Source organism: Artibeus jamaicensis, unplaced genomic scaffold (assembly GCF_021234435.1).
Source record: "Artibeus jamaicensis isolate MK-2021 breed Jamaican fruit bat unplaced genomic scaffold, CSHL_Jam_final scaffold_11, whole genome shotgun sequence".
NCBI classification, from domain to species: domain Eukaryota; kingdom Metazoa; phylum Chordata; class Mammalia; order Chiroptera; family Phyllostomidae; genus Artibeus; species Artibeus jamaicensis.
Window position 1 is genome coordinate 655,346 of NW_026522027.1, and position 72,089 is coordinate 727,434.

At 40.4% G+C, this 72,089-nt stretch overlaps 1 protein-coding gene and 1 pseudogene across 1 annotated transcript; one reads left to right on the forward strand and one right to left on the reverse strand.

Moving 5' to 3' along the window:
- Positions 1-41,312: 41,312 nt before the first annotated feature.
- Positions 41,313-46,380, reverse strand: LOC119053270 (carcinoembryonic antigen-related cell adhesion molecule 21-like). The gene is made up of 3 exons (XM_037150744.2): positions 46,230-46,380; positions 45,018-45,371; positions 41,313-41,675 (listed from the first exon to the last, which is right to left on the reverse strand). The coding sequence occupies exons 1-3, from the start codon at positions 46,291-46,293 to the stop codon at positions 41,383-41,385; spliced, it is 711 nt and encodes a 236-aa protein (XP_037006639.2). The 5' UTR covers positions 46,294-46,380; the 3' UTR covers positions 41,313-41,382.
- A 7,563-nt stretch (positions 46,381-53,943) lies between these two features.
- On the forward strand, positions 53,944-54,832 carry LOC119053269 (60S ribosomal protein L6-like; annotated as a pseudogene).
- The last annotated feature ends 17,257 nt before the right edge of the window (positions 54,833-72,089 follow it).

Genomic DNA, 72,089 nt, shown 5'->3' on the forward strand with positions numbered 1-72,089 from the left:
CAAGATTATTTTTACATAACTCTTTCTTTTTAAACTCTAGTTATCTGTCATTCTAAGGATGCATTAATTTTGATGATCTATTCACCCTTTATGGCCATTTGTGTTGTTACTAATTTTGGGCTCTTACAAGTAAATCTTCCATGAACATGAATGCTGAAAAGTCTATAAGGCAAAGAATTAGTGTTTATAAAACAAATAGCTAGAGAAATAGGGAAGTTAGGGAGTTACCTCTGGAAATCTGGTTTCAAGGTCCCACTGCCACAGACCCACCCAGAGGTAAAGAAACACCGGCTTCTTCACGTAAAACTGTGTCTGCCACACCTGCCCATCAGTCGACAGAGTAACAGAAGTAGTGGCTCCATCTCAGTTACAGCTTCTTATTTATGAACCGGTGAACCTCAGAAACTGCATCTAATTCACATTTGGATTCTCGGTCACTAGGAGTAGGGGAAAGGTAGTGTTAAACTTTTAATCCCTGTAATATAAAAGGAGACCTAATGAAATGAAGGACACATGCCAAGTGCCACATGACATCTCTGAGCCCACCTGCAGGCTGCGTGACTCTGGGAGAGTGACCCCACCTTGATAAGAGTCACTTCTCTCATGTGATGTCATAAAAATATGTTTGGCCTTCTTTCTTGGATTTTAGAACGGGACATCTAAAACTCATGGAATTTGTAAGTGATGTGGGTGGTAAGTGTCCTTTTGTTGTAATGAGGCAACTCCTGGAATGCCTGTGGATAGTTGTAGAGTCACCAGACTCTAGGGCTGGTCACCAGAAAAACCAAGTTCTGATAAGAAGTTTGGAATTTTCAGCTGTAAACTCAAGAAATGTTTCAACCTAAAAATAAATTTTAACAGTCTTTTTGAGCCAAACATGATGATACCTGCAGGAAGCAAAATCAAAATGGACTGAGAAAATATTCTGAAGAATGGCAATGTGCCCCTTAGTTCATACAGTGCCTTCAAAGGCTGGGGCCTAAGGGGTTACATGGAATCCATTGGTAATAGATTAGAGATGTTGAAGAGAGAAAAGTGCAGGAATCTCTGAGATAGTTAAAGAGTAAAACAAATAAGCACAAATTTGAGGTTGGTTTGTACAAGATAGTCAGCAGCTAACAATGAACAGAACAGCAATAGTAACCAGAAGGTGTGTTGTGTCTGCTGTGATGCAGTGAGGTGTGCAGAAAACAGAAAATTATCCTGATATTTTAAAAGTATGTTATGTTAGAGGCAAAAAAGACAATGGACACTCTCAGTTGAGGTAAAGATTGACTTTTATAAGGAAATATACCAGCCTAGGACATGACTATACACCATGACCCACTTTAGTTAAGAGATTTAATTTCAGACCTTCCTCTGTGGTTAAGTTTATGTGTTGTAAGTCCCACGATCCAGGCCTTCCCTGAGCTTGTCAGGTTTAGGATGTGGCCCCTTATTTGTCCATACTTCTTTGGTCATATATCAATCTAAAGAATACACTGATGACCAATCTTTCAGTTAGACAATATTGTCACAAGTGCTTTGAAGGGATTCTTAAGAAGTCTTAGTGACAACGTTTCTCTTGATGAATGATAAACAATTGGTGATGCAGCAATACCTTAACCTTGGATGGAAGTCAAAGCCAAATGATCTCAAAAGAGCAAAGCAGGTAAATGGGAGGCAGTCAGTCTCACAGGCATTTATTAGAAAAACACTCTAGATAATTTCTAACCTGTAAGCTACCATAATCCCAGTTTTTTTCTGTCTCATTTCTCTGTATTTTGCACCTTGTGTACCAGTTACTTACAGTTTGAGGGCACAGTATAGACCAAAGCACTTTTAACAATCTGACCATGTGATTGGTTCTTATTTACTATGGCCTGCCTATTATTAATTATCAATTAGTCAATATAAATTTGATTTCTGCTATTTTTATGCTTGGAAGCTGTACCCTTAAGGTTCATGTGGGGGAACAGGTTGTGAGACAAATTTGTATTCTTGAGAGGGTGGCATTTAAATAGAATTAAATTACCATATTTTCAGTGGATCTGAAGAAAGTGGGAAATGTATATGGGCCTAGTTGAATGATTTTGCAGTGTCATATTTGGCCAGACAGATCATCTGCTACAGACTTTATGACCTATAGGAAGAGGCTTCCAGTAATATTGTTTACATCCTGGAATCATATTTTAAAAAACCCAATGTGTTAGTTCATGTACTTGTTAAAGTATCAATGATTGAGTCCCTTCAGGTAAGACTGGTTTCTATTTGACACCATGTATGTTTCTCTGGTTCAAAGATTCACCATTAGCTGTCAGACCCCTTTTCTTTTCTGCAGCAGTCCACTAGAACTGTAGAGGAGAGTCTTTTACTGATTTAATAGGAATCAACAAGCATTCTCAGGTCAAAATAATTTGGCCCTTTAATACTGCCCACCTTAGCTGCAGCATCAGAAGGATCAATTCCATTTACTTTCATGGTAGGAGCTTTAGAAGTCTTCAAATTCTGACAATTGCCAATTGTTTCAACATCTGTATAACATCTAATAATTGTGCAACCTATTTTCTATCTTTAACCCACTTCCTGGAGTAAATTCAGAAGTCTTTATGCTGCCACAACACTGAGAGTTTTGAGCAAGGACATAGTTACTAGTAGTGAAAATATGGAGCATTTGATTTTTTGAAAATTGACAAGTGTGAGTTAGAACAATTATTTCAGATTTTTTTTTAGTTTCTTATTTGGGTAAACAAAAAATTTAGTCGTGTCCATCATAGAAGTTATTGCCTATCCAATTTGGTTATATGACTGTTCATTGTTCATAGATTCATAGGTAAATGACATTAAGTCAGCATCAGCAAGGAGTTTCCTGTGAACCACCCCTGAAAACAAAGAGATGGTCAATGGGCAAAATTGACCATGGATGTCATGCAGCCATGGATGTCTTTGTTTTGCAAAGAAGGCAGCAAATTTGCTGTAGTAAGACTGTTACATTAAGTTTGAAACAGTAGGTTCAGAAAGTGAGACACTTACAAAAGTGTTGAGTATGATGGGAATTCATTTGAGATTCAAAAGAATTAAAGTATAAGAAATGGAGAGCCCATAGCTATCTTTTCTGTTTGTTTGTATAACATGTGTAAAGCAGAAATGACTGTCATGCAGGGAGGAAGCTCTTTGGCTTCCAAGTTTAATTGTTGATGATAAGATTGCATAGGTCAAAGGTAATGTCCATTTTTCAGTTAAATTCTTTCTAAGTACAGTTGTATGAAGAATTAGAAAAATTTTACTTAATATGTGCCAGAATGTGGGCATTAGATAATATTTTAGATATTTTACATTTTGCTTTCTTGGAAAGGGGGCAATTTCCATGAATTTGACTTTAATAAAACATACAAAAACTGGAAAATTTGTTAACCCAATTGTGGCAATGGCCAGTAAAATCCAGCATCCCCTAAGTTTCTTCCTCTATTTTAAAAGAGGAAAATATAAGATTCCATTGAGTCTTTCAAGGCTAATTAATATCCATGTCTAGATATGAGATGTCAGTCTATTTTATTTGAGGTAAACAAAATGAAAGCTTATCCTTTGAGATCTGACCTCCTTTTCTACATAGCTGTTCTGAAAAGTGAATTGTGTCCTTTTAAAGTCTAGTAATATCCTAGAGCATAAAAATAAATTAAATTTTAATCTCTGAGAGAAATAGGTGAGGCTCTCTGTAACTACCTGGGACGTTTTAGTGCCGATAAATTGGCAATCTTCCCAAGTGAAGGCAAAGAGATATTGACTGTGCATTATTTTATACTGAAGTGCTGAACAAGGATCTACATAAATTTATTATTGAAAAATGTTCAGAGTCCACAGATGTAGATGATAGTAAAGTATGTGTATTTAGAGTCACAGAATATCTAGTAATAACTATTTTAATTATTGCTCAGAATATGTACAAGCCTCCATCCTTTTTATTTGGTTTCCTTACCAGCAAGTTGGGAGAAATACAAAAGCTTCTATATAGATTATGTCTCCTTTTAAAGTAATTTGATATAACGGGCTTAATTCCAGCTAGTGCATCAGGTCTTGAAGTATAATGGCAAATATTAGGCAGAGACAAGACACCATTAATGGTTATTGTAATAGGAGTGGCTGATTGAGCTCGACAATATCAGTACTAGAAAGAGCTCGAAGTTCCATTGGAACATCCTGCAAGAAATATTTGTCTTAGGATGTGCTTTTTCTTCTTGTGGATGTTCCTTTATAATTATTATTTTCCCAAGCATTTCAGTATTCACATAAATTTCACCCTTCCAGAAAAAGAATTTGTTGGTGCCAGGAGTTTTAAAAAAATCTCTCCCTGTCAGGTAAACTGAGGTTGATTAGACCAGTAAAAATATATGTTATCTTATGACATTTTATAGTTGAGGGGGACACATTGTGACTTAAGAACACTCATTAGTTGATTAGTTGTTCCTACAATCTGCACCAAAGCTTTACTCTTAATTGGGTGTTGTTGAGAACAGATAAAGTTGCCCCAGTATCTAAAAGGGTCTTTGGGATTTCCCCTATTCTAATAATTTTAATTTCTTTTTAATTATAAGTAAGGAGAAAAGGAAACACATTTGTATTCCACTGAGCAACCATGGGCTTGCTTTTGTATTTTTTCTTGTTTTCAATCTTTTTTAAGTTTCCTATATCCTCTTTTAAAATGAACAGACTTGTCTACAGGAATTTCTGAGTGAACCTAATTTGGTGAATCCATGGCTTCACTTTCAGGGACCCATAGGTGCATTCACTGGAGGAGGTCAAAATAGCTGTGATCTTGTGCCCCAACAGTTCAACTAGAATCTTTTGTAAGCCTGTCAGAGTCCTGGAGAAAAATCTTTGAAACCTTTAGGTAAATTTTATATTATTTTTTAGTTTATAAATATATATAACCCCTCACTGCCCTCTTCATAAAACAAGGTTTTGTTGTTGTTGTTATTTGTTTTGTTTTGTTCTTTTGAGAGGGGCTGCTTGAGTTCCTGGATTATTTTGTTTAAATTTCTATTGTCATTTTCTCTAAGACTATTAGGGAGTGGTAGTGGAACAGATATAAAGGAGATAATAAGGATAAAATAAGAAAGAAAGAAGATAATTCAGACTAAATAAAAAAGTAAGTCACAGGCAAAGAAGACAGTGAAGAGACTATGGAAGGAGGAGGTATGTGGTGCTGGCATTCATTACCTGTAGAAGCTTTTTTTTAGTTCGGAGAGAGTCCCTAAAAGTTTTCATTATTTTTTAAATAGAGGGTTGATCTGTGCTTCTTCTAGAAGCTTCTAATTTCAAATAAAATATACTTGCCATTTATTCAGTTAAAATTTAGACCCTAATTTTAAAAAATTTTGGATGTCTAGGTTAATTAGATGTCAAAAGATTTCTACTTTGGCCCTCTTAAATTGACAACTCTTCTAATAAAAGCTTTATGTTTCTCTAAACACTTGCAAATAAAGTATTTTTATTTATTGTCTATTTGCCAGAGTAGTAATGAGGAGAGTGGGGCTGAGAGATTTTAGCCTTGGAAGCTTGATTTCCCACATCCATCTTACTATTTTTATTATCTTTAAAACCTAAATTATTTCTCCCTTGTTATAATTCTTTGGAGGTTATTGGTTACTAGAGTCCAAAGATCCTCCTGCTTTCAGATAACACAAAGTACAGTACCCAGTTATGAGACTGTATTGTTGATGTTAATTTAAGAACAGAAAACAGATCTATCTGCCTTGTGTATAGCAAGCTACATGCTTCCCTTAGTAGTCAATGTATCTCTTGCAACATGTTTTCCTGACAAGTTTCCACATTTTTACGTACACCTGCCAGGTGTTTTCCTTTTTTTTTTGTAATTTTATTGATTATGCCATTACGGTTGTTCTATTCCCCCCTTCATTCCCCTCCACCCTGTACCCCCTGCCCCCACGATTCCCCCCTTTAGTTTATGAACATGTGTCCCAAGTTCTTTAGATTCTATATTTCCCATATTAATCTTGCCCTCCGCCTATCTATTTTCTACCTACCGTCTACGCTACTTATTTTCTGTACCTTCTCTCCCCTTCTCCTCCTCCTACTTCCCTGTTGCTAACCCTCCATGTGATCTTCATTTCTATGGTTCTGCTCCTGATTTAGCTGTCCTCTTGGTTTGCTTTTGTTTTAGGTGTGGTTTTTCCCCCCACCAGGTTTTATTTATTTATTTGCTTGTTTGTTTGTTTATGCTTATTCAATGTATATTTATTTATTTATTTTATTGGTTATGCCATTACAGTTGTTCTATCCCCCCCCTTTATTCCCCTCCACCCTACACCCCTATCCCCACCATTACCCCCTTTAGTTTATGACCATGTGTCTCAGGTTCTTTAGATTCTATATTTCCCATACTATTCTTGCCCCCATCTATTTTCTATCTACTGTCTATGCTAACTATTTTATGTAGATTTGCCTCCATTCTCCTCCTCCCATTCCCCTGTTGCTAACCCTCCTTGAGATCTTCATTTCTATGTTTCCACTCCTGATCTAGCTGTCCTTTTAGTTTGCTTTTGTTTTAGGTGTGGTTGTTAATAACTGTGAGTTTGCTGTCCTTTCAGTGTTCATGTATTTTTAACTTTTTTTCCTTAGATAAATCCCTTTAGCATTTTATATAACAAGGGCTTGGTGATGATGAACTTCTTGAATTTGATCTTATCTGAGAAGCACTTTATCTGTCCTTCCATTCTAAATGAAAGTTTTGCTGGATAGAGCAATCTTGGTTGTAGGTCTTTGGATTTCATGACTTGGAATACCTCTTTCCAGCCCCTTCTTGCCTGTAATGTCTCTTTTGAGAAATCCACTGATAGTCTGATGCGGACTCTTTTGTAGGTGACTGTCCCCTTATCTCTTGCTCCTTCTAGGATTCTCTCCTTCATTTTAATCTTGGCTAATATAATGATGATGTGCCTTGGTGTGTTCCTTCTTGGGTCCAACTTCTTTGGAACTCTCTGAGCTTCCTGGATTTCCTGGAAGTGTATTTCCTTTGCCAGATTGGGGAAATTCTCCTTTATTATTTGTTCAAATAAGTTTTCCACTGGTGGCTGTGCCTTTCCCCCTTCTGGTACCCGTATAATTCCGATGTTGGAGCATTTAAAGATGTCCTGGAGGTTCCTAAGACTCTCCTAATTTTTTTGAATTCTTGCTTCTTCACTCTTTTCTGTTTGGCCACTATTTGCTTTCTTCTGGTCCACTCCATTGATTTGAGTCCCAGTTTCCTTTTCATCGCTATTGGTTTCCTGTACAACTCCATTCACTTCAATTAGTTTTGCCTTCATATGTTTGTCAAATTTGTGGCTATAATCAACCAGTTCTGTGAGGATCCTGATCACCAGTGTTTTAAACTGTGCATCTGAGAGTTTTGCTATTTCTTCATTGCTTAGATTTATAGGCTCTGGGGCTTTGAGATCTTCTTGAGCCATTTTTGGTCTGTTTGCACCCATTATTTATGAGGAGCACAGCCTTAGGTGTTCACCAGGACAGGGCCGCTGAGGTAGGTGAGTTGGGACACTGTATGTGGGGGTGGGGTCAGAAAGGGGAAATGGTGGCCCCCTCTGCTGCCTCTCGCTGCTGGGGCCTGCTTGGTCCTGTCTCACAGCCCACTCCCTTGCTGGTCTATCTGCACACGAATGTGGGACCACAGTCAACCTGCCGCCCTGCACCCTCGCTGGGTAAGCCGGTCGCTCACTGGGTAGGTCACTGGGTCTGCCTGTTGCAACCCCATGCCTGGGACCCATGTGTCTGAGTCTTTCTGACTGAGTTTTCCTGTGCAACCCCGCTATGCCAGCTGCTGGCTTCGCCCCTCTTACCAGTCAGGCTGAAGAATTTGTTGTTATCAGACTTCTGAAAAGTTCAATTTTCTGTGTTCTGGCTCTGTTTTCTGTTGCTAATATTTTGTTGACTCTAAACTTGGTTGTGGGAGGAAGCATAGTGTCTCTACCTATTCCTCCATCTTGGCAGAAGTCCCGAAGTATTTTCCTTTTACCTTTCATTCTTTTATAAAACTCTTTCTTTCTTTCTTTCTTTCTTTCTTTCTTTCTTTCTTTCTTTCTTTCTTTCTTTCTTTCTTTCTTTCTTTCTTTCTTTCTTTCTTTCTTTCTTCCTCTCTCTCTTTCTTTCCCTTCCTTCCTTTCTTCCTTCCTTCTATCCTTCCTTCTTTCCTTCTTTTCTTTGTCTAGAAGGGGAAGCAATGGGCAAAGAGAGGGAGAGAAGCATTGATGCCAAAGAGAATCACCAACCAGTTGTGTCTCATATAGACCCTGACAGGGGACCAAGCTTGAAACACAGAAATGTGCCCTGACCTCTAAACAAACAAGAGACTTTTTTGCACTGTGGGACAACCAAGTGAGCCAGACCAGTCAGGTTTCCATTTATTATTTAAATAGAGATCATGACAGCCAGCTGTGGGAGAAAAAGATGTTTTTTTAATCTCACCTTTCAATTTCTCTAACTATTCACCTAATAAATAAACAGAGGCAGATTAACAGGAGACAATGTATAGAGTCTATTTTACTAATGAATATTCTCAAGTAAAAAAAAAAAAAGATCCAGAAAAGTGTTGGTTAGTGAAGACATATGTTGTTCTGAAGATAAAGAGCAAAAAGCATTGTGGTTTGAAGTTTCAGGACACACACACACACACACACACACATACACACACACAGGCTATAGCATGAAGATCTAAAACAAATGACTAGTAAATAAATACTGCCTTGGCATTTCCATGTGAATGTTCCTCCTTCAGCTGGTCCTCTTTCTAAATACTTCCTAGGCAGTTAAGAGGGAAGTTCTCACTGTTTTTTTAGCCTTCTGATTCCCAATACCAAGAGCAGAAACCATATTCTAAAAGGCACAACTGGGGTGGCAACTATTCTTCCATTCACAGCCCAGCCACTATTTTCCAGCTCTCTTAATAAATCTAACTGAAAGCTCAATCACACTACACCTAGGCATTAATTAAAGTCACTATTCACATAATTATTATCAAACAAGATAAACTACTGACATTCTTTTGTCAATTTAAGTGTAACAACTTTTGACTTCTTATTACGGAAAATTTAAAAGTTACATTTGAACGTGCTTAAAAAAATGTTCTGTGCTTTGGTTTTCATCACTTTCCTATCATGGGAACTATAATTCCTGGAAAGTAACTCAATACATGTATTGTGATGTTTGTTATCCACAACTGTTCAGGAAGCACTTGGGAATCCTGTCACCCTGGGTCATGTCTGAGTTTGGTGTTTACGGTATCATTATTCATTGCTTAATCAGACCAGTTGTGTTTTCACATGTCACTAACTTCAATGAGTCTATCTGAGCATGTTGCTGCCTGAAAGACTCTGGTCTCATTTCTGTTGTTGAGACATTGGGTCCAGGAAATCTCCCAGAGGGCTGCTTGCTCAGTTTCAGGATCATTCAAATACTCCTACATTTAAATGAATTTATTTCCTAAATTGCCTACAGCACAAATGCTCCAGAGAGGTCCTGATGAGACTACAACAACAGATGAATTTATAAGGGCCTCTGCAGTCATGGTAACCGTGTGGTATTGCAGTATTGTCATACTGCAATGTCATACTACAAGAGATGTTGTGTGTGGGTGTCCAGGAGGCATTTTGATTGTTCAGTACTTGTTCATTTGTAGATTCTTGTAAATTTAGTATTATGAATGAGTAGATTCTACTTATTACAACACTTGTATTAATAGTTTTTGCACATTTATACTTGTGTCCTGGATAAACTTTTTTTAAATTAATTTTATTTAGTTATTTTTCAAGTACAGTTTTTTGTCTATTTCTCCCATCCCAGCCTCCCCCACCCCTGGATAAACTTTTATTTATTTGTTTGTTCATTTATTTATTGTGTAACAATGGTTTATGTTTTATTCCTATGGTTTATTTAAAGAAGTATCCTCATCATCAGGCCATAGACAAAAAGCACTTACATGTGTGTGATTTGAGAAGAATGATGTACAATCAATAAGAATTCCCTGAAACCTTTCTTTCATGGACTTTCCCTGTCTTTCTGCTTAGCAATATAAGACAGTCCTCAGATCACATGAACTGCCTCTTTAAAACTGCCTAAACAGGAAAATAGTATATAAAGAGTGATAGGCATTTATTAAATAAGTCATAGGCCAATAAGTATAATTGTGCAGTTATGAAATATAATGTGAAAGAGGTTTTGAAACCTTAAGACTGGGTAATCTGCAGTGTTTCCAACATGTCTTTGACTGCCTGAAGAGAGTATTTATTTTCCTTCTTACCTGCAAAATTGTAAGCTCTGCTAACTTGACTGTTTGTCCAATTAGCATCTTTTCTGTTGTTGTTTTTGTTTCTTCATTTGAGTTTTAATTATGAGATATATGGCTTCCCCATATGTGAAATCCAAAGGTCTCAGATTACAATTGTTCAGTTTCAATGTTAGTGTAAAACACTAACACTTTCTTAAAAGTTCAATGTTTCCAAGTCCACCTATGGTATATTTAACTTCATTGCACTGCTAATAGTATAACTGTGACAAAAAGTCATCATAAGCTTCACCAAACAAGAGGTTGCTTTAACAGCACCACATTCAGTGATATCAAGCCCTGCAAGTTCATACCAGGCTTCTTGTTCTCCAACAAATTGCCCCAGGCCCTTATTCAGTTGCTGACTGGTCTCCATTTCTTTTCCCAGAGCATCTAAAATAACAATTTAAAGTCTTTTTTTCCAGCCATGTTAGCCATTGTTGACTTTCATGGATGATTTGATCCTGCAGCTGTACAGTTTCATCTTATCTTTCCATGGCCTCAAACTCATGACTCTTGGTTAGTTAACTTTGGGGCTGCCAAAGAACTCTATTCTCAACTCCTGCATACAAAACAATGGCAAGTCATCCAGCCACAGCCCTGGCTGGTGTAGCTCGGTGGATTGAGCATGGGCCTGGAAACCAAGCAACCATGGTTCAATTCCCAGTCAGGGCACATGCCTGGGTTGCGGGCCAGTTCCCATCAGGGGACTCACGAGAGGCAACCATACATTGATGTTTCTCTCCCTCTCTCCTTCCCTTCCCCTCTAAAGATAAATAAATAAAATCTTAAAACAATGGCAAGTTATCCAGCCACAGATTGGGCCTATAATCTTCACTTATTCACACACGATCCAAACACATCTCCAAGCTTAGCAGCATATTCCCAATTGATCCCTCTATGAAGTTCACAATTCGCTTATTATTTCATGAGATTTCTTTTCCCTATATTTCACCTTTATCTTGAATTTTTCCTGAGACATTGGGAAGCCCTGAGACCTTCCTAATAATCTCAGAATATTAATTAGTTTTAAAATTTAACAATCAGATCATTGGTGGTGTCCCTCTATATAGATGTCTATATGTGCATGTTATCTGGAAATAATTAGAATTGGTTTATAATAACTCCTAGACTTAATTGGCTGACATAAATTAAAAATAACAAAAACTAACCCAATTTATTTTTCAATAATGAGTAATATTTGTCATGAATAAACCTATGCTATTTTTGCTAAATCTATTAATAACTGTGAGGTCAAAGTTACTGAAGAACCGAGACAGACACGGTGAACTAAGGAGAGCAGGGTTCATTTTCAGGGAATAAGAAGGAAATTGGAGTCTACCAAAGGAGATTAAGAGGAAAGTGGGGCCAACCAAGAGAGGTTGTGGAGCTAAATAAGGGATAGGGCTTGTGGGGGAAAGTGGAGCGAACCAAAGGAGTTTGGGACTTGTGGGGCAAAGTGGAGCCAAAAAAGGGAGGTTGGGACTTCCTCTGTTGTTCTTAGATCCGGGTTTTTAAATGGAGAAACCTGCAGTTGAAGTATTAGAGTCCTATTGGCTAGAGCTGCTTCCTGGGTGAAAGCTGCATTCTGTTATGCCTGATAAGCCAACTACAGACCCTAATCTTTCTGGGTAGGTAGGGTCTGCAGGAAGCTTCCCACGGTGCCATTTTCTCTCCTGGTGAGGTTTATTCTTCCTAGGCCTGCCTACATTTAACAATAAGATATCTAAAGGATTCGTTGATGACATAAGTAATATTGATGTGCATGCATACAATTGCAGTACTTGAATGATTTTAATGAGAATGATTGTGGCTGCCATGGAACAGGCCTCATTGTTCACATGGTAAAAATATCAAATATTTCTATAAGAAGAAGAATCTTCATGAACCAAGTGCACACATGTGGTTTAAAAACATTAAATATGTATAATCAATTAATTGCTTGCCCTTTTCCACAGTAATTAATGGAAATGTCATTACTCATTGAAAATATTTGTTATTCAAAAATAACTTCTTCAACAGTCTATTTACATAGCATCTAATGCAGTAAATAGAAGAATAAATAAAAACATAACAATTAAGAGAATATCTTTAAACCCAAAGCAGACTATTGCTTGTTTCTATGGAGAGGTCCCTGTGAAGTCCTGTCCAAGATCTGTGTGCTCTGGCCCCTAGAGGACAGCTAGGGTGATTGAAGAAAGCCCACCAAATGTGGTGGAATTGGGATGAGGATCTTCTTGTAATAGAATAGTTACCTGCCCAGGCACTTGTGTCTGGATTGATATAAGAGTAGAGGTAAGGGTGGGTGAACATGCACTCGAAAGGCTCAAATCATAAAGTTAAGAGCTTAAATGGCTTTGCTGACCACTTGCCATGATAAGACAAACTCCAGAGAGGTTGAGTCCACACTGTGAATTGTTTGAGGGGACAAAGCCTCTCCTAAGGGAGGAAAGAAATCAGAGTAGAAATGAGAGCCCCTAGGGTAAAGCAGTTGAATGATTAAATCTAAGAGAGATCTCCCAAAGATTTCCTGATGGAGATAAACCCTGTAAAGGAGAACAAGGTGGGAGGCAGTAGCTAAAGAGTGGATGGGTTGGGGGGTGTTACTTTCCTATGTAAGATGGTCAGAGAAAACATCCATGTATCTGTGATATTTGAGTGAGACCTAGAAAGGAGCAGATGGGGTTATGGAAGACTTGGCTGGTGACACCTGATTTGGCCCGATTAAGTTACCTAAGTGCAGAGGAACTGACTTTCAGCACATATTTTTTTCTGATGAAATTTTTTGCCATAAAACTTAAGATGAAAGTTTAATAGCCACTTGAGTTTAAAAAGCTTCACCTGGAGAATTCACCTGCATTCTTTCTAGCTCTGGGTGGTGTCCTCTTCTCCAAGAGATATGAGAGACAAAACAGGTAAAACTTAGTTTCATAAGGTGTGAGGTAATTTCTAATTCCATAGGCATTGGTCTGAACTAAGATATAGAGGATAAAGTGTTGGTTTTATGACCAGAGCTTCCAATTATTTATTATTAACAAAAATAACAGAAATGTATTGAACTTATGGAAATAATTTTATTGACATGTAAATAAGAATAATTAACGTTTAGAAATCTTTTGAAAGAAAAAGAAAGATAAAGATCAGTGTTGCTGTTCACAGAGTGTCCCCTTGTCCATTTCCATTGTCTACAACAGTGTCTAGGTGCCCTCCCCATGTTTACATGAAGACAGAGCTCAGATTCTATGAGCTCATCACCTGCCCCCACTGGTTATCACAGTACCACAGCTCATTCTTTGAAGGAAACAATGTCACCTCCACTGTGAACACGGCATGAATGAGACCAACCTGAGATGAGAGTTATGTGAAATATGGCCTTAATTCAACAATAATGACAATGACTACTCACATTTTTTAGTGTTTATTGATTCAAGGCAAATCGTTTAAGAGCTATTCAACTTCAAAAATCTATTATAATGTTACAAAATATTTTATTTAGAATTTAATAATTTCTCTCAAAAATGACTGTCACTCAACTGCACATGCAGTACAATAGGAAGACTTTCAGTAGACATGATGGGGTTGGAAACTTCACACTTGTAAATCCCAGCATCTTCCCTTTTCACAGGGTGTATGGTGAGGCTTTGGTGGATCTTTGACACATTCATGCGCTTATTGAGTTGCAGATTCACACCATTGAACAACCACTGAATGGAGAATGAATTTGTTTTGCAGGTAAAGACCACAGAATCCTTATTCTCTCTGACTGTGGTGCTACTGGCAGTGAGGGAGGCTACTAATTCAGGCTCTGTGGAGAAACAGAGAATGTGAATGATTAAGAATGTTCATAGCAGCACAATTTACAATAGCCAAGAGTTGGAAGCAACCTAGGTGCCCATCAGTAAATGAATGGATCAAAAAATTGTGGTACATATACACAATGGAATTCTATGCAGCAGAGAGAAAGAAGGAGCTACTTCCTTTTGCAACAACATGGATGGAACAGGAAATCATTATGCTAAGTGAAATAGGTCAGGCATTGAAAGACAAATACCATGTGATCTCACCTTTAACAGGAAGTGAAACAACAAAACAAACAAGCAAGCAGGAAAAAAAAAAAAACAAAGACGCTGAAATAGAGAACAAGGGGACAGTGACCAGAGGGGAGAGGGAAGGGAAGTTAAGGGGGAAAAGGGGGAGGTATTTGGAGGAACAAATAGGAAGGACACAGGGACGAGAACTAAGGGGGGTGGAAATGGGAGGGAGGTGGGGAGCAAGGGGCGGGGGATGCTTGAATGGGAGAAATAGACAAAAAACTGTACTTGAAAAATAACTAAATAAAATTAATTTAAAAAAAAGAATTGGCATGAGATATGGAACCATGCTACTTACTCAGATATCAGCCACTCACAGCCCACAGTGAGCTAAGTTAGGGTTACCAGAGTATATGTCTGGCATTTGCAGAAGAATGAACATCTAAGTTCAGGTGAAATTATGTAAGGAGACAGCTGCAGCTGCACTCTAACCATATATAATCCTAGGGTAATTTCATTCATATTTCTTCAGTCATCTGTGTCTGCAGCTCACAAAACACCTTCCCAGCCAATACATCCTATGACCTCATCATCAGATAAATTTTTCCTGTCTTGAGCTTTTACTGATCTCTAAGTCTTTTTTGTTTTGTTTTGTTTTGTTTTGTTTTCAGAAAACATTAGTTCCCACTCCTTACATGAACTTTCATCCATGTAGTGCAAGAATGTTTACCACTTTGTCCATCTCTGGAGACAACCAAGTTTACTGTAAGCAGAAAAGCATTTAGCTTTTGATAAATAATTTATCAGGCAGTAAAGATTGTTCAATAAAGAAAAGACAGACTGTCCAACAAATAGGTGCATAGCAATATTCGCATGCAGATAAGTGACATGGGTCATTGTCTGACATCACACACAAAAATGCAATCCAATAGATCAAATTCTAAAGGTTAGACCCAAAACTTTAAAGTGCTTAGACAAGTATAGGGAAAAACCTTATTACACTGGTTTGGAGATGACTTTATGAATATGGCACTAAGAACACAGGTAAAAAAACAGGCAATTTAGATTTTGTCAAAATGAAAATGTTTTCTTCATCAAAAAACACAACAGGTTGAAAGGTGACCTATGAAATTTGAGAAAATATTTTGCATGTAGAAAATAAAAGGTTAATATCTAGAATATACGAGAATTCTTCTACAATTCAATAGCCACCACAAAAACACGTATAAACTGACTTAAAAATGAACAGACTACTTGAATAGACATTTCTCTAGAGAATACATGCAAGGGGTCAAAAGTCACCAAAAATGCTCAAAACCACTATTATTTACAAAAATGAAAGTCAAAATTCTCCAGGTTGATTTAGTTGCTTGTGATGTTGGGTGAGGTTAACTGTGCTCTGCAGCTAAGAGAACAGAACTTGCCCTGTACAGTACTTTCCCTTTCTCCAAAAGCTTCTTTAACCATTGTTGGCACCTCTCACATCTCAGTCAACTTGAGTCTTTGAAAGGACCCAGGAGGTCTGTCCATCACTAGTTAATGCATGGGTATCTGGGTGCTCAGAGAATGAATGGCTGCTAGGTATATGTTTGGGGAAAGTACAGACTTTCTCACTTGCCATTTAAGTATCCATGTTCTGTTATGGAAAGACATGATTGGGAGTCAGATATACCCCTGTAATTTTGGTTCTTCACTGACCACCTGACCACCTGGTTGACAAGAAGTGTTTCCTTGAGGCTGCACAGACTTCTATCACCCAGCCGAAGTGTGTTTTTATGAGATACCACTTCTCAGAACATCCCAGAGGCTGGGGTTTGTGCAGATTAACATATAGAGTTCAGGGAAAGCCAGCAGGGGTAAATTGACTACTTAGGCCTCTTGGCCAAAAAGTAGGTCTGGTCTTTTGAGTTGAGTGAAACCCAAATTAGTCAGTGAGTGAAATGGGTCAGTGAGCCAAAAATGATAGAGCAAAATCCAAGAAGTGATTTAGGGAAGAGGAAAAAGGACAGGCGCAAACTGTTTAAGGCATCAGAATTATGTGCTCTGCCCTTGACCATTAAAGTCATTCTCTCTCCCCAGAGGGCAAAGAAAGACTGGTGCACATGCAAAACAAGTGTCTTATAGCAAGTGGTGTCATGGACTTGCTGAAATTCTGGTTCTTGTAAGCAATAAGTGTTAGGTAGCTATAAGATAGAAATTTTGGGGAAAAAAGCTAAATTTTTTTCTGTATGTGAAAAGTATTATTAACAGCTCTGGGCAAAGAGAAATTACAGAAAGACTATTTTATTACAGAAAAGAAACTGATCTGAGATGGTGGTCTTGGTTCCTGGAGGCACAGAAAACTTGTCTGTCATGGCAAGAGTTTAAAGGATTCTGAATCCAGGTTCCAGACTCTGAAATGATTTTGGATCATTTATTCACTCATTCATTCAATCATCATTTACTTTTTCCTAATTCATCAAAAGCAACTGAATGTTTATTACATGTTCGTCCCTGAGTTTGTTTCAGGCATACAGTGGGAGTGAGAAAGCAAAGTCCTTTCTTCATACCTGCTTGAAGTGACTCTAACAAAAACAAGAAGCGAATAAGTGATGTGAAATCCACTGCTCTGAGGTGTGGATGGGCCACATGAGGGGAAGGTTGTGCAGTGATTCTGATTGTTACTGCAGGTAATTTGTTCTAGAGTAAAAATACATTATTTCTCCTTTTTGTCACTACACAGTACAAAAGGTATTCCTGTGAGATAAGCACACCTAAGACAAAAGAATCTGCACCAACTCGTTGATTTAAAAATCCAAAGACACCCTCATATGTTCTCTAAGAAAGAGGAATTAAATCTAAGGCCACAGACACACCTTGAGAGACTCTGATCGTTTACTCATGCTCTGTTTGATGCTGCTGTAGTGACTGTATCTCCAGGTGCCTCCATTTATTCTCAAGGAAAGTTGACTGCTAAGTTGTGAGTGTACAAACTATACAATATTTACAGCATCTGACTTTAACCAGGAACAGAAGAGCTGTTCATACAAGAAGCATCACTCATTGATTGATTCCAAGAGAGAATCGCTAGACTGATGCCTGGTAAAGAAGCTTCTGGAGCATTTTTTCTAAGTTTCTTTCTGGAGATGCTGACTTTCTTGTGAATCTTTCTAAAGTGCCCAGGATAGTCAGTTATACACAAGGATGTTGCCTAACTGTGTTCTACACACACAGACCCAGGTGATACAAAACTTCATTTTTGCCAAGATGTGGCTCTTAGGCCCGAAACCTGACTTGTGATTAGCTCAAAATCATTTTGTCTTGAGATTCCATTAAAATGTTTCTCACTCGATTGTCTTAGGAGTTCAAACACAACTTGGCACAAGCCCACAACTGTCCTGGGGTTCAAGATCCCTGGGAAAAGGCTCTGGGGAGGAATTTCTGAAATGAGCTCTGTAAACATTTCAGGGGACTTCACAGTTTGTGCTTTGACCTAGTACATCAATGTCATTCTTAAGGTCAGGTTCATAGGCATTGCTCAGGGGGCTGAACTGAGATGGGACTCACCCTGCAGAGTAACTTCCACCACAATGATTCTGCTGTCTCCAGTGACTGTCCACAGGAGTGCAAGTTGGAAAGGCAACTGATAACTCAGAAAAGTCATCTATCCAAACTCCAATGTGAATCAAAATATGGAGAGGAGGTCCTGGCTGGTGTAGCTCAGTGGATTGAGTACAGGCCTGCAAACCAGACAATCATTACTTGATTCCCAGTCAGGGCACATGCCTGGGTTGCAGGGCGGTTCCCTACAGGCCAGTTCCCAGCAGGGGACGCACGAAAGGCAACCATACATTGATGTTTCTCCTCCTCTCTCCTTCCCTTCCCCTCTAAAGATAAATAAATAAAAATCTTAAAAATATATGGAGAGGAATGGAAGCAGAATTCAGGGGTGTCTCTCCTGTGTGTGAAGTAGAATCCACCCCACTCAGCACCTAATGGTAGGATAGCAATCACTCACCATATACATTAAGCCACCCAAATCCAATGACTTTTGTTACATTTGGTACATAGGCTTCTGCGGTGTACATTACTGCATCATTCATGGTGGCATTTTCTATCAGCAAGGATCCATCCAAGGTTATTCTCTCTCGACCACTGTATGCAGGACCTTTTATATCATTCCTTAAGTGTGTTATAAAAAATGCTATCATATGATCGCTGTCCCTCCTTTGCCCCCTGTACCATATGAAGGCTCTCGCATCAGGAGGGGCATTGCAGAGAGATAGATGGGCAGCTTCCCCTTCAACAGTAGATGCTGACACAATAGCGAGTTCAGCTGTGGTGGGATGGCACGAGAACATGAAGAGTGAGACTAGGGAATAAGAAAAAAATAAGATCTATGTTTGTAAGTACACATTGTGATGGAAAGATAAGGCCCTGAATCCTGAGAAGGTCTCTTTATTTCTCAGCCTTGCTTTACAAGTGTTGTCTCCCATGCTTAAGGTTCACAGCATACCCTCATTATTTCTGCACCTCTAAAACACTTACTTGTTTGGTTTCAAACAGTCTTCTCTGTGTGTTTTCTTTGTCACCCCCTCACTATGCTCAGACTTCTTTTTATACTCTGCGGCTTTTTTTGGAAGACATTTTGTTGACCACCTTCTCTAAAGATCCTCTCTCTTCACTTCTTTTTTCTCATGGGTCTTGTGCATACCTCACCTATCATCTAGATCTTTTCCCTCTCTCCTCCTGAATATGGGCTCAAATAAAGCAGGGCCTTGTTGGATCTTCTACCTCCAGGAACTGGACAGGATGCAAGTACATGGAGTGGAATGAATGAGTATTCCCAGAGTTGTACCTTTTAGGATATATTTGAGCATTTCCCAGGTTGGTGGTGAAGACAATGTGACAATGTCTTGTACCTCTGGTTAAGTTTTTATTTTTTTCTAGTGTTTCCAGACATGAATCATTGATATCATTATCAGTCTTATTATTCAATATCCAATGATAAATAACAAGAAATAAGCAGCAATTGAGATTTTCCTGACTCTCACTATTCCAGATTTTGAGATTTTCCTATTGCTGACCCCCCCTTCTCGATTTTACTCTGCTCCTTGTCCTTCACCCTCAGTTCCAAATGGACACCTTCCCTCTTTTCTCAGAGCACTGGTCTCTTCAGCAGACCCCAGCCAGTCTCTGTGTCAGATCCTTAGTCTATACCAAGGAATTGTCTCCTACTTACCAACCAGCAGGAGCCCTTGCCAGTGGACAAGTCCTCTGTGGGTAGAAAATGACAGGTATCCCATGGCATCTGCTGCCTGCTCTGTGGCTGCCTCTCTGAGAAAAACTGAAGGTTCTATAAGGCTCACAGGCACCTCTGTCCAGAACGGTGCAATCTGCTGTGTGTCCTACCTGTGGGCTGAGCTTTATTCTGGGGCATGTTTACTATTCTCGTCATGTGGGCTGGTGGCTGGGTCTCTGCACAAGACACTCCCACTCTCTTCCCTCCTTCTGCCACCCCAATCTCTACTTACAAGTACTGCTCCCCTACATTTTGCTTCCCTAGAACTCCTAAGGTTTCTTAACACCACACACATTCACACAAGCATGTAAACATACACACACAGAGACACCCACTCTTATGCTGTTTGGACAGCAATAGAGTTGGTTTTGGGGGTTCAGACATTCCCAAGAACTTCCTGTCAGCTGCACATTACCCTTTCCCACAGCCCTCTCTCTATCACATTTAACATTTTCCTTCAGAGCAGATGTTCTGAAGCTAAGTCAGAAAAACTGTCACGAGGATATCAACCCATCTGTTCTTCAGATTGCCTATAAATCTTAGTGAATATCACGATGCCCAGGTGACACCTTAACAACACAGTCCCTGCAGCTGTTCAGCTAATGTTGGTGTCCATTCAAAAAGAGATATATTGATATGAAGGTTAATTCACTTCTGTTCTTCTGTCTATAGGGAAAGTCTCCAGATCCTGTTAAATTACAGATTCTGAGAGGTCTGAAGTGATCCAGAGACTTTCCATCTCACAAACTCTCAGGAGAAATAGATCTTCCTGCCCTGTAGGGTACACTTGCAGTAGCAAAGCTAATGAGAGCAAATTTACCCCTGAGAGGAAGGCCCACTCAAGCCAGTATTGTGCTGAGTCTTGTGCTGAGTCTTGGTTTGTGGTCTCTCAGCAGAGCACAGAGAGTCCTGGCTGTCCTCAAAATATAGGGATCATTTCCATTTGTGACACAGAAACTCAGGTGAGAATCCAGTCTTCTTCATGTTTTCAATTGCTCTGAGAACCTTTATTTCTTCCCAGCAGGAAGGTCACAGAGATGAATGGCAGTGACCAGGGTCAAGCATGGTAATACTTGCATAGAGGACCCTTCTTCTATGTCAGGTTGTCACCAGACTGGATTTTGCTTCCAGGGACAAAGATTCAAAGCCAGAACTCTCAGTAGGACCTGCAGTTTTGTGGTGTAAAGTGTGAGGTGTCCTGTGTCCCAGGAAGAATGTACCTTGGGGAAAGTTCAGGTGCCTGTGTGTTTCTGGGTCTCCAAGGAGTTTCATGTCTCTCCATGTCTGTAATTGGTCCTGTGTTTTTGCTTCTGACTGTGGAAAAACCTCTGATTTCTGCCTGGGAGACTTCCTCGTGGTCACCAGACTTGCCCATGGATAATGCCAGGCATAGGGTATAGAACAGCACAGAAATCCCTGAGGAAGGAGGTGCTCCCAGGCCCTGTCAAAGTAAAAAAGTTTCAAGCCTGAAAGCAATGCAATGAGTTTGTCTAATCAAAACTGACCTCATATGCCCAGGAGAAAGGACTCACATGTTCTGAAGAAATGCCATTTTGCTGCTTGTTTTGTACATGATAGTCAAAGTACAAAGTAAAAATGTTGCATAGAATCCATTAGAAGGTGTGAGACAAGATAGCAGGGAAACCTCCAGAATCAGAAAAAAAGGCAAAAGGGACAAACATACTTTTTTACATTGATGGGTACAAGATTATTCAAATTTACAAGATAGAAAGAAGATGTTCAGAGGACCAGATAACATAAAGGGTTCTGTGTTATCATATACTTGCTCCAGATTCTGTGCATTTGATTGGTTCAGAAAAAGAAATCATTGTGATCTGTCAAAGTTATCCTCTCCAAGATGCAGGAAAAAAGGAATCAGGGCTCACTCAAGGAGAAGACAGAACTTTTTTTTTATTAAAAAAATTACCCCCCCAAGACAGAACTTTTTAAAGGAAAATATAGGCCTGGGATGTGGCAACCTGCCATCACCTTCCCAGCTAGACATTTCTGATCAGAATATCCTAAGATGGTTATCAGGCCTGCCATGTGGCCCCCTAAGCTTCTCAGGGTTGCTGCACAGCCACGTCTTGTAAACAGTCTCTAGAAGTAGCAGGTGGGACACAGCAGTTAATTGAGAGGGTCCAAAAACAAACAAACAAAAAAAAGCCCATTGAAGCAGGGGATGAAAATCAAGCTCCTTCTACATCTTAACCAAAGCCAAGTTCCTGTTTTTGTTTCCTGTGTGTCTCAATGTTGTCTCCTAGAGGACAGAGGTAGAACTGCAGCCAATGTCAGGGGCTTTATAGGGACACTGATCAGTGCAGGGTGAGCCCGGTGAAAAGGCAGGGGTTATTGAGAGTGCTGTGAGTCCAGGGTCAGAAGAACTGTCCCACCAGGGGAATGTGCTATTTCGGACACAGCTCTCTGGTTTCAAATGTTCCAAGGAAGGTCCTGGTGAAGGTTTTCCTAAGACTTCAAGAGTGTGGTAGACTGGAGGTTTGATCCCCAAAATGTCCTGTGTGTCCTCCATCACTACATTGAGACATTGAATACAAGTCATTTCTTTCTCTCTGTCTTCCCACAGGGCCTAGAAACTGGAGCATCTCCATGTGAATACTCAGCCAGGGTGCTGCGTGTTGTTTTGTTAGGAGAAGAGAGGTTCATGTAGAACCATCAGCCCCTCTGAGATGGAAACAACCACAGATTCTGAGTTTTCCTCTCCTATTCTTCACAGGAAATTTCCCTTATTCCCAAGGATGTCATGAACTAGAGAGATGTCTTCAGAAACAGCAGGCAGGTGTCCCATAGAGCAGGAATTCTGGGAATGAAATGTCTCCCCTGATTTTTATAAGGTCAGGTTATGCTCTTTCCTCCCCTGGTAGTAACTCTTCCAGGGGTTGAGGATCCAGTGTTTCTGTCAGGTCAGGCATCTCTGAGAACAGGAAAAACACAGGCCCTGGGTGGTGAGACATAACCCACAAGGTGTTTCTGTGGAGGGCTTTGATTTTGGAGGAATAATATGTGTTCCAACCTGTTACTGTTAGGAGAATCATTTCATTCCTCCTGAATGTATAAGAAGTAAAAGCTTGACCCCAGGATGTCCCCAAGGGCGTGGTGAACTCCTCTCATGCTGACACCAAGTACTTGGGTTTTTGATAAGCATAATGTGACTACAAGTGCCACAGAAAGTGACAGGTTTCCTTTGTGCAATTTCCTTATTGATTTTACGAGTGTTTACAGAGCATCTGTGATGTGGCATGCTGTTGGCTTGGCCCTGGAAACTCCAAAGACAACAAGACATGTGTGAGCTCTATGCTCATTGGCTCTTCCTTGTAACAGTGACAGGTTCTCAGATAAATCATGGCTGTAAGGAATTAACCATAAACATGTGAAAGATTATAAAAGAAAACTTCTGGAGCACTCACAACATGTACTTGAGTCTCAGCTGGTCTGGAAACAACAGAAATTACTTCTGAGAAGTACTCTTGGTTAAGACCTAAAGAATTGGTGGCCATTTTCTACTTGAAACACTTTTAAAAAACTTGCCTGCCCAGGACTAACTTTTGGTGGGCTGACTTTAGGCTGGTTGTGGGAGTGGGTACAGTCCCTGAGGGGAGCTTGAAGAGTCAGAGAGACTGTGGAATGATTGATACTGGTGAGGCTGGTCCAGCTGGCTTGTGGGTGCTGGTGATGTGGGGAGACCATGCCCAGAAGGGCTCCTGCCTGCAGGGTAGTTCTGCTGCCCCCTGCTGGGCAAGCAGAAAAAAGGGCAGGGATATATCATATTACTATTAGCTATTTCTTTGTTCAGTCATGTACTCTCCATTCAACTGATACTTTAGGTGATATTTAATTTACGTGTCGATAATTGTAATATATTTATTGACTTGTTGAATTTGAGTATCATAACCTTAACTTACTGAAAGTATGCAATTTGTGAAAAATTTTCAGATGCATGCCCCAGCAATGCTATACAAAGGAGAAGGAGAAGGGGGGAGAAGGCACAGAAAATAAGTAGCATAGACAGTAGGTATAAAATATGGGGGAGGGCAAGAATAGTATGGGAAATATAGAATCTAAAGGACTTGAGACTCGTGATCATAAACTAAAGGGGGGTGGTGAGGGAGGGGTGTGCAGGTGGAGGGGAATGAAGGGGGGGAATAGAACAACTGTAATGGCATAATCAATAAATATATTTAAAATATAAAAAATTAAAAAGCATAAAAAAAGAAAATAAAGACCATGTCCCTCACTATTAAAGTCTTCTCATGTCCTCTTTCAATCTCCTTTTCCTTCACATCTGGTCCACCTTTTTTAGTATTAAAAAAACTCTCAAAGGCTGTTTTCTTATTATAAGTTATTTTACATTTTCTGGAATTTTCAAATTTTTCTCATAAAGTATACACATTTGGGCTGAGGTTGTCTTCTTGGTGCAACACAATTATTTTCATGTAGTTCTCTCTTTTTATTCTCCAGTTATATCTCATTCCTGGGATGCATTAATTTGATCTAGTCACCCTTTAATGGACATTTGTGTTCTCTCCAATTTGGGACTATTAAATTAAACCTGCCATGAACGTGAATGTAGAACAACCTTTAACATCTAGAGCAGTGCTTTTAAAACCATGATGAGCTAGAGGAATGGAAGGTAGGAAGTTGCCACAGGGAGACTTGTCCCAAGGTTCCATGGCCAAAGCCCCACCCAGAGGTACAGAATCACCTGCTCCTTCACATAAAGCTGTGTCTGCTGCTGCCCACCCATCAGTCAACACAGCAGCAGAAATAATGGAACCATCTCCCTTCCAGCTTCCAAATGACTCACAAGGGCACCTCAGCAGCTGAATGTAATTGACATCTGGCTTGCCAATCACTAGGTGAGGGGCAAAGGTTCTGTTTAAACTTTCAATTCCTCTAATATAAAAAGGAAACCTAAAAATGAGCATATTATTAATTCTGTTGCTATGAAAGACAAATACCATATGATCTCACCTATAAGGGGAACCTAATCAACAAAATGAACAAACAAGAAAAATATAACAAGAGATATTGAAATTAAGAACAAACTGACTGTAGCCAGAGAAGGGGCAGGAGGGGATAATATTAGGGGGTAATGGAAGAAGGGTTTTTAGGAACATCTATAAAGAGCACTTGGACAAAATCAAAGGGGGATAGCATAAAAGGTGGAAATTGGGGATGGCTGGGGTTGCAGATGGGCAAAGACAATTATATTTAAACAACAATAAAAAAGTAAAAGATAAAGTTAAGCATACATGCCTAGTGCCAATAGAAAATACACATGATGCCTGAGTCTACTTGCAGGCTGTGCAATTCTGGGAGTGACCCCACCCAAAAAGCCTCGACTCTCTCATGTGATAGCAGAGAAAATACTTGATCTTCTTGCTTGGATTTTAGAAAGAGCATCTAAAATGTTTGAAATTTTCTAAGTGATGAGGGTGATAAGAGTGTCTTTTGTTGTGATGAGGCAAATCTTGTCAGGCCTCTGGATAGTTGCAGAATGAGGGCAAGTCACCAGAAAGACCAGTTCTAATAAAAATCTTGAAATTTTCCACTGTCAATGTAAGAGATGTTTCAACCTGAAGAGTATTTCTGTGAGTCTACTTGAACCCAACATAATGATAATTGTGGGGAAGAAAAATCTCAATGGATTGAGAAAATGTTCTGAAGAATGGCAATTCTGCACCATGTTTTATACAGTGCTCTCACATCCAGGGACCTAAGGGCTAATGTGATATTTATTGATAATAGATCAGGATAGTGAGAGGAAGCAAAATAGAGAAATCTCTGTGGTTGGGTAAAAAGTAGAACAAATAGACAAATATATTTGTTAACTTGGTTGGTATAGGAAAGTCAGTAGTTAAGAATTAACACAATAACAGCCCTGCTGATGTGACTCAGTGGATTGAGCTTTGGCCTAGGAAGCAAAGGGTTGCCAGTTAGATTCCCAGTCAGGTCACATGCATAGGTTGCAGGCCGAGTCCCCAGTGAGAGGCAACCACACACTGATATTTCTCTCCCTCTCTTTCTCCTTCCTTTCCCCTCTCTCTAAAGGTAAATAAATAAAATCTTAAGAAAAAGAAGTAACTTAATAACAATAGTAATGAGAAGATGTGGGGTGACTTGACTGTGCTTTGGTGCAGGGAGGGGTCTGAAAAAAATAAAATTACTCTGGGATTTTAAAGCTAAGTTATGGTAGAGGAAAAAGACAATAAAAACTCTCAGTTAAGGTAAAGACTGACCTTCGTCAGGAAAGATACCAGCCAAGAACATGACCACCACAAAGACTCACTTTAGATTAAGTTTCAATTTCAGACCATCCTCTGTGGTTACTTAGGTTTATGTGTTGTGAGTCCCACCACGCAGGCCTTCCCTGAGCCTGTGGTGTTTAGTATGTGGCCCCTTTTTTTCATGCTGCTTTGGTTATGAATCAGCTGAAACAATGCTTTTATGACTGATGTTTCCCTTAAACAATACTATCTCAAGTGCTAGGAAGGGCATCTTAGAAAGACTTAGTGGCAGCATTTGTCTTGTTGAACGATAACCAATTCGTGATACAGAAAGACCGTAATCTTGGATGGAAGTAAAAACTTCTGAAAAAATTCCCAGATATTTTATTTTTCTTTTTGCTATATCAATGGGATTTTTTCCTTGATTCCTGCTTCTGCTGATTCACTGTTGGTATACAAAAATGCCTTTGATTTCTGGATATTGACTTTGTAACCAGCCGTTTTGCCAAATTCATTAACTAGTTTGAGCAGTTTTGGGGTAGAGTCTATAGAATTTTCCATGTACACTATCATGTCATCTGCAGACAGTGACAGTTTTGTTTCCTCCTTTCCTATTTGGATGCCTTTTATTTCCTTTTCTTGCCTGATCGCTGTGGCTAAAACTTCCAATACTATATTGAATAGAAGTGGTGAAAGTGGACATCCTTGTCTTGTTCCTGATCTTAGTGGAAAAGCTTTTAGTTTTTTACCATTGAGTATGATATTGGCTGTAGGTCTCTCATATATGGCCTTTATTATTTTGAGAAATGCTCCCTGTATTCCCACTTTGCTGAGTGTTTTTATCATAAATGGGTGTTGTACCTTATCAAAAGCTTTGTCTGCATCTATTGATATGATCATGTGATTTTTGTCTTTGCTTTTGTTTATGTGATGTATTACATTTACTGATTTGTGAATATTGAACCATCCTTGCATCCCTGGGATGAATCCCACTTGGTCGTGGTGTATGATCTTTTTGATATATTTTTGGATGCAATTTGCCAATATTTTGTTGAGGATTTTAGCATCTATGTTCATCAGCAATATTGGCCTGAAGTTTTCTTTCTTTGTTGTGTCTCTATCTGGTTTTGGAATTAAGATGATGCTGGCTTCATAAAAAGAACTTGGGAGTTTTCCATCCTTCTGGATTTTTTGGAATAGTCTGTGAAGAATAGGGGTTAGCTCTTCCTTAAATGCTTTGTAGAATTCTCCTGTGAAACCATCTGGTCCAGGGATCTTGTGTGATGGGAGTTTTTTGATTACTGCTTCAATTTCTTTTGCTGTTATTGGTGTATTTAGATTTTCTGCTTCTTTTTCACTGAGTTTTGGAAGATTGTATTTTTCTAGAAATGTGTGCATTGCCCCTAGGTTTTCAAATTTCTTGGCATACAATTCTTCATACTAATTTCTTACAGTCCCTTCTATTTCTGTGGTATCAGTTGTAATCTCAACTCTTTCATTTCTGATTGTGTTTATTTGTGTCCTCTCTCTTCTTTTCTTGATGAGCTTACTTAAAGGCTTGTCTATTTTGTTTATCTTCTCAAACAACCAACTCCTGGATTCATTGATCCTTAGAATTGTGCTTTTAGTCTCTATGTCATTTAATTGTGCTCTGATCTTGGTTATTTCCTTCCCTCTGCTTGTTCTGGGTTGTCTTTGTTGTTGTTCCTCGAGTTCTTGCAGGCGTAGGGTTAGATTGTTTGTTTGAAATGTTTCTATCTTCTTTAGGTAGGCCTGTATTGCTATAAACTTCCCTCTCAGGACTGCCTTCGCTGTGTCCCATAAGTTTTGGGTTGTTGTGAGTTCATTTTCATTTGTTTCCAGAAACGTTTTGATTTCTTCCCTAATTTCATTCTTGACCCATTCATTGTTTAATAGCATACCATTCAGTCTCCATGATTTTGGGTGCTTTGGTTTTTTTCTTTTGGGGTTGGTTTCCAATTTCAGTTACCTGTGGTCAGAGAAGATGCTTGGTATGATTTCAATTTGTTGAATTCTTTGAGGCTTGTTTTGTGTCCTATCATGTGGTCTATCTTTGAAACTGTTCCATGTGCATTTGAAAAGAATGTGTATTTAGCTTCTTTGGAATAAAAAGCTCTCTCTCTTTATATATATATATATATATATATATATATATATATATATATATATATAATGTTTTATATATATATAAAACGTTTTATATATATATATATATAAAATGTTAAGTCCATTAACATTATATATATATATATATATATATATATATATCCTTAACCTTATATATATATAATGTTAAGTCCATTTCATCTAGGGTGTTGTTTAATGCCACAATATCTTTGTTGATATTTAGTTTGGAAGATCTGTTTATTTTTGACAGTGGGGTGTTAAAATACCCTACTATAATTGTGTTGCTATCAATATCTTTCTTGAAGTCCTCTAAGATTTTCTTGATGTATTTGGGTGCCCCTATTTTGGATGCATATATATTTACAATGTTAATGTCTTCGTGGTGGATTCTTCCCTTGAGTATAATGAAGTGACCTTCTGGGTCTCTTTTTATGGCCCTTTTTTTTGAAGTCTATTTTGTCTGATATGAGAATTGCTACCCCAGCTTTTTTTTCTTGTCCGTTTGCTTGGAAAACTTGTTTCCAGCCTATCACTTTTAGTCTGTGATGGTCTTTTGTCCTGAGGTGGGTATCTTGTAGGCAGCATATGTGAGGGTCATTCTTTCTTATCCATGCAGCTATTTTATGTCTTTTGATTGGAGCATTTTATCCATTTACGTTTAAGGTTACTATTGATAGGTACTTATTCATTGCCATTTCTGTACCTGTGTTCCTCTCTGTCTCCCTCCCTTCCTTTCCTTAAAGCAGTCCTTTTAGTATTTCTTGTAGAGCTGGTTCGGTGGAGGCATAATCTTTTAGACTTCTTTTGTCTTGGAAGCTCTTTATTTGGCCATCTATCTTGATTGAGAGCCTTGCTGGGTAAAGTAGCCTTGGTTGTAGGCCTCTGGTTCTCATTACTTGGAATATTTCTTGCCATTCTCTTCTTGCTTGGAGTGTTTCCATTGAGAAGTCAGTAGCTAACCTTATTGGGGCTCCCTTGTATGTTACTTTTTTTCTCCCTTACTGCCTTTAAGATTCTCTCTTTGTCTTGGAATTTTGCCATTTTAAGGATAATATGTCTTGAAGTGGGCCTCTTTGGGTTCCTCTTGATTGGGACTCTGTGATTCTTGGATTTGTGTGACTTTTTCTCTCATCAAATTAGGGAAGCTTTCTCTCATTACTCTTTCAAATATGTTTTCTATCCCTTGTTCTTCTTCTTCTCCTTCTGGTATTCCTATTATTTGGATATTATTATGTTTCATATTATCTTGCATTTCTCTTACTCCCTCTTCATTCTTTCTGAGCCTCTTTTCATTTTCTTGCTCTTTCTGTGAGATGCTTTCTACCTTATCCTCCAACTCACTAATCCTATCCTCCGCTTCATCTATCCTACTTTTGAAACTTTCTACTGTGTTCTTCAATTTGGAAATTGTATTCTTCATTTCCTCTTGTCCCTTGCTGATATTTTGTATTTCCTTTTTCATGTTGATGTAGTTTGCAGAGAGATCATTGTAGTCCGTCTGTAGTTTCTGGTAGTTCATTGTTAGCTCTTTGAACTTCATAATAACCAGTGCTTTGAATTTACTATCTGATAGTTGATTAGCCTCTATTTCATCTAACATTCTTTCTGATGTTTCTGCTTTTTCTTTCATTTGGGGATTGTTTCTTTGTCTTCCCATTGTTTGAGACTCTTCTTGTTAGTCTCAGCTTTTAAAATTGATCTGTTCTGACACCCTGAGTTTATGGTGTGAACTTCTGTGGTATAATACCTTTGGATTTCAGTGGTGCAGACTCCTTCATGTATCTTGATGTTCTTCGTCTCCACCTACTCTCTGGCTGGTCCTTGTACTGGTCCTTGCGCTGGTCCCGGCACTGGTTGCCTACCACTGCTGAGTGTCCCCACTCCCATAGCCAACTATTCCAGTGCCCAGGCCCAGTTGCTATGGCAGCAGCACTGGAGCTGCGAATGTCCCGGCTCCCGTAGCTGACTCCCAGGCGTCCAGGCCTGTCTGTATGGGAGAGGAACAAGGGCCAAATGTGTCTAGGCCCCAGTAGCTGACTGTGCTGCTGTCTGGTGTTTCAGCGTCAGTCACAGTCTCTAGTCTTTTAATTTAAAAAATGCTGGGTAACTGATGGTTTATTGTGCTGTTTCTCTATAGATCTGCCAGGATTTTCACCCACAAGTATGGGAGCTAGAATCTGCTCCGTACTACTCCGTCGCCATCTTCCCAGTGTCCCTTAAGTGTTCATTTCTAATCCGATGTCTGCTGGTTGTACACTTGGAAGCTTTCACCATAAGTTTTATTTTGGGCCAGGCTGTGAGAATGCAATTTAAATTACACTTACAGTCTAAAGGTTGGACAGGTGGGGAGGACAGTAAGAGTTTCACAAGTCCCTTTCCTCTTTCTCAGGAACAGATATGGAGGGCTGTGTTTTATAGCCACTTAAGCTCTCATTTTGTTAATATAGTTAGTAATCCTTGCTGAGTTTGGGTGTAAGGGCATTCACAGAATTTTATTCTAGCATTTACTTATAAAACTGTTTTCTCCACATTTTTATTCCAATAACCCACTACCAATTTCCTTGGTCTTAGTTTGTCTGTATTCTCTGTTAGAAATAAACAACTTATTAGAAGAAACCACATATTTGTTCCTATTAAAACACACACATCACTTTTTTTTTTTTTGCAGTTGCATTACTTTTCAATTTCAAATTGCTACCAAAAATGGGGCCTGGCCCAGGGCAGGTTTGATGAAAGGTAGCCAGTGGTGCCTGGATTCTTCATTTTTTGCAAGAAGATTTCTCCTTAATAAACTCAGATAATTTTGAGAGATTGTTTATTAAAGCAATGAGGAACAGTGAAACAAGGTTAGGCCTAGAATAAAAGGAGAAGCAGAAGAGAGACTGGGTGGGTGGGGCTGCTGTGGCTCTCTTACAACACTATGGGAAAGATGTGAGACTAGGATGGGCTGCACTCAGCTAACTGCTGAGTCATAGAAAAGGGGACTTGTGGAAACGTTTTTGGGGGGTTCCTATGGTGAGCTGCCACTGTCCATTTGTCTGCTGCTTGCAAGATTTGTGTAAGACACCTCAGCGATTGGAAAAAGAAAGGTAATTAAAAAAAACACTTGATGTGGTGCCAAAAGGGTGTTCATTAGATTCTTTTTTCTTGAAGAGTTTTATTCCTTTCCAAAGGTAAAATTTTTAGGCAGGGTATCACAGAGAATCTTAATACAACATACCTCACCTTTTTCAGATGCACCCTTGCAGGGCTGTGATCTCCACTAATTGGTCCGTACCAGGGCAGAAGGTCTAAATTACATAACCAGCTATATTCCAGGTGTGAAAAGGCCACCCTGAAATCAAGGTCTAGCACATGCTTTGTTCATTGCCAGGGACCCAGATCTTTCCACGCTGGTGGTCTTGGTATCTGGTCATAAATCACTCTCCCAATTTGGACATCTTTCTCTGTTTCCCAATTTCACTTGCCAATGAATATTCCTAGACTACCTGCCTCAAAAATAATATATTCTTACTACCCTGCCTCAAAGAAGAAAACATGAAAAAAGCATTTCTGATAATACAGAAGTTCTCTTATACACATTAGAAATTATTGACAGTTGTGCTATATATGCACTGAGAAAAGTCCAAAGAATAAATATATTATTATTATGACTAATAATAGGACATGGGTAAACACATTAAAACTTGTAACATTGATCACCAATCTATAAATTTATAAATTTAACATTGAATATATAGCTGCAAAGAGTGATGAAAATATAGCTGCAAAGAGTATCTGAGATTTTCCTGCCTAAGTTCTCCTCTAGGACTTTTATAGTGTTGTGACTTTTGTAAGTCTTTTATCTACCTGAAATATATATTTTTTGTGTGTTGTAAATTGGTGAGTGGGTTTCATATATTTTGCATGTAGCTGTGCAGATAGCCCAACACCATTTGTTGAAGAAGGTGTTTTTACTCAAATGTATGCTTCTTCCCACTTTGTCAAATATTAATTAACCATAGAGACTTGGATTTATTTCTGGGCTCTTTGTTGTATTCCATTGGTCTATGTGCCTGTTTTTAGAGCAGTCCCAGACTATTTTTCTTACAGTGGTCTTGTAATATAATGTGGTATTAGGTGTTGTGATGCCTCCTAATTTACTCATGTTTCTTTAAATTGCTGAGACTATTTGGGGTAGTTTATGCTTCCATATAGAGTTTTGAAATGTTTGTTGTATACCTGTGAAACATGTCGTTGGTGATTTAATAGTGTTTGTGTTGAATCTATAAGTTACTTTGGGTATTATGGACATTTACATAATGTTAGTTCTTCCAATCCATGAACGTGGCACATGCTTCCATTTATGTGTTTCCTTTTTTAATTGTATTTAGTTATTTTTCAAGTACAGTTTTCTGTCTATTTCTCCCATCCCAGCCCACCCCGCCCTGTGCTCCCCACCTCCCTTCCATTACCACTCCCCTTAGTTCTTGTCCCTGTGTCCTTCATACTTGTTCCTCCAAATCCCTCCCCTTTTTCCCCCTTAAATTACCTCCCCTCTGGTCATTGTCCCCCTGTTCTCTATTTCAGTGTCTTGGTTTTTATTCTGCTTGCTTGTTTGTTTTGTTGTTTAGCTTCCTGTTAAAGGTGAGATCATATGGTATTTGTCTTCCAACATATGGCCTATTTCACTCAGCATAATGATTTCTAGCTCCATTCATGTTGTTGGAAAGGGTAGTAGCTCCTTCTTTCTCTCTGCTTCATAGAATTCCATTGTATATATGTACCACAATTTTTGATCCATTCATAAACTGACCGGCACCTAGGTTGCTTCCAACTCTTGGCTATTGTTATGATATAATCCTAGCAGTAGAATTGCTGGGTCAAAAGGCAGGTCCATTTTTATTTTTCTGAGAAAATTCCATACTGTTTTCCATAATAGTTGTACCAGTCTGAAATCCCACCAACAGTGAACTAAGGTTCTCTTTTCCCCACAACCTCTCCAACATTTGTTGTTTGTTGCTTTTTTTATGATAGCCATCCTGACTGGTGTAAAGTGGTATCTCATTGTGGTTTTAATTTGCATCTTTCTGATAGCTAACGATATTGACAATCTCTTCATGTGTCTCTGGATATTCTGTATGTCCTCCTTGGGGAAGTGTCTGTTCAAGTCCTTTTCCCATTTTTTAATTGTGTTATGTTTCTTTCACATTGAGTTATGTTGTGTTTCTTTCTTAATTTCTTTCTTCAGTGTTGTGTAGTTTTCTGAGTGTAGGTCTTTTACCTACTTGGTAAGGTTTATTCCTAGATATTTTATTTTTTGTTACTATAGTAAATGGGAGTTTTTCTCTTTTCTTGTTTCTGATATTTCTTTCATAATGTTAAAATCCCTTTGCTTTCTGAATATTGACTTTGAATACTGCTTTTTTGCCAAATTCACTTATTACATCCTGTAGGGGTTTTTTTGTAGAATATATAGGGTTTTCTATGTACATGAGCATGTCCTGTGCAAACACTGATGGTTTTACTTTCTCCTTTCCTATTTAAATGTTTTTATCTATTTTTCTTGTGTGATCACTCTGGCTAGGAGTTGCAATACTACTTAGAATAGAATTGGTGAAATCAGACATCCTTGTTTTGTTCTTCCTGATCTTAGATGGAAAGCTTTTACTTTGAGCCCATTGATTATGATGATGACTGTTCTTTCCTGTACATGGGCTTTAGCAAGTTGAGATGGCCTACCTCTACTCACACTTTGCTGAGTGTTTTTATCATAAGTCGGTGCTGCCTCTTATGAAGTGCTTTTTTTTTCCACACCTAGGGATAAGATCCTGAGATTTTTTTTCCTTTTCTTTTCTTTGTGTTGTATTATGTTTATTGATTTGTACATATTATACCATCCTTGCACATTTCTCTAATTTTAATTAGCATTTTCTGAGCTTTTTGCTGCCAGAAAGACTCCTGTCTCATTTCTATGGTTGAGAAATTGGAATCAGAAAATATCTCAGAGGGGTGCCTGCTCAGTTTCTATATCATTCTAGTATTTTAATGTTTAACTCAACTTAGTTACAAAAATGTATAGAGCATAAATGCCCACAAAACATCCTGATATAAATTCTAACTACTGATGAGTTTGTAAGAGCCCCCAACATTTGTGGTAACTGTGTGGAATTATTGTATTTTCTTGGTCAATAAGAAATATTGTGCATAGGTGTTCAAGAGGCATTTTGATTGTTCATTGCTTATTCATTTGGATATTCTGTAAATGTGTAACTCATACTGTAAACCTACCAGGCAGTTTCAGAGGCACTGGGGACACAGGAGTGGATGAAAGAGACAAACTGGACATGATTGGTGATGTCTAAGTATTTACTTAACCACTAATATTTGCAGGGCATTTCAGGATGCCTTAAGATTTTTTTTTAATTTTTTTATTGATTATGCTGTTACAGTTGTTCTATTCCCCCTTTCATTCCCCTCCACCATTACCCCCCTTTAGTTTATGACCATGTGTCTCAAGTCCTTTAGATTCTATGTTTCCCATGCTATTCTTGCCCCCCCATCTATTTTCTATCTACTGTCTATGCTACTTATTTTCTGTACATTCTCCCCCCTTCTCCTCCTCACACTCCCCTGTTGCTAACCCTCCTTGAGATCTTCATTTCTATGTTTCCACTCCTGATCTAGCTGTCCTTTTAGTTTGCTTTCATTTTAGGTGTGGTTGTTAATAACTGTGAGTTTGTTGTCCTTTCACTGTTCATGTTTCTTTAACTTCTTTTTCTTAGGTAAGTCCCTTTAACATTTCATATAATAAGGACTTGGTGATGATGAACTCCTTGAATTTGATTTTATCTGAGAAGCACCTTATCTGTCCTTCCACTCTAAATGAAAGTTTTGCTGGATAGAGCAATCTTGGTTGTAGGCCTTTGGATTTCATGACTTGGAATACTTCTTTCCAGCCCCTTCTTGCCTGTAATGTCCCTTTTGAGGAATCCGATGACAGTCTGATGGGTACTTCTTTGTAGGTGACTGTCCCCTTATCCCTTGCTGCTTCTAGGATTCTCTCCTTCATTGTAATCTTGGCTAATGTAATTATGCTGTGTTTTGCTGTGTTACTTATTGGGTCCAACTTCTTTGGTACTCTCTGAGCTTTCTGGATTTCCTGGAAGTCCATTTCCTTTGCCAGATTGGGGAAGTTCTCCTTTATTATTTGTTCAAATAAGTTTTCCACTCATGGCTGTTCCTCTTCCCCTTCTAGCACCCCTATAATTTGGATGTTGGAACGTTCTTTATTTCTGCCTTCATCTACTCTCAATTTTTGATCTCTCTGCTCCAGTAAGTTCACATCTTCTGTGCTGAGCCAAAATATTAGAATTGAATGAAGAAAATCACTGGAAGTGTCCCTGAATTTATTATAACATACAGTGGTTATGATATTGTTGTCACTGTTGTTTGGATTATTGTGTGACTCCCTCACTGTCAAGTCTGGTCTATGAGGTCTGAGATTTTGTCTGTTTCCTTTGTGCTTATTAGAAGAGTGTCAGGCCTGGCTGGTGTAGCTCAGTGGATTGAGCATAGGCCTGTGAACCAGACAATCATTATTTGATTCCCAGTCAGGGCACATGCCTGGGTTGCAGGCCGGTTCCCTGCAGGCCAGTTCCCAGCAGGGGATGCATGAAAGGCAACCATACATTGATGTCTCTTTCCCCCTCTTCTTCCCTTCCCCTCTAAAGATAAATAAATACAATATTTTTAAAAAAGAGGAGTGTCACGGAGATGGTGAGCAGAGGGTTGGTGTTCTTTAATAAAGGAGTGCAAAAATTACAAATGTGATAATGCTTAACAGGGTAAAATATGAACAATTACATTTTTACACAAGAGGAATTCTGACCTAGGCAAAAGACCAGTTAATTTTTTAAAAGAGAATCATCTAATAGCGAATGAGCCCAGGCAAACCTAGAGTTAATGAGGTGGCAGGAATGAAAAATCCAGGCAGAGGACACAGTGTGTGCAAAGGCCAGAAGGTAGGAAAGTTCATTGAACTAAATGAATTTTACCGACTCAGTTTTGTCATTGAGTGAGCTAATATGCCTCAGGTATACAGTACACAGTCAGTAGTAAAAATTACCAAAGTGCTTATTATTCCACTCTTCTGGGTACCATTTCGAGGTCTGCCCACTTGGAAACAGCACTAATAGAGAAACAATTCACCCTCCTCCTGACAATACAAGCAATTTGTGATGTTAAGCATGATTTACATCCTGACTGATACACAAGTGACAGGCAATAACCCACCTATCTGCAAGGTAAACCATCTACTTTGTGTTGGCACTCATACAAATTCCATGGGTTTCCATTTCACCCAAAGCTTTTCACTTTTCTTTGTAATTCCTTCCTCTGATCCTGCCATCCTCTAGAATTTTCAGACTATTACTCATGTTCTTTTTTTCTGGGTAGATTCATTTGCATTTTCAGAAATTTTGCATTAATAAAATTATGTAGTATATTCTCTTTTTATTCTGGCTTTTTAATCCAGTATAATTATTATATGAGGTAAAATGTACATAATAAAAAGTGGAAAGGGCAGTGGTAGTGAGTTTAATCACAATTATGTGCAACTAACATGTCTACCTGGTACTAAAATATTTTAATCACTCTTATTAAGCACTAGCGACATTGAATGATTGCTTTTCATTTCCCTACATTCTAACTTGTGGTAAGTACCAATCTTTAATTTGTCTGAACCTCCTCCTTGTTTTCTGTCCCATATTTGATGTCATATAACCCTTGTGGACTTGTATATCAGGTGCTCCGACTAGTTCCAGTGTCAGAAAACAATACTGAGTCTTCAAAACATTATCCTTCCCCCACCCTCTGTGTCTTACCTTCATGCCCATCCTAATGCGGATGATCGGCACCCTCACTTCACCCAACATGCTCTAGTTGCACTTCATGCAACAGGTAGGTCAGAACCTCACTCATATTATTTAGCTTCATTCTGAGTCTCCACACAAACCCTCCTGTGTGGAACCTTAAGTCCCTTTGCTGTATACAAAGCGTAACACCCTCACACCTTCCAGGCTTCATGATTTCTCATCTGACACTGGGCAAACCCTATTCCTCCATGACTGATCTTTGCTTTCACCTCTACTTACACACAATCCACCTCTGGATTGGTCCCCAAGGATCTAATACAACACACCAGAGCCACAGGGAGCAGACAATGAATAGAACCAGAGAAGATATTTACTTTTGATTTCCTAGTCCTGGATGCAGGCTTTTTAAGGATAGACATGTGGAATTTGTAAAAAGAACAAAGAAAACAAGGAATGAGGACAGTGATGTGTGCTCTTAACTGCAGGTCAAATTGAACTTCAAAGAGGCTCACTCAATGTGTGGCTGACATAGCAGGGACCTGCATGTTTACTAGGTATTTGAGTTTTATGATAGGAGTTTTTTGTGTCTTGAAGGTACAGTGATCTTTTTTTGTGTCTTGAAGGTACAGTGACAATGTATGTGAAATGAGTACACTGTTGACAGTCAGGGTGTTGCAATATGTCCTTTCTTGCCAGTGCACATTCATGGATTCTGTCCAATGCTTCTTTTGAGGCCACCTGTGGACCTAGGAAGAACTGTGAAATCAGGTCATCTCCAGCTTTGGACATCCAGGAAGAAGATAGAAAAGATCATTGCAAATATACTTTTTAAAAATTAAGTAGGTAAACAAAAAATTGGAAGATTTAAAAATATGTTCAAATTGACCCTTTGAGTAAGATGGTATGGTTAGCTACTTACAGGGAGGTTATGTTAAAGAAACACATGCATCAAAAAAATTTAGAAATAGAATTAAGACTTGATTAAAGTTCATGCAATAGGGTAGTGAGACAGAACTGAAGGACACAAATTCAAAGGCTGGAGAGATTTTAGAACAAAAGGAAACTTGGGAATCTGTGCTTCCTAATGGCCTTTAGACAAAAAAAAAGCAAAACTTTTCATGAAACATGAAGAGGGGGTCATTTTATGTCTTGGTTGTAAAGTCACTCATGTATGGCATGTTTCTACTCTTCCTCAGAGACTGGCATACCAAGATGAATAACATTTAGTGTAGTGGACCTGGTATTTGAGAAGGTATTCTTTGGTCCTTAACACTGGCAAGAAGCTTTCAAAAACACTTAAGTATGTTTCAAAATACTAGATAAAGAATCAGCCATTACCAAATTACAATTATATTTTCAACAGAATGTTCTAAAATAGATTTTGGAGGCCTGTGGTCAGGAAGAAACTGTCTAAAGGTTGCTGAGGGAACTTTAAGTCTTCCAGGACATAACACAAATGCCTTCTTCATGATGGAGGGACCCACAACTAAATCTCTTTCATCCAAGAGTCAGTTTGCATCTCCTTAAATTTATAAAGAGGTGTGAGTTCCTAGCAATGTAGGCACAGGGGTAAAACAGCTGAGAGTCCGTGAACAGAGCAAGAATTTCATCTCCCAGGATGCTGCATTTGTCCATACCTCTGCTCTCACCTCTTATTATTTTTTCATACATCATATAAAATGAACAAGAGTATTCTCAATCCTACAAGATAGCTTCTGTAAATTATTTTGTTGTCATAGTTACTGAAGTGAACAAAAACTGAGATTCACCACATATATTGCTCTGATGAAAGTTTTTTTATAGAATATAACATGAGAGGTTTTTCTTTTATTTTTTATGTAATATTGTTCAGTTGTAGTTGTCTTATCATTTTCCCCATTGGTCACCTCAAACCCAGACTCTCCAACTCCCACAGTAATGTCCTCCATGCTTCATGCCCATGAATTTTCTGTTTGTCTTCCTTTACTTGTCCCTCTCCCTGTTTCCCCCCCTTCCCACTCCCCTGTGGTCACTATCTTTCCTACTTTAGTTACAATGGTCGGTTCTATTTCCTTCCTTCGTTTATTTTGGTGATTAGGATACACTTAGAAGTGAGATCATATGGTATTTGTCTTTCATCACCTGGCTTATCTCACTTAGCATAATGGTCTCCATCCAGGCTGTCAAAGAGTAGGAGCTCCTCTTTTTTTCAGCCAGACAGTAACCATTGTATAAATGTGCCATGCATGCACTCAGTTACTGATGAGCACTTAGGGTGTTCTCAACACTTGGCTATTGTAAACAACACTGCTATGAGCATTGGTGTGCATAGGTTCTTTGGAATTGGTTCTACAGCATCCTTAAGCTATAGTCCCGATAGTGGGATCGCTGGATTAAAAGGCTTTTTCATTTTTACATTTCTGAGGAAACTCCATACCATTTTCTTTTTTTAATTTTTTAATTTAATTATTTTTTAACTACAGTATTCTGTATTTTACTGCCATCCCAGTACACCCCACCGTGCTCCCCACCTCCCTCTCATTTCCACCCCCCTTAGTTGTTGTCCATGTGTCTTTTATACTAGTTTATGTAAATCCTTCCCCCTTTTCCCCTGAAATTCCCTCCCTTCTCCCCTCTGATTGCTTTCCCCCTGTTCTCTATTTCTGTGTCATTGTTTTTATTTTGCTTGCTTGTTTGTTTTGTTGTTTAGCTTCGTGTTAAAGGTGAAATCATATAGTAATTGTCTTTCAATGCCTGCCTTATTTCATTCAGCATAATGCATTCCAGTTCCATCCATGCTGTTGCAAAGGGTAGGAGCTCCTTCTTTCTTTCTGCTGCATAGAATTCCAGGTTGATAAAAGACTTAAATATAAGTCTTGAAATCATTAAAGTCCTAGAGGAGAACATTGGCAGAAAAATCTCAGATATTTTATGCAGCAACTTTTTTACTGACATATCCCCTAAAGCAAGGGACATAAAGGAAAGGATAAACAAATGGGATATCATCAAAATGAAAAGCTTCTGTATAGCTAAAGAAACAGTGTTAAAATGAAAAGACAACCAACTGTATGGGAAAACATAATTGCCAATGACACTTCTGACAAGGTTTTAATCTCCAAAATATACAAGGAACTTACAGGACTCCACTCTAAGAAGACAAGCAACCCAATTAAAAAATGGAAAAAGGACTGAACAGACACTCCTCCAAGGAATACATGCAGAGGATCCAGAGATATATGAAAAGATGCTCAATATCACTAGCTATCAGAGAGATGCAAATTAAAACCACAACAAGATACCACTTTACACCAGTCAGAATGGCTATCATAAACAAAGCAACAAACAACAAATGTTGGAGAGGTTGTGGGGAAAAGGGGTCCCTAGTTCACTGTTGGTGGGATTGAAGACTAGTACGACCATTATGGAAAACAGTATGGAATTTTCTAAGAAAAATAAAAATTGACCTGCCTTTTGACCCAGCAATTCCACTGCTGGGATTATATCCTAAGAATCCTAAAACATCAATATCAAAGAACCTATGCACCACAATGTTCATAGCAGCACAATTTACAATAGCCAAGAGTTGGAAGCAACCTAGGTGCCCATCAGTAAATGAATGGATCAAAAAATTGTGGTACATATACACAATGGATTTCTATGCAGCAGAGAGAAAGAAGGAGCTACTACCCTTTGCAACAACATGGATGAAACTGGAAAGCATTATGCTGAGTGAAATAGGCCAGGTGTTGAAAGATAAATACCATATGATCTCACATTTAACAGGAAGCTAAACAACAAAACAAACAAGCAAGCAGAAAAAAAAAGTTTTAACAGTTACCTGAGGTTAGAAAGCTTCACCCTGAGAATTCACCTGCATTCTCTTTAGCTCTGGGTGGTTTCCTCTCCAAGAGATACCAAAGACCAATGAGGTCAAACTTAGCTTGAGAAGCCATGAGGCCATTTCTAATTCTGTGGTCATTTGTCTGAATGAGGACATATGAGCTAAAGGGTTGGTTTTATTATCAAAGCTTCCAATTAGATAGTACCAACAAAAAACAGAAATGTATTGAACTTATGGAAATAATGGTATTGGTATAAACATGAAAAACTCAAGGCTTTAGAAATCTTTTGAAAGAAAGAGAAAGGCAAAGATTAGTGTTGCTACTCACAAGATTGTCCTCTTGTTCATTCTCCTTGCCCACAAACATGTTCAGGTGCCCTCTGAATGTTTACATGAAGAAGGACAGAGCTCGGATTCTATGAGCTCCTCACCTGATCCCACTTATTATCACAGGACCACTGCTCATCCTCTGAAGGACACAATGTCACCTCCACTGTGGACATAGTATGAATGAGACCAACTTCAGATGACAGTTGCATGAAATATTACCTTTATTGAACAGAAGGACAATGTCTGCTTACATTTTTTAGTGTTTATTGATTCGATGCAAGTATTTTAAGAGCTATTCACCTTCAAAAATCTAGTATAATGCTGAAAAATATTTTATTTAGAATTTAATAACATATGTCAGGAATGACTGTTACTCAATTTCACATGCAGCACAACAGGAAAACTTGTAGTAGACCGGTTGATATTGGAAACTTTACACTTGTAAATACCAGCATCTTCCCTCTTCACAGGGTCTATGGTGAGGCTTTGGTAGACATTTGACACATTCATGCGCTCATTGAGTTGGAGATTAATGCCATTGAACAACCAGTGAATGAAGAGTGCATTTGTGTTGCAGGTAAAGACCACAGAATCCTTATTCTCTGTGACTGTGCTGTTACTGACATTGAGGGAAACCACTAATTCAGGCTCTGTGGAAAAACAGGGAATATGAATGATTAAGAATGGGCATGAGATATGGAACCATGCTACTTACTCAGATCTCAGCCACTCACAGCCCACAGTGAGCTATGTAAGGCTTACCAGAATATTTTCTTGACATTTGCAGCAGGATAGTTGTCTAAATTCAGGTGAAATTGTGTAATGAGACAGCTGCAGATCCACTCTGACCATATACAATCCCAGGGCAATTCCATTCATATTCCCTTAGTCATCTGTGTTAGCAGCTCAAAAATCCCCTTTCCAGCTTATGTGTCCTATAACCTCATCATCAGATATAATTTTTTCTCTCTTGAGCATTTACTGACTTTTTTAAAAACTTTTTTTTACAAAACATTATATCCCACTTCTTATGTAAACTTTTATCAATGAAAAGCATGTTTACCCCTCTGTCGATCTCTGGAGCCAAGCAAATTTACAGTAACCAGAAAAATTTTAGCTTTTTTAAGTAATTTATTAGGCAGTAAAGAGTATTCAATAGAGAAAGGATAGTCTTTTCAACAAACAGTGTTGCATACCAATATTTGCATGCAGACAAGTGATATTGGTCATTGTATGATCCCACATACAAAAATTCAATCAAATATATCAAATTCTAAAGGTTAGACCCCCAACCATAAAATGCTTAGAAAAATATATGGAGAAGCCTTATAACATTGGTTTGACAATTATTTTATTAATATACCACCAAGAACAAAGGTAAAAAAAATTACACAATTTGGATTTTGTCAAAATGAAAAATTCCTCTTTATCAAAAAACACAACAAGTTGAAAGGTGACCTTTGAAATGCAGGAGAATGCTTTGCAAATCATATGGAAAATGAATGGTTAATATCTAGAATACACAAAAATTTTCTGCAAGTCAACAGCCACAACAAAACCACATACAAACTGACTTAAAAATGAACAAAACCTTCAATAGACATTTCTCAACAGTATATATGCAACAGGCCAAAAGTCACAGAAAATGTTCAATTCCACTATCATTTACAATAATGAAAGTCAAAACCCTCCAGGTTGACTTACTTGCTTGTGATGTTGGGTGCAGTTAACTGTGCTCTGCACCTAAGAGAACAAAACTTGCCCTGTGTAGTACATTCCCTTTCCCCAAAAGTTTCTTCAACCAGAGTTGGCACCCCTAACATCTCCGTCAACCTGAGTCTTTGAAAGAACCCAGGAGTTCTGTGAATCACTAGAAAATGCATTAGAATCTGGATGCTCAGAGAATGTATGGCTGCTAGGTATATGTCTGGGGGAAAGTACAGACTTTCTCAGGTGTCATTTAAGTATCCATGTTCTGTTATGGAAAGACATCATTGGGAGTCAGACATACCCCTGTAATTTTGGTTCTTCACTGACCACCTGGCTGCCTGGTTGACGAGAAGTGTTTCCTTGAAGCTGCACAGACTTCTATCACCCACCTGCTTTGTGTTCCTATAAGCCACCATTTCCTACAACATCCTAGAGTTGGGGTTTATGCAGAAATAGCACGTAGAGTCCAAGTGCAAGCCAGTGGTAAATTAACTGCTCAGGCTTCTGGGCCAAAAAGTGGGTTAGGTCTTTCAAGTAGAGTGAGACCCAAATTAGTCACTGAGCAAAATAAGTCAGTGATTCAAAAATGATAGAATAAAATCCAAGAAGTGATTTAGGGAAGAGGAAAAAGGACAGACAGAAGTTGATTAATGCTCTGCCATTGACCATTAAAATAATTTTCCCCTGAGGTAAGGACTGGTACAAATGTAAAACAAGTGTCTTATAGAAAGTGGTGTCATGGACCTGCTGAAATTCTGGACCATGTGGGCAATGTATGTTAAGTGGCTTTGACACAGAAATTTGGAAAAAAAAACTTAGAGTTCTTCTGTATGTGAACATTATTATTAACAGTTCTGGCCCTAAGAACAATTGAAGAAAGACTTATTAGAGAAAAGAAACTGATTTGAGATGATGGTCTTGGTTCCTGCAGGCAAAGAAAGCCTGTCCTGCCTGGCAAAAATTGAAAGGATTCTGAATCTAGGATCCAGGCTCAGAAGTGATTTTGGACCATTCATTCATTCATTCATTCACTATTTCTTTCGTCCTAAGTCATCAAAACAATGGAATGTTTGTTACATATTGCTCCCTGAGTTTGTTTCAGGCATAGAATGGGAGTGAGAAGGCAAAGTCTTTTCTTTATATTTGCTTGGAGTGACTCTAACAAAAACAAGAAGCAAATAAGTAAGTGATGTGAAATCCAGTGCCTAGAGGTGTGGATGGGCCACTTGAGGGGAAGGTTGTGCAGTGATTCTGATTGTTGCTGCAGGTAATTTGTTCTAGAGTAAAAATACATTGTTTCTCCTTATTGTCAGTACACAGGCCAAAAGGTATTCCTGTGAGATAAGCATGCCTAAGACAAAAGAATCTGCACCAATTCATTGGTTAACAATTCCAAAGACATCCTTATAGGATCTCTAAAGTACAGGAATGAAATGTAAGACCACAACAGACTTTGAGAGACTCTGATCAGTTTCTCATGGTCTGTTTGATGCTGCTGTAGTGACTGTATCTCCGGGTGCCTCAGTTTATTCTTAAGGAGTATTTGGCTGCTAAGTTGTGAGTGTACAAACTGTACAATATTTACAGCATTAGACCTTAACCAGGGAGAGAAGAGTTGTTCAAATAAGGGCCATCTCTTAATGATCAACACAAAGAAAGAATCTCCTAGGCTGATCCCTGGTGAATAACGAGCTTCAAGGAGGATCTAATTGTGCTCTCCATACACAGATGCAGGTGATACCAAACTCCATTTTTGCCCAAACATGGCTCTTGGGCCTGAATCCTGACTTTTGACCAGCTCAGGATCTTTGTGTCTTGGGATCCAATTAAACTCTTTCACACTCAGCCTTTCCCAAGAGCTTAAACACAACTTTGCACAGGGCTACCACTGTCCCTGTATTCAAGATACCTGGAAAAATGTTCTGGGGAGGAATTTCTGAGCTGAGCTCTGTTAGAATTTCAGGGGGCCTCCTAGAACATGATTTGACCTAGAACATCAAAGTCATTCTCAAGGTCAAGTTCATAAGCAGGTGCTCAGAGGGCTGAACATAAGTGTCTTTCCCTCTGAAGAGTAACTCCCATCACAATGATGCTTCTGTCCAGAGTGACTGTCCATAGGGATGCAACTTGGGAAAGGAACTGATAGCTTAGAAAATTTGTCTTCACAAAATCCAACTAGAAACAAAATTTGGAGATAAATGGAAGCAGAATTCAGGAATGTCTGTCCTGTGTGTGAAGTAGACTCCACCCCACCCAAAACCTAGTAGTCAGAAAACACTCACCATATACGATAAGCCGCACCAATCCAATTTCTTTTATTACATTTGTAATGTAGATAACTATGGTGTACATTCCTGTATCATTCTTTGTGACATTGTCTATCAGCAAGGATCCATCAGAGGTTATTCTCTCTCGACCGCTGTATGCAGGACCTTTTATATCATATCTTAAGGTTGTTATAAGAAATGCAATCATAAAATTTCTGTTGGTGCTTTTCCCCCTGTACCATACGAAGGTTATAACATCATTAGGTGTATTGTGAAGAGGTAGAAGTGCAGCCTCCCCTTCAGCGCTGTAGGTGGACACAACAGAAAGTTCAGCTGTGGTGGGCTGGCACCAGAAGTTGAGGAGTGAGACTGGGAAAGAAGAAAAAATCTATGTTCATAAGTATATATTGTGATGGAAATATGAGGTTCTGAATCCTGAGAAGGTGTCTTTCTCTGCCTTGGTATATAGATGAGTGTGTGTCTCCCATAGTAAAGGTCCACAGCATGGCCCCCATTTTTAGCACCTCTAAAACTGTTACCTTTTCTGTTTCATAGAGTATTCTGTAGGTGTTTTCTTGCTAACTCCCTAATTATGTTCATACTTCTTCCTACACACAGGGGCAACTTTTGGAAGATATTTTTCTGACAACCTTCTCTAAAGATCCTGTCTTGACATCTTTCTTATGATGGGTCTTGTGCATACCTCACATCACACCTAGATCTTTCCTTTTATCTCTCTCCTCCCAAACATGGGATGAAATAAAGCAGGGCTTTGTTGGATCTTGTACCCTTAGAGACTCGAAAGCCTGCAAGTACATGGAGCAGAATGAATGAGTAACCCCAGGGTTTCACCACATAGGGTATATTGGAGCATTTCTCACATTGGTGGTAAAGACAATGCCTAGCACCCCTGGTTTTTATTTTTCTAGTGTTTCTAGAAAACAATGACATAAATCATTATTATTATTACCAGAATTTATCATTCATACTCAACAATGAATAACAGAAAAAGAGCACCAGTGGTTTTCCTGCCTCTCACCACTTCCAGTTTATGAGATTTTCCTTTTTCTGACCCTCTTCCTGATCCTACTCTGTTCCTTTCCCCTTCACCCTCAGGTCAAAACAGACGCCTTCCCTCTTCTCTCAAAGCACTGGTATCTTTAGAAGATCCCAGCCAGTCTCTGTGCCAGAGCATTAGTCTGCCCAAAGGAATTGTCTCCTACTTACCAGCCACCAGGATCACTTGCCAGTGGACAGGTCCTCTATGGGTAGAGATTGACAGGGATCCCATGGTGTATGTTGTCTACTCTGTGGCTGCCTCTTTGTGAAAAGCCTGAAGTTCTGTAAGGCTCACAGGTACCCCTGTCCAGAATGGTGAGATCTGCTGTGGGTTCTAACTGTGGGCTGAGCTTTACTGTGGGGCATGTTTACTATTCTTCTCATGTAGACTGGGGGTGGAGTCAGTGCCCAAACCCTCCCACTCCCTGCCCTCATTCTGCCACTCTAGTTCCTATTTACCAGTATTTTTCTTCTACATTTTGGTTCCCTGGGAACTCCTGAGGTTTCACAACACCACACACATGCACACGTGCATATAAACACACACACACACAAACTCCTACTCTCAGGCTGTGTTTGGAAAGCACTATACAGGGTTGTCTGGATTTTAGACATTCCCAAGAACTTCTTGTCAGCTGCACATTAGCCTTTCTCACAGCTTTCTCTCTATCACATTTGATATTTCCCTTCAGAGCATGTGTTCTGAAATTGTCAGGGAAATCTTGTCATAAGTATGTCAACCCAGCTGTGCTTCAGATCTGTGAAATTTAATGAATATCACAATGCCCAGGTGACACTAAGAAATGCATCTTCAGCAGCTGTCCAGTTAATGTGGGTGTCCATTCAAAATGAGATGTGTTGATGTGAAGGTTGAACCACTTCTGATCTCCTGTCCACAGGAAAATTCTCCAGATTCTGTTAAATTGCAGATTCTGAAGGGGTTGCTGCAGTGGTTCAGATACAGTGCATCTCACAACCTATCAGGAAAAGTAGATCTTCCTGCCCTGTAGGGTACACTTGCAATAGTAAGGCTAATGGGGGCATATTGGCCCCTGAGAGGAGGACCCACTCATGCCAGCATTGACCTGTGCTGTGTCCTGGGTTGTGGTCTCTCAGCAGAGCATAGAGAGTCCTGGCTGTCCTCAAAATATGGGGAACATTTCTGCTTGTGATACAGAAACTTGGGTGGGAATCCAGTTTTCTTCATGTTTTCAAATGCTCTGAGAAGGTTTTATTCCCTCCCAGCAAGGTCACAGAGATGAATTTGGCACTGAAAGGGGCAAAGCATGGTGATACTTGAATAGAGGACCCTTCTTCTATGTCAGGTCGTCACCAGACTGGATTTTACTTCCAGGGACAAATATTAAAAGCCAGAAGTCTCAGTAGGACCTACAGCTTTGGGGTGTAAAGTGTGAGGTGTTCTGTGTATCCCAGAAGAAAGGACTTTGGGTAAAGTTCAGGTGCCTGTGTATTTCTGGGGCCTCCAAGGGGTTTCATATCTGTTTATTGGACCTGTCTTCATGCTGCTGGTTGTGGAACAGCCTCTGATTTCTGCCTGAAAGACTTTCTTGTGGTCGCCAAACATGCCCATGGATGACACCAGGCATAGGGAAGAGAGCAGCACAGAAACCCCTGAGGGAGGAGGTGCTCGCAGGCCAGGCCAAAGTAAGAAACTTTTAAACCTGAAATTGATGCAATTAGTTTGTCTGAGCAAAACTGACCTCATATGCCTGGGAGAAAGGACTCGAATTCTGTGAAGAAAAGCAGTTTTGCACCTAGTTTTGTATGTGATAATCAAAGTACAAAGTGAAAATATTGCATAGATTCCATTAGAAGATGAGGGATAAAATAGCAGGGAAAACTCCAGAATTGAAAAAAAAAAAAAGGCAAAAGGGACAAGCATAATTTTTCCATTGATGGGTACAGGATTATTCAAATTTACAAGATAGAGAGAAGGTGTTCTGAAGGCACACTTGCTCCAGGTTCTGTGCGTTTGGTTGGTCCAGGAAAGGAAATCATCATGATCTGCCAAAGTTATCCTATTTATGATAAAAAGAAGAAAAAAAGGGGTTAAGGGCTGACCCAAGCAGAAGACAGAACATTTTAAAGGAGAATATAGGCCTGGGATATGGCAACCTGCGGTCATCTGCCCAGCTACAAATTTCTGATGGGAATATCCCAAGAGGTTTGTCAGGCCTGCCATGTGGCCCCCTAAGCTTTTCAGGGTTGCTGCACAGCCCCTTGTTGTTAACAGTCTCTAGACATAGCAGGTTACACAGAGCAGTCAAGAGTGAGGCCTCAAGAAAAACCCAATGAAGCAGGGCATGTAAATCAAGCTCCTTTTACATCTTCTTAATCGAAGCTAGGTTCCTGTGTCTATTTCCTGTGTGTCTCAATGTTTTCCCCTAGAGGACAGAAGTAGAAGTGCAACCAATGTCAGGGACTTTACAGGGACCCTGATCAATGCAAAGTGAGCCCAGTGAAAAGGCAGGGGTTATTGAGAGTACTGTGGGTCCAGTGTGAGAAGAACTGTCTCACCAGGGGAAGGGTGCTGTTTCAGACAGAGCTCTCTGTTTTCAAATGCTCCAAGGAAGGTCATGGTGAAGGGTCTCCTAAGACTTTTGGAGAAGATCCTGGCCTGGTGGGTTGATCACAAAAATTCCCTGTGTCTGCCATCACTACATTGGAATGTTGCGTATGAATCATTTCTGTGTCTCTGTCTTCCCACAGGGCTATAAACGAGCATCTCCATGTGAATACTCAGCCAGGGCCCTGTGTATCGTTTGTTAGAAGAGAAGTTCTTGTAGAACCCTCAACCACTCTGAGATGGAAGCGACCACAGATTCTGGGTTCTCCTGTCCCATCCTGTACAAGGAGTTTCCCTTGTTTCCCAGAAAGTTGTGATATAGACAGATGTCTTCAGGAAAAACAGGCAGGTGTCCCACAGACAGGAATTTTGAGAATGGAATATCTTCCCTGATTCTTATAAGGTCAGTGTATGTTCTCTCCTCCCCTGCCAGTAACTCTTCCAGGAATAGAGGATCCAGGGTTTCTTTCAGTTCAGGTATCTGTGAGAACAGGGAAAATATAGGCCCTGGGTGATGAGACAATTGCTCCCACTTGTCCCAGTGTCAGGAAACTAATCTGAGTTTTCAAAACATTATTTTTTCCCAACTCTGTGTCTTACACTCATGCTCATCCTAGTTTGGAAGAATGTCACCCTCACTTCTCTGCAGGAGCTCCAGTGGCTTCTCCCTCAACAGGTAGGTCAGACTCTCACTCATACCATTCAGTTTCATCCTGAGCCTCCAAAACAAACCCTCCCATTTGGAACCATTAGGGCCTCTTGAAATATACAATACCTAACATCCTCTCACTTCCCAGGCTTCACAATTTCTCATGTGACTCTGGGCAGACTCCATTGCTCCAGGACTTCACTCTGTGTTCACCTCTGCTTACACACAATCCACCTTGGGACAGGTCCCCAAGGACCTCAGTCAAAAACACCAGAGGCCACAGAAAGCAGAAAATGAATAGAACCAGAACAGAGAATTATTTCCCATTCCCCAATTCATGATGTATGCTCTTTAAGGACAGGCATGTGGAAAATGCAAAAATAACAAAGAAAACCAAGAATAAGGACAGTGATGTCTGGCCTGAGCTGCACGTCAAAGAGGGCTTGAGAAAGGCTCATTCAGTACATTCCTGTGGGTGGCTGACATCACAGAGACCTACATGTTTTCTAGAGTTGTTGAGGTTAAATGACAGAATATCTTTTATAATCTCTGTGATCTTGTTCCTTGATGATGCAGGGAAAATGCATGTAAAATGAGTACACTGTTGATGGTCAAAGTGCTGTCGAAAGGCACCCTTTCATGCTACTCTGTCTTTTAGGATTCTGAGCAAAGGCTGCTTTGAGCCAACCTGGGGACCCAGGAGGGTCTGGGAAGTCAGGTCATCTCCTGCTGTGAACATCATGTAAAAGACAGGCAAGACTGTTGGAAACTTTTTTAAAAGCAAAATATGGAAAATTTAGAATATTTAAAAATATGTTAAGGATAGAGACTTTTGAGTAAGATCACATGATTAGCTAGTTACAGGGAGGTTATGTTAAAGTAAAACATATATTGAATAAGTTTAAAAAGAAGAGAAAGACTTTATTAAAGACCATGAAATGGGGAAGGAAAGCAGAACACAATACACCTGAGACAGGGCTGGAGAGGTTTTAGAAGAGAAGGGACCATGAGAATGTATGTTTGCTAATTGAATTAACACAAGAGCAAAGAAAACTTTTCATAAAATTCTGATGGGAAGTCCTTTTATGTTTTGGCTGTAAAGGACCCCAACAAAGGTATGTCTCTACTAAACAGCAGGAAGATGAACATTCTAAGTTATGGGACCAGGATTGTGAGACAGATATTTTTTTTAACACTGGCAAGAAGCTTTCAAAAAGCCTCTATGTTTCAAAAGAACAGATAAAGGGTCAGCAATTATAAGATTGCAATTACATTTTTAATGAAGTAGTATAAAAACTAGATGTCAGTGGCCTAGATTCAGACAGAACCCGTGTAAGGGCTCCTGACTCTGAGGGAATATTCGCCCTCTGGATCATAACAAAAAATGCTTTGTTCAGAGTGGAGGAACCCACAGCTAAATCTCTTTCAGCCAAGTCCCATTTTGCATCTCCATTAGTTCCTGAATTTTATAAAGAGGTGTCAGTTCTGAGTAATGTAGGCACAGGGGCAAAACAGCTGAGAGTCCTTAAACATAGCAAAGATTTCATCTCCCTAGTGGCTGTACATTAATCTCTTTATGCAGTCACCTTTTTTTAGGTGACTGCATAAAGAGACTGCATAAAAAATAAATTAATTTATATAAGTAATTCTATACTAAAAATGCAGACCATTTATAAACTGGTGTTGATACTGTTTCAGTAACTGAGAGTTATAGTTTTTAAGTTCTATGCTTCTTGTATTAAAAAAAACTAAACTAACACAAAAAGCTGTCAGTGTTCTTCTAAGGGTATTTGCACAAAAAGCCACAAAGTTTGATTTTCTCAGACAAACCTTAATCACTATGTAATGCCCAAAGGGTTTTTTTAAACATGATCATCTGCAACCGCAAGGAAATTTTAACTCTGACTGTGGCTGGGACATAAAATTATTATTCTAAGTCTGATATTCACACTCTGAGAAAAGCCATTTCCCAGGCCCCTCCTGTTGGATATTAGTTCTTATATTTGTGACAACACCAGAGTTTACAGTGATAAGCCCTATGTCCTTGTCTGTGCTGTTCAATGTGATCACAGGAAAGTTCTGGCTTCCCGCTCTGGGCCACACTCAACATGTCTGCCCCAAACAAACATGACTCCTTAAATCGAACCAAAGACATTTCTCAATGACATTCTTTGAGGTTCCTCATTCTTTATTAACTTTTAGGAATTGTCTAATTTATGGTCTGCTCTCCTGGAAGTGAGAATTCGTCTGCTTTTTGTCTGATCACCAACACACACACTTACCATTGTGTCTCTAATATTTTTCTAAAAGAAAATATTTAGTGTAGACTATTGTGTCTGTTTAATGATATTCACATTCAAACCAACTAAGTGTGATTTAAAAAAATTAAAACTCTGAAGGACATCAGAGATGGAGAACCATCCTTCTGTGAGCTACAGATGTGGGGGAAATGTGGACCTTCCCATTAGACACTTGTAATGACAAAAATAGAGTGAAAAAGCCAAAAAGTTCCTTCATATACATTTACAGCTCCTCCAAGTTCTCCTGTGTTTGTATTGCCCTCTGGCAGTCACGTTACAAATTGCATTCCTCAATAGGATCCAACCTTTTTTTTTTTTTTTTTCCAAACTGGGGTAACTTAAAGAAGCAGAAGCAGAAAAAGAAGTACCAAATGAAAATGCAGGGCTCTTTGTTTAAAATCATTAACAATTCTATGATGGAAAAAGCAGAGATTAAAACTACCACAGGCTATTCTAAGTGACTTCACAGATTGCAAGCCCATGAAGCTGGCCACTTGTAGCAATAGAAACGGATGTGTTCAACCACCAAGTCAGTTTCACCTCAAAGTCACTATAAAAAGCCTACAGAGCTACAGTGAATGCCACCCTTAATGGTGAAAACTAGACGCCCTCCTGATAAAGATGTGCTAAATGACAAGGTTTTTTTAATGGTTTAGACATGATCTCTGAAAGAGTAAAATTGCATGTCTGCTGATGTTGGTGCTCTAAGACAATGACATCAGTGATGACAGTGATATCAGTGTCGACATCAGCTCTAGTGATCAGAAGTTTAAGCAAAGCTTGATCTGTGAGGACACCTACCTCTGTGACAATTCACGGATCTGCTACATCTATGACACTTCCATGGCTCCAATTGTCTGGGACATGTTGCACTTACCCTCCAGAGTAACCAACAAGCGGCTGTGCGTGACCACTCCAGCACCGTGACCTGTCACATAGCTCTTCTGTGTAGAATCACAGACAATCCACTCTGACTAGAAGAAAAAGGATCCACTCACTTTGAGGCTTATCCTGGCCCTCAACCCACTCCTCACATGCACAGTCCACCAGCCACCTCCTTGGTTGTTTCCAAGCTCCTAGTCAGAGCTGACACACAAACTTCCTGGGGACTGGCTATCTTCTTGACTCAGCTTAGTGAGCTCTTGAGGTACAAGGGTGAGTGAGATTTGGCTTTTCACAGCTTTCCCAGGCCATGTGAACACTGCAGCCCCAGAACACACTTTGAAAATCAGCTACACACTTCTCTACTGGGTCAGAAGTAGAATGCACACTTTTGCCTTTCAATCTAATTTCACCACCAAGGCTCCTCTGTGTTCCCAACCTACATTAGTCTCCTTTCCAACCCCTTTTGTACTCTGACTACTCCATACTCTAACCACCTTCCAGACCCCAACCCACAAACTTCCTTCACACATATTCTGAGTTCAGTGTATCCCTTTCCTACAACATTTTCTTGCTCTGCTGACTCCTAGCACTCCACAGAATGCTCATTTTGAACCCTGCTTTTCCCATATTAGTGACCTCTGTCCCATGTAGTCTACCAACCTCTACCTCCAAAGTTTCATCTTGTCCCACTGTCACAGAACTAATATGAGTCTTCAAGACATTAGTCTTTCTCTCAACACTGTCTCACCCCTTATACCCATCCAAATCTGAATAAATGTAACCCCCACTTCACACCATCAGCCCCATGGGTCTTTCCTCAGCAGGTATTTCAGTCCCTCGCTCACTTCTTAGCCTTACCCTAAGACCACCTGAAGTCCTTCTTTACTGCACTCTACCCATATAATGCTTAACCTCAATCTTCCGAGGGTTTGCCATCCTCATCCTGACTGTGTACACATGCCATCCTTCAACACCCCCCTCTGTGAATACCTCTTCTTATCAATAATCCACTTCTGCTTGAGTGTTAAATTATTACACCTAAATAACCCAGAGGCCACAATACACAGGAACAAAAACAGAACCACAGAACAATGATATTTCCCCTTACCAGGGTTTCATTCCAAATACTCTAAGGACAGGCATGTGGAATTGTAAAAACAACAAAGAATCAAGACGCTGATGTCTGGCCTGAACTCCCCATCATGAAGGGTGCAAAATAGGGTCTTTTATTTATAGGCCTGCCCATGGCTGATGTGACAGGGATCAGCTTAGTTACTAGAGTTGTTCAGTTCCACAATAGAGTATCTCACATGTTTGAGAATTTACTGACAAAAAGCAAGTCTAAAAACTTTCTACTTCATCCAGAAGTTCATTGTAAAAGTTCAAAAGATGTATTTAGAGTTTAATAAACTAGAGGATGACATATTTTCCTATCTTGCAAGGCGGTGGGTGAAAAAACCGAGAAGCCGGATGCTAAGGAGAAGAAACCCCAAGCCAGGAAGGCTGATGCTGGTGGCAAGGTTAAGAAGGGGAAGCTCAAGGCCAAGAAGCCTAAGAAGGGGAAGCCCCACTGCAGCTGAAATCCCATCCTAGTCAGAGGAATTGGCAGGTATTCCCGGTCAGCTATGTATTCCCGAAAGGCCATGTACAAGAGGAAATACTCCGCAGCTAAATCCAGGGTTGAAAAGAAGAAGGAGAAAGTTATGGCTACTGTCACCAAGCCAGTTGGTGGTGACGAGAATGGTGGTACCCGAGTAGTGAAACTTCGCAAAATGCCTAGATACTATCCTACTGAAGATGTGCCTAGAAAGCTGTTGAGCCATGGCAAGAAGCCCTTCAGTCAGCATGTGAGAAAACCGCGGGCCAGCATCACTCCCGGACCGTTCTGATCATCCTCACTGGGCGCCACAGAGGCAAGAGGGTAATTTTCCTGAAGCAGCTGGGCAGCAGCTTGCTACTTGTGACTGGACCTCTGTCCTATAATCAAGTTCCTCTGTGTAGAACACACCAGAAATTTGTCATTGCCACCTCCACCAAAATTGACATCAGCGGTGTAAAAATCCCCAAGCATCTCACTGACGCTTACTTCAAGAAGAAGAAGAAGCTCCACAAGCCTAGACGCCGGGGTGGGGGGTGGTTTTTGACACCGAGAAAGAGAAATACGAGGTTACAGAGCAACACAAGGTTGATCAGAAAGCCGTGGACTCGCAAATTCTGCCAAAAATCAAAGCTATTCCCCAGCTCCAGGGCTACCTCCGCTCTGTGTTTGCTCTCACAAATGGCCTTTATCCTCACAAAATGAAGTTCTGAATTTCTTTTTAAAAGCCTAATTAAATAACTGATGTGTTTATAAAAATAGAGGTTGAAGACCAGGCATATTTCACATCCAGGCTGAGGGGCACACTTTCAAAATATCTAACACTTGACCACTAAAGATAAACACAGTATCACATTATAGAGATGGCTTAGTAGAACTCACGTGCTCCAAAGGTTGGAAGTAAACGCCTGCTCATGGCATTTCACTATGTCTATGACATCAGTGATGAAATGCCACTGCTGATAAAGTCAGCTCCAGTGATAAGCAATTTCAGCAAAGCATAAGTTGTGGGGACATACACATCTGTGACCATTCAGAGATCTGCCTCCTCTATGAGGCGTTTATGGCTCCAATAGTCTGAGCCATGCTGGTCACATCCTCCAGACTGAAGAACAAGTTGCTGTACTTGTACCTTTATCTCATCAATCATAAAAGGATAAAAATTAATTTGTGAGGCCTCTGGTGAGAACTAGACAATTACATGCTGATGTCCTCCATTTGCAGCAAGACCATGCCTTTTACAGAAATGGAACCACAGTTGCAGACGGGCTGTATTCCTCAGGCAACATGGAAAGTCTGAATGGGGAATATAATCTGACCAGGTGGTTAGAAAAACTCATCATGACCTGGGTGCTACCACACCCACCAACCTAAGGTCAGGTAGGGAGAGCAGCATCCATCACAGATGGGAGTGATACAACCTGGGATAGACAAAGACAGGTGGCTGAGAACATTGATATCAACCAATCTAGTACAGTGACCTGTTAAACTCTTGTAGACTCACAGAAAGCTCTCTTTGAGGAGTCAACAAAGAAATAAAAGACTCCACTCACTGAACATTTATTCCAGACCTTAACCCTACTCTCCCATACACACACTCTTTTAGTCTCTCCCTTACCTGTCACCAGATTTCTCTTCATTTATTTACTCACTGACAGAAAAATTCCCTAAACTGGGTAACTTGTTGACTCAACTGACACACATGTTGTGCAGAAATTAAATTTGACATCTTACAAAACTCCCAGACCCTATGAAATCTGTTACCCCACACCACACTTTGAGAGCCAGCTTTACACATTTCTTCTGTGTCAGAACTGGAGACTGGGCACCCTGGCCCTTAATTGGGTTTTTACCCCCAAGACTGGCCTTCGTCCTTTACCTTTCATAGGTTTCATCTCAACCTTTGTTCTCCTCTGACTACTCTTTACTCCACCTTTCTTCCTGATACAAATCTCTAACCTAACTCAGCTCATCTTTTGCATTTGTGGTGTTTCAATCTTACATTTTCTCGTCACTGTCAGTACTCAAACCTCTCACCCCCACTAGACATTCAGCTATTTTCTCCCATGTGAAAAATATGTTTATTTAAAATGAACAAAGTTCTTGAATAAACATTTTTATCAAGGAAGATATGCAAAAGGACAATGAACAAATAAAAAAGCCTCATATTGAGTATAATTTGGAAATTGCAAATCACAAAATTCAAGGTCAGAGTGGTTGCTTCTGATGTTTGGTTGAGGTATTACGTCTGTGCAGGCACAGAGAGAATGTTACCCTGTATGGTCCCTTTTGAGCACAAAAGGTTTCTTCAATTAGAGTTCATGAATTTCACCTCTCAGCCAACTTGTTTGTTAAAAAAATAAGGCAGGGTTTTTTATGATATGACAAATATATTGGGATCCCAGTGATGAGATATTTAATTCCTCTTGTTTTCTATTCCAGAAATAACACAAATTTTCTCAGGTGTCTGTTGACTACTGGGGTTTGATCATGGAAATACAGTGAACTGGAGGTCAGAGACTACCCCAAACTTCTTCTGAATCTTCACTTACCAGTTGTCTGGCCTGGTGGACAAGGTGTTATTCCATCAAGCTGCACACACTTCCCTCATCCAATGGAGGTGTGTTCCTGTGAGGCACCATTTCCCAGGTCATCCTACAGACTTAAATCTGAACCAAATAACACATTGGGACCAGGAACAGACTGTTAAACATCTGAATACTCAGGCCACTGGGCCAAAAGGTGTGTGAGGACATCCAAGCTGAGTGTGACTGACATGAGCCAGTGAGCCAATAAGTAATAGCAAAGAGTCCAAAAATGAGCTAGAAAATTCAGGGAAACAGGCAGGAGCTATGTGTGGCAGTAGAACCATGTGCTCTGTCCTTGGCCATTTTATTTATTCTCCCTCTGCTGAGGGCAGGTGAGGACTTGTGCAAATGCACTAATGTGAGGCAGCAATGGGACAGCAGGGAAGTACCTAAATTCTGGCCTTTGTACACCATTTCTGTGTGGTGGTGTTGGAAATCACCCTGCCTCGTTTCAGAAGCTGTAACACACCCAGAGCTAAGGACGGGTGAGCAACCTTCTTACCATAAGGAGACAAATCTTATCTCCTTGGCAAGAGTGCTGCTTCTGCTCCTTTAAATTCATCCATAACTGGCTGCCAATTCTTTGTTTGTTAGCCAATGACAGGTAAGATTCCCCAAGGGGGTATCCACCTAAGACAGGTATAATCACCTGCAGGCCCCAGGGAAAGACTTGTGGGCTATGGAGAAATGGGTGATGGACACTCACCACTCATCTTTTAAAAAGGCTGAGTCCTCATTTTGTCTGTGAGAAGTCTCCTAATCTCAAGGTTGCCTTACTTCCCTGGCTTAACTTAAGCCTGAAACAATGACAAAAAGCAGTGCAGCCCTGTGCTGGGAAGTGGGTGTTCCCAAGGATGATCAGGCCTAAGAAAAAATATGTAAAATACTGTGAAACCTGCTTTGCTAATAATGCTCTCAAGTATATCATAAGGGTCCGAGCAGGAAATGAGTTTGTTTCCCTAAGTCTTGTAGCCTTTCAGCTAACAGACTCTGAAGCAGAATAAGCCCTCATAGTTCTTTGTGTGCTATCTATTGTTTGATCCTTCCTGCTTCAAAATAATTAATGAACTTTGCCTGTATTCCTGTGTTAATTGAACTAAAAAAAAAGCCTTTTCTGGCAAGGGCTGAGGCACTCTGTACTTTAGGGAGTAGCTGTGCCATCCCTTTTCCTCCACAGGACTCAGTAGTCCATGTGAATTTGTCTCATATCTCATCCATAATGCCACGGGCACTATGGGCTGGTGTCTGCGTCATGGTGCTAATAAAATAGCATTTGAAAAAATTAAATTTTTATATGTAAAAATTATTATTAATGTTTTTAAGGCCTAAGACCAATGCAGAAAAGAATAATTCTCCAGAGAGAAGCAAAGCATCTGAGTCATGAGTTTCATCCCCTGGAGGTACAGGACACCTGTTTGTGTGGTTAGAACTTCAAGGAATCTACATGCAAGTTTGAGTGTTTTTTTTTTTAAGATTTTATTTATTTTTTAGAGGGGAAGGGAAGGAGAGAGGGAGAGAAACATCAATGTATGATTGCCTCTCGTATGTCCCCTTTTAGGAACTGGCCTGCAACCCAGGCATGTGCCTGACTGGGAATCAAACCACAGTTGTTAGGTTCGCAGGCCTGCACTCAATCCACTGAGCTACACCAGCCAGGGCTCCAAGTACTAGTGTTTGAAAGATTTCAGTGTAAGTGTTCTGGAAGAGGAAAGTGTGTCTGTTAGATGTGCATTATGGGTCTTGTTGTTCTCAGGGCTAAGAAGGCTGCAGAGGGTCTGTGGACAGAGAGCAGTGCAGTGTGCATATCACAGGGAGTAGAAACAAGTTTCTTAGGGAGGCCAATCTCTAGTCTGCTCTTGGAGACTATTCTGGAAGTCCGTTTTCACTCTGCTTCCAAATATATAATTAAAAATATTAAATTAAATTAATCATTTTCTATCCTTAAAAATAGCCAGCCATTTATGAAGTAGTGATGATTCTTGTTCCTGACTTAAGGAATATAATTTTCTAGTTCTATACTCCCAATATTAGCAACAAACTAGCAAAAAACCCAGAGAAACCTTGTAAGTGCCTATCTTTGATCAACTGCACAAAGAACCAAACATTTCTGGTTTCTTGGACAAATCTTAATCAGTTTCATATGCCGAGTGACAGGACATGTTTTTTGATTTGATTACTTACAACCACAAAATATTTTAATTTTAGTTATGGCAGGAACATAAAATTATTATCACGTGTCCTATATTTGCACTGTGAACAAAACCAGTCCCTGCCTCCTACAGTTGGACATTATGTCTGGTATTTCTCACAACAGTGCACTTTGCTATAAAACTACCTGAGTCTCTTTTTTTGCTGTTTCAGAGTGATCACAGTAAGGTTCTGGCTTCTTTCAGCCACGCTAATGATATCTGCTCTGAACAATGGCATACCCCCCAATGTAACCGAAGTTATCTCTAAACAACATGTTTTGTGGTTGCTTACTGCTTTTTCACTTTTACACATTACCTAACTTAACATTTTCCCTTTTAGAAGAGGAAAACTCACTCGCTTTTTTTTCACATTCATCAACACACACACACACATACACAGACATACTTCTTTCTATTGTGTATCTTCAATATTTTTCTAAAGACCAAAATGTAGTATAGATCTTATTGTATAGGTTTAATGCTATTCATATTTGAGCCAAATAACTCTGATTACCTTAAATTTAAATCTCTGAAGTATATCATAAATGAAAAATTCCCTTCTGTGAGCAATATGTGTGGGGAATGTGGTTCTGCTCATTAGACAAACATAATGGTGTAAACAAGGAAGTAGAAAAAAAGCCGAAATTCTTCATATCCATTACACCTCCTCCAAGTTGCCTTGGGTTAGGTCCACCCACTGGTGGTTCCATTACAAATGGCATGTCCCAATAGGTCAACCCATTATTTTTAACCTAGGGTTACTCTTAGGGGTGGAACCAGGGGAAGTATTATCAAGTGAATATGCAAGGTTCTGTGTTCAAAAGTCAAAAGAACTTCAGAAGTGTGAAAGCAGAACATTAAACCTACAGCAGTTTCTTCTAACTGCCTACACATATTGTCAGCCCATGAAGCTGGTCCTCCTTAGCAGGGAAAGTGTATGTGTTCATTCCCCATGAATATTTAATACAAATATAAAATTCTTCTCTAAATAGTAATAAAAGTTTTAGGTATATGAATGAATTAATTCTATTTATTCCAACAATTATAAATGTATGTTTTTTTGTAATTTTGTTCCAGTTTATTGGCTAAACAATTATTTATTTTTATTTGTTTGTCTGTTTATGTATTTTTAGAAATAAATTATTGTGGCTTATGTAATGAAGTAATTTCTACAGCAGATTACACTTTAAAAGCAGTTACATGTGTGTGAATAATGCACAATCAATAAGATTCCTCTTAAATCTTTATTTCAAAGACTTTTCCCATCTCTCCACTTAGCAATACAAAGCATTCTTTTTTTTTTTTGTAGAGAAAATAAGCAACATTTTCTACTAAAAGAAGGCAGACAATTCATGGTCTGGTTCATATAACAAAAATTATAATTTTTTAAATTCAAACTTCTCCTCCTTTCTTTCCAGTATTTTTTGAATGAAGGATGTTTAGTGTAAACTTTATTGTGTCTGTTTAATTCTATTCACTTTTGATCCACCAAAAGAGTTTACCTAAGAATTTGAATCTTGAAGTATATCAGAGATGAAGAACTAACCTTCTGTGAGCTAGACAGGTGAGGGTGAAATAGTTTGCTCATTAGACACTTGTAGTCACACAGATAGTATATACATAAAGCTCAAAACTCCTCTAATCACTTCATAAGCCGCCCCCCCCACCCCACCTCATTTACTTTGCACAGGTGCTGCTTTCTGGTGATCACATTTCAAATGGAACCTCTCAATAAAGTCAAAATGTTTTGTTTTTTTTTTTTTTATCCCCTGGTCATGCCTAGGAGCCAAAGCAGAAAAAGTCAGTGTCAAGTGAATGCCAGACTCCTTGTTGAAAGGACAATAAGCTTTTCAGGATGGTGAAGTCAGAGTATTAAACCTAACTGCAGCTCTTAGTGACTGCACAGAGTATGAACCCATGAAGCTAAACCTACCCAGAAAAGCAAATGAATGTGTTCATTCTCCAAGTCAATATCACACCAAACTCAAGTCACAAAAGTCATACAGACTTACTGCTAATGTAATCCTTAATGGTTTGAACTATAGGCTTTTTTGCTAGAAATGATCAAAAGGGCAAATTTTCTAAATGCCTCAGTAGACACATGGGCTCTTAAGGGTGGAAGTGTATGCCTACTAATGTTGATACTTTTCAGACAATGACATTAGTGATACCAGTGACACCATGGAAAACATCAGTTGCAAGAATGGGAATTTTATGCAAAACATTACACCCACATCTGTGACCAGTCAGGAATCTACCACACAGTTTGGGCTATGCTGGACCTACCCTGCAGAGTAAAAGACATGTTTAGTGCTTCTACCTCATTCAGCTAATGCTAGAAAAATGAAAGGTGCTTTATGAAGCTTCTGGTTTGACCCAATAAGAGAATAACATTCAGAATTCTAGGCTTCAGGGCAAGGCCATGCTTTCTAAAGCAATACAGCAATAGCTCCTGACAGGCTTTTAACTCCCAGAGGAGTCACATTGTCTAAATATGGGCTGTAATGTCACAAGGTAGCCAGACCTTCTCAGGTTTGGGTTCTCTTGCATGCAGGGATGTTAAGGTCAAGAAGGAAGAGAAGCACCCATCACAAATAGAAGTGGTAGATCATACGAGACAAGGGAAGTTGACCCAGATGATTAACATCTAATTTTTAAGCAAGGCACCTGTCACATAGCTTTCAGCATAGAATGACATGAAGTTTAAAGTCACTTTCAACAAAGAAGTCAGTCTCAACTGGTAGTTTTTTTCTGGCCCTCAATTTCCCATCCAAAACACACACACCATCAGTGACTATTTTAGCCCCTCCCTGGCACTTAGGCAGCCTACTAACACACAAATCCTCTAAAATATGTATAACTTGTTGACTCAGCTGAGGCAAATATTATGTTATGGGATTGAGTTTTAGTTATTCACAGCTCTCCAAGGCCATGTGAAAATGGTGGCCCTCAGACCACACTTTGAGAGCCTGCTGCATAAATTTCCCTTGGGTTGAAATTGAGACTGGACACCATGGACCTTCAATCTTTTCCTCATCCTCAAACCTGTACTACATTCCCCATCTTTGCCAGGCTCTATTGCAGCCCCTCTGCTAGCCTTACTACCACCCGCTCCAAATTCCTCCCTGAATAAAATTTCTGTCTTCTTGGAGCCCCCAATTTTACAAATCTTCATCACTTCTCAGAATCCTAGTCCCCAACAGGAAGCTAATCTCATCTCTCCTTTGATTCTTATTCCATATCTTATGTTCCATAACAATTTTTGCCTAGTACATATGGTTTTCCCTTTTACACTATTCTTAGAACACTAATCTGAGTCTTCAAAACCATATTTTTTTGCCAACCCTGTGTTTCTCCCCACATATCCATTCTAGTCTGGGAGTCTAGCTCCCCGCTCTTAACTGCACAAGCTCCAGTGGTCCTGTTAGAGTCGAGGAGGAAATAAGTTGTTTGTACTAGAAACCGCAGCCACCCCCAGGCAGGTGTTCCAGAGAGTTAGGAATTGGTCAAAACGTATAGAGGGCTTCTATGTGTCAGGAGTAGTTGTTAAGTGCTTCACACCTGAGCTCGTTTATTGCTAACTGCCACCTTTGCTTCTGGAAACCCGCTTGCTTGCCCGCTTCTATAAAAACCCTAGCCTGGAAGTGTTAGGCGCGACTCTCATTTGCAGCCATTTTGGCACCGTGTCTCCGGACACCCCGAGAGTTCGCCCCTGCGCAGGTAAAACTTTGAAACGTTGGCCAATAAAACATCTTTGACTGCTTGACCATCTCCGACCCTTCTTGCTTGTGAGAGCGGAATGTAACATTTGGAGGCTCTGGTGAGATTTACACCCTCTCCCCCAGATTTTCCAGGGCCGATGACTGGATGGGCTGCTCGAGCAAATGTAAGTAACAAGGACCCTCTTTTGGTTTTGGAAGTCTAGACTGCTTAACCCTGAGGTGGTAGGTAAGACGTTACCAACAGTCCACCCAGGGGCTCCCAGAAGAGGGGACGCCCTCGGGAGTAGTGACTAGGTCACTTAGTTTTCAGTTCCACTCTGTGACTAGGTCAAGGAGTGTCAGTTCCCTTTTTGTGCTGTGCTGCGCTGCGAGAGACGTATGCCTGAGAACCACGGTTCTCCTGTGTGTGATAAGAGGTTGTGTCTGTTCGTGTGTTTACTGTTAGTCCTGATTATAACCTTCCTTGCCTCTGAAATTCCCTGGGTCATCTGGCGCTCCAGGATGGGCCAGAGCGGATCTGTGCCCGGGTCACCCCTTGATTGCCTGTGAAACAATTTCTCTGACTTTCAGAGGCGCACCAGCGGATATGGTGGACCCTCAGCCAAATTGAGTGGCCCATCGAGGGAACCTTTGATCTTCCCCTCTTGTTTGCTGTCCGCGCTACTGTGTACCGGGTGCCCCATCCGGACCAATTTGTTTACATTGATGTCTGGGTGGACATAGCCACCCAGCGCCCTGGGTATATTCGGAAGTGCATGCAGACTAACAAAAGAGGGCGGAGAGCTATCTGTGTAACTACAGAGCAGAAAGGACTGAAAAAGGAACTTGTGAAGGGAAATCCAAATGTGGGGGGTTCTCGCACTGCAACCCCAGCTAGACCCAGGTTATACCCTGTCCTGCCCGGTCAGCCTGAGGATCTTTTGGATCCAGCCCTAGTGCCGCCCCCATACCTAATCCAACCTCAGCCAGACTCTTCCCAAGAGGGAAAAAGATTTCAGAGCCAGCCCCATCATTGCGGCACTCAGTACGGGGGGGCACAGGCCTCCCAGGCGGAGCAGATGCAGCCGCTGCAATTTTACCTCCTCAGACAGGGGCGGCTATTTTACCACTGCGAGAGGCCCCCACCGCGCCGGGTGCACCGCGAGCTCCCCCACGCTTCATTTATGTACCCTTCTCTATTAGTGATTTATACAATTGGAAGCACCAGAACCCCCCTTTCTCAGAAAAGCCACAGCGGTTGATTTCCCTTTTAGAAACTATTTTCAGAAACCACCAGTCCACTTGGGATGACTGCCAGCAAATTCTGCAAACCCTGTTTACCTCAGAGGAGAGAGATAGAATTATGAGAGAGGCAGCGAAGGCTATTATGGGGGAAGAGGGGACGACTGCAGGAGGGAGGAAAGAATTAGAGGATGTCCTACCCTCCCAACCTCCAAATTGGGATCCGAACTCGAGCGGCGGAAGGGAAGCGCTCCTCCAATATCACCGGGCTCTACTGAGGGGACTTAAGGCAGCAGCAAGAAAGCCCACACATTTTAGTAAAGTAAGTGAGATTATTCAAGGGCGGGACGAATCGCCCAGAGCCTTCCTAGAACGGCTAATGGAGGCATAGAGGGTATATACCCCATTAGATCCTGAGGCGCCCGAGAATAGAAGACTAATTAACATAGCCTTTGTAACCCAAGCAGCCTCAGACATTAGAAAGAAATTACAGAAGCTCGAAGGGTTTGAGGGAGAAAATATAAGCAAGCTCCTAGAAATAGCACAGAAAGCTATATGTAAACAGGGATGACCCAGAGGTAGGGAGAGCAAAAGAAGTCGCCAAAATTGCATTTACAGACCACAGAGTTCAGGGCAAGTAGAGAGAATAAATAGGACACTTAAAGAAACCTTAATAAAACTAAAAGAGGAGACCGGCGAGAATTGGGTGGAGCTACTCCCTTTTTGCCCTCTTCCGTGTGAGATGTACCCCCTATATTAAGACATGGGCACCCTTTGAAATACTATTTGGGCAACCGATACCTCTGGTTCCTAAATTAACTAAAGAGGAAATAGAAATGTCTAACCACAACTTCCTTAGGCCCTTGCAAGATCTGCAGAAGATTCGGAGCGAAGTGTGTGCCTTTGGACAGGCCCAGCGCCAAGGACGCAAAGAGGGGGAGAGAAGACACCAGAGTCACTGGAGCCTTGGCAGTGGGTATGGATCCTTAACCATAGGAGAGGAAGCTTAGAGCCTCGGTGGATCGGACCTTTCCAGATACTGTTAAGCACCCCCACCGCTATTCGGGTAGCAGAAAAACCATATTGGATCCACCTATCCCACACCAAGGCAGCCCAAGTACCAGAAGAAGGATCTCAAAGATGGCGAGTCCAGCAAGACCCAGGCAAGCCCCTAAAACTCACTTTCTCCCAGTCATAGGGGTGTGGCTCGCCTGTTGGGTCACACTCACAAAGGGGCTCGCCTGTCAATGGGTTCTGGTCAAATTCTCTGACGGTGAAGTAATTGCCACAAACAACACGGGAAGCAGTGGCAAGGTGACCCTCCAGGCCCATCTCTCCCAATGGTTTGGACATAGACTTTGTGATGGGAATGGACTCCATTCTGATGACCCAAACAAAGCTCAAACCTTACGAGGGGCTGCGGGAGAAGGGGGATCAAATTGTAATAATATTTAAACCGAGATCTGTTCCACACAGACCTCTATGCGTGTCCACATAGAACAGGGAATTATGAAACATATCTACAGGGAACTTGTGGGGGGGGCTGGAGACTTCTATTGCAGAGAATGGGGCTGCGAGACAATTGTCACACCCCCCTCATGGACACCGAAGGCAGGGAAAGACCCATTCATTAGCCTCACAAGAGACAAGTCCAACCCGCCAGTAAGGAAGGGGAACCCCCGCTGTGCCCAAGATAGGTGCAACCCCATCACAGTGACAATCCTGAACCCCAGCGGACCAGGATGGGATTAGGGACGCACCTGGGGACTACGTCTGTATACCTCAAGGTGGAACCCAGGAGTCCTCTTTACCATTAGACGGATTCCTCAAATAGAAGGGCCAATCATGAAAGGGTTTGGAAATGGCTTGCTGCCAAGGCCATCCTGGCCTCTCATAAGTCCCCCTAAGGCTCCCAGCAGACCAGAGGCACCGCCCCCAGAGGGACCGACAGGGGCTGACCATCCAGAGCCCCTGGGCAACCAAGGTCAACATTTAGAGAGCACTAGTCATAGGAAAATGAGTCAAAGTTTTGACCTATTGCCAAAGGAAAGGGGAGAATGTTAGAGTCAAGGAGGAAATAAGTTGTTTGTACTAGAAACCGCACCCACCCCCCAGGCAGGTGTTCCAGAGAGTTAGGAATTGGTCAAAACATATAGAGGGCTTCCATGTGTCAGGAGTTGTTAAGTGCTTCACACCTGAGCTCGTTTATTGCTAACTGCCACCTTTGCTTCTGGAAACCCGCTTGCTTGCCCGCTTCTATAAAAACCCTAGCCTGCAAGTGTTAGGCGCGACTCTCATTTGCAGCCATTTTGGCACCGTGTCTTCGGACACCCCAAGAGTTTGCCCCTGCGCAGGTAAAACTTTGAAACGTTGGCCAATAAAACATCTTTGATTGCCCGACCTTCTCCGACCCTTCTTGCTTGTGAGAGCGGAATGTAACAGTCCCTCCCTCATCACTTCGGTCAGTCCCTTACTTGTATGCCTCAGCCCCATCCTGAGCTCCCTTAATTAACCAAACCCTCCTCTATCACCTTCTTATGATTACCTTTTGCAGATAATAAGGAAAGAATGGTGCTAACTACTTCAAACAGAAGGATGTTACAGATCAGGGAAACAAGTGGTTGAACTGGTTACGCTCCATACTTGGGAGGTTTAGCACAGATTTTAGGAAGTTACAGTAAGCATGTGTGCCTCAATTCAGGGTGAGGGAGTTTTACAAAAGCAATTCTCATAGTAACCTAGGTACAATGCAAGTGTGATTCCTCAAGGAGAAACCTCCCCATGGCTGTTTTCCTGAGTGCCACTGCCTCCCCACTGGTTTTTCACATGGAGGCTGAGCTACATTTCCACACCATGTGCAGCGGTTCCCTACACTCAATCACAAATTGCAATTTCATCTCTGAAGCAAATGTTCTGAAAGTGTGGAGGTCAGAGGCCTACAGTCAAGAAAAAACTGTGTAAAGGTCAGTGACTCTGAGGAACATGAAGGCCTCTGGTTGATAACAAAACTGCCCTCCACACAGTGGAGGGAAAAACAACTACATCTCTTTCAGCCAAGGCCCAGTTTTCATCTCCATCAGTAATTGCAATGTATAAAGAGGTGCAAAACAACTGAGAGTCCATGAATAAAGCCAGAATCTGATCTCCCAGAAGAGTGCACTTCTGAAAATTTCTGTTTACACACCACATTTTTCTGTACAGTATCATTCCCTCTCTTCAAATGTAATCCCTAAGGAAGAAGTGTGTACTTTGTCCTACAACATGACTGGAGTCACATGATTTGACCTCATTGCTTACATAAGAGCAGAACTGACTTTTACCACTTGGTTTGTTCTGATGAAGGTTTTTCTATGGAACACATGGTGAGAGTTCTGTCATTTGAGGTTAAGGAGCTTCACCCTCTCACTTCACCTGTAGGCTCTCTAGCTTTGAGTACTATACTGTTTTGCAGGAGGTACCAAAAGACCAAGAGATCAAACTTATTTTCATAAACTATAGATTCATTTCTAATTAAGTGGGCATTGGTCTGAAATAGGACATTGGAGCTAAAATCTTTATTACCAAAGTTTGCAATTATATCTTATTAAGAGAAAGAACAGAAATGGACTAAACTGATCAAATAGTTTTATTGACATATAAATAACAATAATGGAGACTAGAAATCTTTTGAAAGCTATCTAAGAGAAAGACTATGATCAGTTCTGCTATTCACATGGGTGTCTTTGTGTCCATCCCCATAATATTCAACTGTGACCAGGTGCGTCCTGATGTCTGCATGGAGATATGACAGAGCTCAGATTCTATGTGCTGATTACCTGCTCCCACTGGTTATCATAGTACCACTGCACATCCTCAGAAGGACACAATGTTAACTCCACTGTGGACATGATACCAATGAAACCAAATTAAGGCAGGGGTGGGTTTGAAATGTGAACTTCAGTCAATAAAATGACAACCTCAGCTCACATTTTTTAGTGTTTATTGACTCAATATAAAGCTTTTAAGAACTATTCACCTGCAGACTAATATATTATGATAATGCAACAAAACTTAACTTAAAATTCAATAACACAGGGGAAGAAAAGAGGGTCACTCATGTAGCACATGCAGTTCAAGGGGCCGACTTTCAGTCATCTTGAAGGGGTTCCTGGCTCTACACTTGTAAAACCCAGCATCTTCTCTCATAACTGGGTCTATGGTGAGTATTTTCCTATCCCCAGACAGGTGCATTCTGTTTGTGAACTTCAGATCCATGCTATTGAATAGCCACTGGATGGAGTGTCCGTTGGTGTAGCAGGTCAAGACGACATCATCTTTATTCTCTGTTACCCAATGCTTGTTGGCTCTGAGGACGGTCCCACTCTTACCCTCTAAAGAAAAAGACAATGTGAATCATTGACATAGTGCTTGAGACACGGAGCCATGCTGCTTCTTCATAGATCTCCACCACTCACAGTCCACAGTGAGCTATGAAAGTATGACCAGAGTGTGATCCTGACTTTTGCAGAAAGAAAATTGTCTAAGTTCAGGTAACATTATGTAAAGTGAATGCTGTACCTCCTTTCTGAGTCCATATAACTACAGAGTGTAGGGGACCACTTTTTGGGATGTGGAAACATAACTCAACACCCATGTGGAAAACCAGTAGGGGGTGAGTCAGGATGAAGAACCACACCCGTAAAGAAGTTCTCCCATGAGAAATCAGGCCCACATTATACTTAGGCTGCTTTGTGACTTGTGCTTCCTGAAGTCTGTGCTAATTCTCCCAAAGATTAAAATCTAACCAGACCTGTTACTCTTGTCATTTTCTTGCATTTGTAACATTTTTCAACAGATGGATTGCGGAGTTTGGGTCTTGGCAGCCTTTGGGCTCCTCCTTCTCTTAATCTTTATATGTACTTTATGATATATGTGGTAGTTGTTTTCTTGTGATAACATCTTAAAACAGCAAATAGTAGGTTTCACACACCTAACAGATACAACTGAGTTACAAAATAAAAAATGGGGTGATGTTGGGAGCCACCCTGCCTGTTTTCAGAAGCTATAACACCCCTATCTCTAAGGCTGAGTGAGCGACCTTTGGACCATAAGCCACTAAGGAGACAAAGCTTATCTCCCTGGCAGGGAGCATAATTTCTGCTCCTTTTTCCATATCTGGCCTCCAATACTTGATCACTTAGCTAATGATGGTTAAGATTCCACAAGGCTACAAGTTGGGAAGGGAACTGAGATCTTAAGAGGTTTGTCTGCACTCTGTGTATCCTGCATTAAATGTCAAAACCAAACCTGAAAAAAAATGCAGAGTGGAATGGAGGTAGTGTCCAGGGTTGTCAGTCCTATCTGTGAAGGAGGAGTTACCTCACCCATCCCCCAGGTGTTAGAGAGCAAACACTCACCATACACATAAAGAAGCCCAGATGCTATGTCTGTTTGTGAATCTGGAAGATGGACCACTACGGTGTACATTCCTGTGTCCTCTACAGTGACATTTTTCAACAGCAAGGATCCATCATCATGTATCATGTCTAATCCATAGGTTCCAGGACCACTTAAATGGCGACCTGATGGGTCCACGGTAAAAAATGCAATCACTCTGTTTTTGTCGATACTGTGCCCCTTGTACCACACGATGCCTACAACCTCAGAAGGCTTATTGAGCATACGCAGAAACACATCTTTTCCTTCCACAGCGAAGGTCGTCGCAAGACTGATTCCAGCTGTGGTGGGTGCACTCCAGAAGGTTAAGAGTAAAACTAGAAAATAAAAAAAATTGATCAATATTTGCATCTATGTATTGTGACAGAAAAATGAGGCCCCAAATCCCGAGTCTATCTCTTTATCTCTCAGCCTTGGTCTGCAGGTGAACGTGTGTCTCCCATGATCAATGTTAACAGCTTGGCCCCCATTACTTCAACACATTTGAAACTGTTTTTTGTTTGTTTGTTTCAAATAGTATTCCCCAGGTGCTTGTCTTGGTCACATCCTCACTGTGCTTATACCAGTGCTGACACTCAGGAGCAATTTTGAAAGACCCATTTGCTGACCACATTCTCTAAAGATTCTCTGCCTTCATTTTTGGACCTGTTCTGCTCTGTTTTTTTTTTCATGGTGTTTCTGGGTACCTGACCTCACCTCTACACCTTTCCTTGTCCCTCTCTCCTCCATAGAAAATGGGCTTTCTTAGAGCAGGGCTTGTCTGGTCTTGTACCTTCAGTGACTGCAACAGCCTGGAAATACATGTTGATGAATGAATGAGTGCTCTACCTCCTGGGGTTTATTTGCCAATTTCTGGGGTTTGTGGTAAAGATAATATTTAATACCCCTGGTTAAATTTTTCTGGTGTTTTCTGATATAAATCATAATTGCTATTATCCGTTTTCATAATTCAGTACTCAGTGATGAATAACAGGAAATGAACAGCAATCCAGGTTTCCCTGAGTCCCACCACTTCCAGATTATGAGATTTTCCTCTTACTGGGCCACCTTCCCAATCCTACTCTGCTCCTTGTCCTTCACCCTCAGGTCCAAACAGAAACCTTCCCTCTTTACTCAGAGCCCTGGTATTTTTAACAGTCTCCACCCAGTCTTTGTGTCAGATCGTTAGCCTACTACCCCAAGAAATTGTCTACTACTCACCAGCCAGCAGGGGCCCCTGCCAGTGGACAAGTTCTCTGTGGGTAGACACTGACAGGAATCCCATGGTGTATGTTGTCTGCTCTGTGGCTTCCTCTCTGAGAGAAGCTTGAGATTCAGTGAGGCTCACAGGAACCTCTGTCAGTAATGGTCCGAGGTGCTGTGTGTCCTACCTGTGGGCCGAGCTTTATTCTGGGGCAAGCTTACCAATTGTTTCATGAGGTCTGGGGACAGGGAGTATGCACATGACCATCTAACTCACGGCTCATGTTTCTGCCACCCTTGGCCCTTCTAACCAGTACAGCCTGTCTATAATTTGAATCCCTTGGAAATCCTGAAGACTCTCAATACCACACTAACACACATGCAAATACATGCACACACACACTCATGCTGTATTAGAAAAAGCTCAAGCCTGGCTATTCTGGGCTTAGGGGTTTCTCCTCAGGTTCCATTCAGGTATCCAGTGGTATTTCCCAAGGCCTGCCTCTCTCTCTCTCTCTCTCTCTCTCTCTCTCTCTCTCTCTCTCTCTCTCACACACACACACACACACACACACACACACACACACACACTTGACTCTTCCCTTTAGAACAGTAGTTCTTGAGCTGTGTCACAGAAACCTGTAAAAAGAAAGTCATTCCTGCTGTGTATCACTTCACCTCTGAAACATTGTAAACATTGCAGGACTTATCAGTCTCAACCCTGTCCCTGTGTCAGATCCTTAGCCTACTACTCCAAGAAATTGTCTCCTACTCACCAACCACCAGGAGCCCTTGCCAGTGGACACGTCCTCTGTGTGTAGTGACTGAGAGGAATCCCATGGTGTATATTGTCTGCGCTGTGGCTTCGTCTTTGAGAGAAGCTTGAGATTTGGTGAGGCTCACAGGCACCTCTGTCCAGAATGGTGCAATGTGCTGTGTGTCCTACCTGTGGGCTGAGCTATATTGTTGGGAAAGGTTACCAAACTTGTCATGTGACCTGAGGGCAGGGTGTATGAACATGACCATCTAACTCACTGCTCATGTTTCTACCACTCTTGGCCCTTCCAACCAGTACTGCCTGCTGATAATTTGGTTCCTTGGAAACTCCTCAGTGCTCTCAATACCACACAAACACACATGCAAATACATGTACACATGCATAAGCACACACACACACATATGCTGTATTGGAAAAAGCTCAAACCTGGGTATTCTGGGATTCAGAGTTTCTCCTCGGATTACTTTAAGGTATCCAGTGGTCTTGGCCAATCTCTCTCTCTCTCTCTCTCTCACACACACACACACACACACATTTGACTCTTCCCTTCAGAACAGTAGTTCTTGAGCTAAGTCACAGAAACCTGTCACAAGGTAGTCACTCCTGCTGTATATCACTTCACCTCTGAAACATTGTAAACATTGCAATACCCAGGAGACACCTTAAAAATGCAGCTTAAGCAGCTGTCCAGCTAATGTGGGTGCCCATTCAGAGTGAGTGCTCTTGTCGTGAAAGTAGAAGCACCTCTCTTTCTCTCCTGTGCACAGGGGAAGTCTCCAGATCCTGATAAACTGAAGATTCTAACTGGGAGCAGTGGGCCAGAGACTCTGTATCTGAAAGGCTCTGAGGGGAAGTTGATCTTAATTATGGCCTATGGAGCTCACTTGCAATAGT

Excerpts from the sequence above, each read along its gene's own strand:
- LOC119053270 (XM_037150744.2), bottom strand. The coding sequence starts at position 46,293 with ATGGGATCCCTGTCAATCTCTACCCATAGAGGACCTGTCCACTGGCAA. Across the intron at positions 45,372-46,229 it reads GCAAGTGATCCTGGTGGCTG|TCTCACTCCTCAACTTCTGG; the intron begins GTAAGTAGGAGA and ends CTTCTTTCCCAG. Across the intron at positions 41,676-45,017 it reads GGTGCGGCTTATCGTATATG|AGCCTGAATTAGTGGTTTCC; the intron begins GTGAGTGTTTTC and ends GTTTTTCCACAG.